Consider the following 70,496-nt stretch of genomic DNA (forward strand, 5'->3'; position numbering starts at 1 on the left):
AAGCAGAAAGTTAGCGGCCATCCAGGTCTTTATGTCTTTAAGACTGTCACGGCTGGCGGAGGGAGCCGTGTGGTGTGGAGGAAAAGGAGGACCCAAGATGCAGCAAACTGATGACAGAGTGATGTTTATTTACCAGGTGGTGGTGGTGGCAAAAACAGGCAACTCAGCATGAACAATTACAAACGGAAACCTAAACTGGGAGAAACTAAAAAGCAAACCTGAGACCATACAAAAGGGGTGCGGGGCAGAGAGACGCATAGACAGGACACCATGTAACGCAGATGAATGCAGAGATACACGGAGGAACGCAGACGAACCGGCAACAGGCAGGAAAACACACGGGGCTTAAATACACACACCAGTAATCAGGGGATGAGAGACAAGAGGGCAACACAGCTGGGAGGAATCTGGGCTGACGGGACAGGGGAAACGTAAACTGATCACACTCACATACGACACGGACCTTCACAATAAAACAGGAAACTCAGACACATGGAACCAGACAAGACATTGAACTAAACAGACAGATTCACAAACAGATGGGGTGACACCATAGACAGACAGATACAGACGCAGACTCAGAGGCAGACCGAATATAACACAGAACCTAAACAATCATCATCTAGAAAATGATAACAAACTAAAAGCGCTGGGTCACCGACCCAGGACCATGACAAAGACATTCCTGCAGTTTAACTAATTGGTGTGTGTTATCTGGCTTCATGGACAGATAGAGCTGGGTGTCATCTGCATAGCAGTGAAAATGTATGCTATGTCTTCTAATGATACTGCCTAAGGGAAGCATGTATAATGTAAACAGAATTGGTCCTAGCACTGAACCCTGTGGAACTCCATAATTAACCACAGTGTGTGAAGAGGACTCTCCATTTACATGATCAAATTGGAGTCTATTAGATAGATATGATACAAACCACTGCAGCGCAGTACCTGTAATACCTACAGCATGTTCTAATCGCTCTAATAGGATATTATGGTCGACAGTATCGAATGCTGCACTAAGGTCTAGCAGGACAAGCACAGAGATGAGTCCACTGTCAGAGGCCATAAGAAGATCATTTGTAACCTTCACTAAAGCTGTTTCTGTGCTGTGATGAGCTCTGAAACCTGACTGAAACTCTTCAAATAAACCATTCCTCTGCAGATGATCTGTTAGCTGTTTGACAACTACTCTTTCAAGGATTTTTAATATGAAAGGAAGGTTGGAGATTGGCCTATAATTAGCTAAGACTGCTGGGTCTAGAGATGGCTTTTTGAGTAAAGGTTTAACTACAGCTAGCTTGAAGGCCTGTGGTACATAGCCGATCATTAGAGATAGGTTGATCATATTTAAGATCGAAGAATTAATTAATGGCAGGACTTCTTTGAGCAGTTTTGTAGGAATGGGGTCTAAAAGACACGTTGATGGTTTAATTATTGAAGTTATTGAAGTTATTGACACAAGACAGACGCCAATTATCAGCGCCCGAGAAGACATCGTGAAAGCTTCCTGTACGGGATCAGAACGATGCCACCTTGAAATGAAACCAAAAAAAATATTGAAACCGAAAAAAAATATTGTAACTGAAATAAATGTACTGAAAAGTCTGGTACTGAAACTGAAAAAAAAAATGATAGTGAAAAACAATTAATTGAAACTGTAATTTTTGTGTTTTCGCTTACAATTTTTTTTTTCGGTTTCAATCCAGTTTTTTTTCTCGGTTTCATCCATTTTTCGGTTTCACTCTGCTGGCACTGTTTTAGCATCCGGGGGCGCGCTGGGGGGCGGGGGGACGGGGATTCCAACCTAAATGTATTTGCATATATTATAATGCTGACCAATGACTGGAGAAAACACGGACGAAGAGGCTGCGGTCACGGACAAACTTGCATGTGTCTGTTTGGGAATGGCAGATGCTGAGAGGTCCAGCGTTTACATTACCGACTATTTCAAAGTGACAGCCTGAGGTGTTCTTCAGTAAATTGGACTATCGGACAGGAGGACCTGAGGCCCCACCGCATTATTTTTGGTAAGTTAAATGTGTTTGTAAGCGAATCTGTAATTTAGGTCCTTAACTAGCTACCTAGCTAGCTAAGATGAGCATTCGGCTGTAGGTAGGGTTGCCAACTCCCTGAAAAATAAATAAGGGACACCTCGTGGCCAGGGCCGGGCGACCCAGTTGTCTTCACCCTTCCCAGTGTGGTGAATTTTCTAGCTCTTTTTTTGTGTGTGAAATTATTTTTTTAACCATTTGACTTGAAGTTGATTTAAGTAGATGCATATTCAATTCTTTGTGATATGAACACATGTGAAACAAATGATCATTTAGCCATTTATTTTTAGCTCAAAATGACAACATTAACACAATAAAACAGGCCTCTTTCTTAAACAGAAGCTTGTCATGCTTAACTTTTGAGAATATAAGTAAATCTTTCTTTAAAAGAACTCTGTCCTGCTTAACTTAAAATAAAAGAAAACAATAGAAAGAAAAATATTCTTGTAACAGTGCACATTTAGTGCATTTAGTACAATTGGCTTCAGTTGAGGTATTATTTCAGCTTTTCTAATGCTAATCAGCTGCTCCTGTTTGAAAACCCGCTTGTTCCCATGATTACGCATCATTACTCATCTATGTATTACTTTTATGTATTAGTCATCTATTTGTTGTAATCATCTATCCTTACAGTTGTTTATTACACAAAATAAATTATATTATCACACTTCTGGCCACATAGCGCTGATAATCACTGCACATGCCCATATTAACTTTTTCCAGCCAGGTGTTTTCCTTTTCCCATTCTTCCCTTTCTCTGAGGGGAACAAACATTGCTGCTCTAATGCTGGGCTTACACTGTGCGGTTTTAGGCCCATTTTGAGCCGATTTTTGAGTGATCGGACCGATTTTGGCCTTCATCGTGCGTCGTGTAGTATACGTGGGGTAACGAGAAGTGATTAACACCTCACGACCAGCTCCCGATCATCAATCGCTCGTGAGGGCGTCACCACAGGCACTCACACTGCTCACGCGCAAACACGTAAACGTCGGTGAAAAAGACGGAGCAGCACGGCAGTGCTGCGTGTGATCTGGACACAAGCGATGGAGGCACAACTTGTAGAACTTTGGAAAGCTCATCCGAGCCTTTTCCATGTGGCATCACAAAATTATCACGACCACAACAACCGTGAAAATAGTTGGATCTACACTGCTGCTCAATCACAGCTGCCTGATCAATGTTTTTCATTAGCAATTTAGCAAAGTTGATGGTGGTGGTTTGCGTGTCTGTGTGAGTGAAAGACAGAGAGAGCGAGCGACAGATTTTCTGTTATAACCTTCATTTTATGGAGGCACAGTGTGAGCACTCAGGTCGCATCGGGCCGTATAGTGTGAGACCTGCATCGTGACCTACCAACTTCTAACCCCTGCGAGTCAATCGTGCAGTTTGAGCAGGAGCTGAATAACGCGACTGAAAAAATCGCACAGTGTCTGCCCAGCTTTAGGTGTACTGTCATCCGAGACTTGCACCGCAGTGTCGGCGTTTGTTCCCCTGTTGGCCATGCTTGTTGTTGTGGTCATCTGTTGTCTTCCGGTATTTTCTCCGCAAGCGACCTTTCCTCGACCAATGAGATGAGCGGTAATCTGAATTGTTATACTCGAATTGTCATAAGTGTGCTGTCAGCTCATTGGTCACAAAGCAGGAGAAGGGCTGGGAATTATGTTTTCAAACAAAGTGTTAATTCCATTAAAAGTTATAGACTACTTTTGATTCTCACTGTATTACGGGACAAAGTGCGTCCCTTATTAGCTCAATACGGGACGTGTACTTTTGTTTCGAAATACGGGACGATTCCGTATTTTAAGGGACGGTTGGCAACCCTAGCTGTAGGGGAAACTTCTTTTGTAAAGTTCGTTTAGCTAACCCGTGCAGGTGAATGAATTTACCCTGACTAAAGAAATCAAGAGAGACGCACCGGGCTGCTCAGTGACTAACCACGGTTACTGTACTTTTATTATGAGTATTATACTGTAAGAGCAACAGGCTGGACTCTGCTTCTGCTCCTGTTCAGAGCTGATTATTAAATATGTGCAAACAGCAGCGTGTTTTCTCTCGCTTTCCACATGTGGAAGGACATTAACACCGACTTTTAAAACGCAAAAGTAGTATGCTATGCATGATTGGAATACATTTTAAGTAATTTGATTTATTTATGGGGTTTTTATTAGATTTTATAACACCTGATGTCCTCGTGGACAAAAATGTACAAAGTGTTGCAAAGGGCCATATTTTCACACCATACTGCTTTCAGATATCTTGGATCTTGGATCACTGATGTGTGGGGTCAAGCAATGGTCATAACAACAACAACAAGCAGCACAATGAGGAAACAGGCGCTCTACATTCAATTCAATTTTATTTATACAGCACCAAATCACTACAACAGTCGCATCAAGGTGCTTTATATTGTAAGGTAGACCCTACAATAATACACAAAGTATGCTCACAAGCCTCCATTGCACTGGAGGCTTGTGAGATCATTTTTTTACAATGTTGTGGAAAGGAATGACCAGTAGAACAATGCATATATTGTCATTTAGTATAATGAGGAGGAAGAATCAATGTTCAGGAAGAACATATTACCAGTATTTAGATCACATCCTACTCTTTCTCTAAAAAAGCACATCACCCACCCGCAGAAGTGGAAGAAGACTATAAAGTGAAGGAAAGTGATGAAGAATCTGAACTATGTTCAAGTAGGTTCTCAGGCATCCAGGACGTGGTAGTCTAAGGAGCTTGGAAAGAAAGTGACTGTATGTACCGGCTCACTCCTGGTGGCCGATTGGCGGGGCCTGGCGCCTGTGGCCCGGCTGGGCCCCTTCCGGGGGGTGGGGTGCCCTCAGGCCTCTGGGCCTGAAGCTCGGTCCTCTCTGGCACAGCTGGCTACCAGCAGAGCCCGCGGGCACGCCACTGCAACCCCCTCTGGCCTCTGCTCTGTAGCTGCTGGGTGACCTCTCGTTACTCAGCTCTTCCCAGGAGGGTGGCACGGTTCCCCTCCTTTTGGTGGTCCTCCTCGGATCCTCGTACTCTGGGGCCTCTGGATATCTGGGGCCTGGATCTCCTCCATACCTGCTTCATGCCCTGGGGGACAGGGCTATGGCTCCCCACACTCCCTAGCAGATCGTTACATGGAGAAACCTTTGGTATACAAGCATGCTGATCCACACAGGTGTGCACACAGGTGTACACACAGGTGTTCACAGACGTGGACTACACCTTTCTTGGCTGCTGCCTCAAAGCACATTGTGCGCTGTCTATCTTGCGTGCTGCACAATATCGTTTAATATCTACTAGCTAGTTTATTGTGATGGTGCTGTTTTTTATTATGTTGCTCTTCTTTTGTTTGCTTTCTCTTCTGTTTTTTTTTTATCCATCCAGGTGATCCAGGTGTTTTGTTTGTTTTTCTTTCTTTCTTCCCCCCTTTCTCACCGTCTCTTCTCCCCTCTGTTTTTCTTTCTCTCCCTCTTTCTTTCATTCTTTCTCCCTGTCCTATCCCCCAGTCATGTCTGTCCCGTTTGTAGCAACCGAAAATAAAATAAATACATAATTATAATAAAGGTCAATCAAATGGACCAATATGGCAAGGCCATGATGATCCACTTGGTAAAACAAATCCACTTGGCATCTTTCTTGGCCTTAAGACAACAATTCTGATGGCTAAAGATCCAAATGGGACATAAAAAAAAAGTGACTTGGCTTTTTGAAGTTTCTTGAATTTTCAAAATGTGAAACTGAAATAGAAGATGTGTGAGAGAAGATGCATGACTCTCTCGTGCGTCACAGAGAAAGACGAACTACCACGGTCCAAGCACATATGCCAGGTCCCATACTCCTTCAGTTGCTTTTCTACTTGAGCACTGAATGCATTATACACAGTGTATTCTGCTTGTATTATGCTTTTTAACTTTCAACTTTCATGCCAATGGATGCATCAGAGACCAAGTTGGGGTTCAGTAACTTGCCCAAGGACACTTTGGTAAGAACTCCAGACTACAGCACACAGAGATTGAACCAACAACCATCCAATTAGTAGATGACCTGCTCTACAGCCAACTCAATGACAAAAAAGGAGGGACAACGAGAGAGGAAAAAAAATGGATCGAATGCAGCTGTAGGCATATGTAGGTATGTGGTTCTTACTGCCGTGCATCCAGTAAAGTCGCTATGGCCAGTTTATGACATCCTAAGTCTGTTAGGGAAGTTTTCATGGTACCGTGATTGACATAATCATAGAATAGCAAAAAGGACATAATTTCATGATAAAGACACAATACATGATCGTCGTTCATGACACAATTATTGATGTGTATGGAACAAGTGAGTGTTTCTCCTGCTGTTGATGTACAATCCAGGTACTGATGTGACTGTGTATGAGCGCCTAGTCCCCTTCAGAGGACTGTGTCCATTCCAACAGAACATCCCAAGTAAACCAGGTAACTATGAGATAAAAACATGGGCAGTATGTGATGCCAGGTCCATCTGTACATGGAACATGCTAGTGTACGATGGCAAACTGTCTGGCCTGCAGTCAGGGCACGCAAGTTGTCCCTAACATTAAAGAAGGTTTCCAAAAGAAAACAATTACGTGTAACAACTTGTTTACTTTATATGCCCTTGGCCTGCAACTGCAGAAAAGAAAGCTGTCCATGATGGGACCAGTACAGAAGAATAAACCTGAGCTTCCTCCTGCACGTGTGTCAAATATGGACACGCCTTTGTTCTCATGAAAGTTTGCTTTCACTAAGACCCATGCCCTGGTGTCCTACCATGCCAAAACATAGAAAAATGTCAGGTAATAAGTTGGAATAAAGTTGAATAAAACCTTGAAACACAGAGATGGATGATCTTTTATACTTATTGCTTTATAAATAGTCATTTTTGAGCCCAAAGGACAACAGATGTGATTATTTGCTGCCAGTAAAAAACTAGAAGTAATTAAAAACAGCTTCCTAAATTAACTTTGAAATTTACCCGTCTGTGATAATCTGTTAAAATAACCAACTCTGGTTGTGAAAGGATAATCACAATATATGATGATTTTATTGATTTTATTTACCCCAAAATAAAGAAACATTTCATTTAAATTAGATTTTATCAGACATAAATTTGAAATTGAATAAAGAAATAGTGTTGAAATGTTTGAGTTAAGTTTTAATTAAAAGTGGGGGAAAAATCCAGTTCATATTAATTATGTATCAATCAAACCAGATGGGGACATTTTTGTCCCCTGAGGACCACAGGTGTGATTATGTGCTGCCATTTAAAAATGTTGAATGCTTCAAAAAAAAAATCATTCCCACTAAAGTTCAACATACAACACTCTGTGGTTAGTCAAATACTCAAAATAATCTGAACATTTAGGCCGTCACAGAGCAGCTGTATTTGTACTAGAGATGGCACGATACCACTTTTTTATGTCCGATACCGATATCATAAATTTGGATATCGGCCGATACCGATATGACTCCGATATAGTGTGTTTTAATCAATAAAACTGTTTTTTTAATATCTTGCTGCATTTTGTATAAGTTCATACTCAACAACACTAAAGCTATTCTGTTATACCTGTATGTAAAAAATACACTGCACCCAAAATATTTTATAGTTCAGCAAAACTGAACTACAAACTGAACTCCTTTTTGAACTGGTTTCCTCTTTCTGGTGCAAAGTGGGCCAAAAACAAACAAGAGAGACGGACTCGCGACAGAAAAACCCATCAGCTGATCATTAAGCCGTTTTATCACTGAAGTAGCAGCAGGACAGGGAGGGAGAGAGAAGAACCAGTTTACATGCAGCTTATCTCAGAACTGTCGGTGAAAATTATTCTTGGAGCTAGGTTTAATTGAACTGCATTTTAAAGAGGTGCAATTTCACAATTTGTGTATATTTTCTAAGTTCACTATTTTGTCATGTGTTGAGAAAAACACAGATTTAAAAATTACATGGTCTAATATTTACATTTAGCATATAACTGCAACATGCTTTTTTCGTTTTTTTTTTTAAAGACTCGAAAGGACTTGAAATTCAAAATTTCAGACTTGTGACTTTACTTGGACTTTTGCACCAGTGACTTGAGACTCGACTCTGACTTGCCTGACATTACTTGAGACTTGACTTGAGACTTGAGGATAAAGACTTGAGACTTACTTGAGACTTGCAAAACAATGACTTGGTCCCACCTCTGCAATCTAATGTATGCTTTTTTAAATTGTATTTTGTAAGGAGAGGCTTTCAGTCGTGCAGGAACAACTAAGGAAGCTTCAACTCAAACTACTACAGGAGGTGGAAACCCGCTGGAACAGCACTTACAATATGCTGCAAAGACTTTTCGAGCAAAGGGAGCCAGTGGGTGCTGCTTTGGCAAGTCTCACAACAGACATCCCACCTATGTCATCTGAGGAATTTGGTATAATTTCAGAGTGTCTGGTTGTCCTATCACCATTTAACGATGCAACCACTGAGCTCTCTCAGGAAAAAAGGGTGTCTGGGTCAAAGGTCATACCTTTGCTCACTATGCTGGATCATTGCCTCAATAAACAAATGGAAAAACCACCATCCATTGGATCTTCTCTGGCTCAGAAGCTGAGGATGCTATTGAGAGAGAAGCTAGATAAAATACAGACCATGAGCATTATGTTTCTTGCGACACTGCTGGACCCAAGGTTCAGAAAACTCGGGTTTCTCAGCCCTGCAAGAGCTAGCGAAGCAGAAAAAAGACTGAAAGCAGAATGTGCTTCCGTAATGAGGGCCTCCACCACCTCTTCCTCCGCACCACCACCACAGCCATCAACGTCACAATCTGTTAAGGCTGTTTCCCACGGTACCATTGTTATTGCATTTTAGTTGCATTTATATAAACTGAATGTTGGGTTTTCCACTGTATCTATTATTGTATGATCTACTGTACAATATAAAGCGCCTTGAGGCAACTGTTGTTGTTATTTGGCACTATAGAAATAACATTGAATTGAAAATTGAATTGGTAGTATCTCATAAGACTCTCCTTTTTGTTTAGGTAACAAACTGTGGCGTCGCCTGGATGAGAGTGTCAGGCAGACACAGACACAAAATGTGACAGCAGACGCAAATATTGAGGTCCAACGGTACACGATGGAGCCAAATATTGGAAGGCTGGAGGACCCCCTTAAATACTGGGAGAGACAGCAATATGTCTACCCTCACTTATATAAGTTAGCATTGACATACCTGTGTACCCCTGCCTCATCTGTGCCCTGTGAGCGAGTGTTTTCAAAGGCAATTTCAATTGTTTTCAATTGGACTGGATTATGTTGTATAATGATAATTTGATTTATAAATAAACAAGTTAAACAAGTATATGCTTATTCTATAAACTACACTGCTGTTATATTCTGGCTACATACTGCAAATAGTAAACACTGACATATGAAATAAATGTCTTTTTTCATATAAATTAAAAACACAAAGTTGAAAAGTTGTATATGCTGTCATTTATTCCTGAATCAAGTAAGTCAAATGTCACATGGTTAGTTTTTTTTTGAAGAAACCAAAGGGTTTTTAGCTACAGTATATTCATGCATTTTACAGTACACATGGCATGAAATTTCTTTTTACATGCAATGAATTTTAAACAATCACTGTACAATGTTTGCAAAATGTTTATCTCAAAAAGATTCATTGTAGAGCAAAAAAGTAAAGTCACTTTGAAAACACAAAACTTCCATAATACTTCAGAGTACTTCAGAGTAAGTGAGGGATGGAGTGATTTCAGACATAGCTGTTTGTGTTTAGCGAATCAAACGTGGTAGCACTGACATTTATATGCACAATATTCATTCCTAAAAATATCAGGAGGGTATATTCACAGATATTCATCCTATTAATTTAGTTCACACCTACAACTAAAAAATGTGATCTTTGTTATTCTGCTGTTGCATCAGTCCCTGGACCTGGAACGTCTGCTGGATTTTCATTTATCATCTGTTTGTATTTGCTCTTGAAAAATCCAGCCTAGGAATGCAAGGGAAAAAAATCAAGCAATCATTAATTTCAGTGGCAGTAAAAATTTAAATAAATAACCAAGCTACATAAATGAATATTGTAACCTCTAAATTATTTTTTAACTGGAAATCTTCACTAAAATGTTTTAAACCTTTGTAATTATTGAAAAAGTGTAAGAAGTGTCTTTCACCTTGTACAGGCCAGCAGTGAGTAAAGCCAGAAAAGCCAACCCTCCCAGACATCCTCCAATAATTTCTTTGGTGAAATTTGGCTCAGGATACACTTCTACCACAACTTCAATCTGAGAGAAAACAGGATGTCGATGCCAAAGAAGCTCTTAATAACTCAAACAATAGACAAGAATGTGTACTCACCTTACGAACAGGAGGGTTGTCAGAACCTGTTGAAAAGTAGATGTACTGGTTTTTGTCGTACTCGAGACTGACTGTGCTGGTTAAGAGGAATTTGGCAGATTGAAGTCCAATCTAAGAAAAAAAAAATAGAATGAGCTGGCCATAAATTAGATTATTTCACTTACCAAGTTACTCATACATATACAGGAACAATGTGTGTTCACCTCTCGCCTCTGTGGACAGTCTTTATCCTTCAAGCTCGGGTCTGCTACCAGAGACATGGGAGCTTGAGGGTCCTGCTGGTCCCTTTGCTGTTCCGAGAACTGCATTCTTCTGCACAGATATTTCCTGGGATCGGCTGGAGCCATTCACCTAGCTTGGGGGTCACTGTAACGAGTGCTCCAATTACCACTGGGACCACTGTTACCTTCACCCTCCACATCTTCTCAAGCTCTTCTCTGAGTCCTTGGTACTTCTCCAGGTTCTCAAGTTCCTTCTTCCTAATGTTGCTGTCATTTGGTATCACTACGTCTATCACTACAGCCGTCTTCCTCTGCTTGTCCAGAGGAAGACGGCTGTCTTGTTGGTTAGCCATCACCATTTTGTCTGTCTGTATGTGGAAGTCCCACAGGATCTTCGCTCGGTCATTCTTGACCACCCTAGGGGGTGTCTCCTATTTTGACCTCATGATATCCAGCCCATACTTGACACAGATGTTTCTGTATACCAGTTTTTCCCAAACTTCTTTTGCTAGGCACGCCAAGTCCAGCCTCAGGATGCTGGACTTGGGCTGAAACCCTTCATGCATGGTCAGGCGCTTTCTCGTCTTGATATCAGTGGCTTCTCCTCCTTTGGCAAGATTATTACCCCAGTAGGGTAGCCAGTGTTGGGGAGTAACAGAATAGATGTACCGGCGTTAAGAATTTAAAATACAAAATATGAGTAACTGTATTCTGTTACAGTTACCGTTTAGATGGGTGAAAATTAGAATGCCATTTTTACCATCGGACTACATCACTCAAATCTGAATGAGCTTCGAATTAGGGATGAGTTTAAAAAATAGATTTCCAGATTCAAATCAGTCTTGGTTTTAATAAGCCAATATCGATTCATTAAATCCTAAATTGATATTTTAATATAAATGTATTTTGCCAGAAACATCAGAATCTCAGGTTAAAGCTCACGAAACTATTTCAACAACAGCCAAACAGCGAAAAAAGCAAATGAGAGAAATAAATGGTAAAATGGTAAATGGCCTGTATTTATATAGCGCTTTTACTAGTCCCTAAGGACCCGAAAGCACTTTACATATCCAGTCATCCACCCATTCACACACACATTCACACACTGGTGATGGCAAGCTACATTGTAGCCACAGCCACCCTGGGGCGCACTGACAGAGGCGAGGCTGCCGGACACTGGCGCCACCGGGCCCTCTGACCACCACCAGTAGGCAATGGGTGAAGTGTCTTGCCCAAGGACACAACGACCGAGACTGTCCAAGTCGGGGCTCGAACCGGCAACCTTCCGATTACAAGGCGAACACCCAACTCTTGAGCCACGATCGCCCAGAAGGTAAACAGATTCCGCAAAAAGATATAAACACAAAGAGCGGATCGTTAACCCGACAGCACATACATGTACATGCTGCGGGAGCTGAAAGCCGACACCTCACAAATTCTGAAGCTGCAGGTTTCGTCACTCTGTGCCCAACAGTGCATATCCTTGGTAGATCTCCCACTTGATGGTGACTTGTGCGATGGGGTTGAAGTTAGCTTCTAGTGTTGTATGCCACTTTCCCATTCAGTTCATGATGAAGGCTCCTAGAGTCCTGTTGATCTTTCAGGGCTCTAGAGTGCGACCAATTTGGTTGCAAATGCGACCAAATTTTTCAGTGGTGCGACTAAAAAAATATATTTGGTTGCACCTGTACGACCAACTGTTCCGGTAGCAAAAAAAAATAAAAAATCTGCAACCTTCGCTGTGGTCAACAACAGACACACATTATACCCCTATCGTGGACTAAACCAATCAGAGATAGTCAGGGGCGGGACCTCTCTGATTGGCCGTGGTCCAGTAGAAAGTGCAGGTGGAAGAGGGAGGTGAGTAGCTTGAATAAAGCGATATCAATTCATTAAATTCTGAATCAACTTTTAAATATAACTGTTTTGCCAGAAACGCCAGATTCTCAGATTAAAGCTCACAAAACCATTTCAACAACAACCAAACAGCAAATGAGAGCAGGTACACGGATTCCACACAAAGACGTAAACACTGAACGGACCCGACGCATCAGAATCAACTTTGTCTTTCTCGGCTTTCTCACCCGACGGCCCGTAGACGGACACGCTGTCGGAGCTTAGCGGTTCTGATGTGTCCGGTCCGCGCTGTGATTACGTCTTTTTGCGCTGATTCTGAGCTGCAGGTTTTGTCTCTCTCCATCCAAAAAGCCAGCAGCAAAAGAAGCAGCAAACTGCGCTTCACATTTGATCAATGTCGTCATGAATTTTGCTGTTTTGCTTCCACGACTATTAAAATCACACTTCATGCACAGCTAGCTCTCTCTCTATCTCTCTCTGTACTTCAAGAACAGTTTCCCGTCTCCAATCTCTGTTTTCTGTATTATTCGTTCGCTTATTACCCACCAGTCTACCGCTGTTTACAACGCTGTGGCTGCTGTCTTTTTCTTTTTTCACTTAAATGACCTCGGACAAGAAAGCCTATTTTTTCTGTTGTTCAATACTGAAGAAATTTAAACTTTATATGCAGAACATTGTAGAATATTTTTAAGGTTATCTGCTATAAAAAGCCAGACCAGGAAAATCTCCTTCATGTTTTTCTGTGTTTTATTCTCAGTTACTTTCACACAAAGGCATCTGCTGTGATGTTCACAATTCTGATGAAGTCAGTACTGATAAATGATCAGAATTATAATATTTCTGACTGTCTGAGGCTAAGTTGAATCGAATCAGGACTTTGAAAACCGGAATCGAATGGATTATAGAAATCAGTGATGATACCCAGCCCTAGTGAGCAGCCTAGGCACGACAGAAGTGTATGTAGCTGTAATAGGAAAAGAACTATTGCTAACTTTTCTGTTAACCTTCCTGCCTTCTTGGGACCTTTTTGTGCCACTGCTATGTGTTAAATGGCTGCCATTTCCACTGTGTTCAGTGGAATATAACCAAACTTGCCACAGGATAGTTTTTACCTGTCAATGTTAATATTCCAGTGTGAATTCCTTAAATCAGCCTAAAATGGCTGAGCAGCAGAAATCCCCACACCCATCACCCTGGGGACCATTTTCTGCCCATTGACTTCCATTATAAACGCTATTTTTCATCCCCAAATTATCATTATATGATTTTATTTTTTCTTCTTTTCTTGGATGTCAATGAAGACTCAGGGCCTTGAAGTTTTAATTTTTAAATTGCAAAAAAAATGCAAAAAAATAATGGCAGGTCAAAATGTATGTTGGTGCCAATCTTTGGTCCATCTAAAGGCCTACTTATAATGACAATTACATATTACTTCAACTGGTTTTTTGTGGAAATATTTAGTTTCATTTTTTGGGGCTTATAACACAGGGCGCTCATGTAATAACACTGGGATTTGAAGGGTTAAAACGACGACAATATAATTAAAACTTTACATGAATATTTCAGGGAGAAGTAGTTTTACAAGGTTGGCTAATTTAAAGTGGAATAAAATATGGATATATGGTCTTTTTATGGCGTTTTTGGGCGTGGCTGAGAATGGTCCCTAGGGTAATGGGTGTGAGTTTTTTAAAGGATGGCAGGAGGGTTAAGTTAAGGCCTGATCCTTCTGAAATTCATAGCCAGTGCTCTGACACGGTGTCATCAATCTTTGAATGCTGAAAAAGCACAGTGTATCCAGAAAAACACATTATATTATATAAATTATTATAAAATTTGTGTGCGCCTAACTTTTGTGCCGGTACACCTAACTTTTTAAAGTTAGGCGTACTGGTACGCCCATGGCAAAAAGTTAGTCTAGAGCCCTGTCTTTTACAGTTGTAGACATTCCAGGATCCAGGTGTGGGGCATCGAGTCATAGGCCTTCTTGTAGTCAATCCAGGCAGCACACAGGTTGGTCACCCTAGTGTTGCAGTCTTGGCTGACTGCTCTGCCTACCAGTAGCTAGTGTTTTGCGCCTCTGGTATTCTTGCCAATTCCCTTCTGTGCCCTGCTCATGTATTGAGCAATGTGCTTGTTCATTTTAGCCAGACAGTAGCTTCCATGTGGTACTGAGGGTGGTTATTGGCTGGTAGTTGGATGTGACTGGAATCTCTGGGAACTCTTTCAATACTGTTGGAAAACCATTTCAGGTGACTACATCACAAAGCTCATCGAGAGAATGTCAAGAGTATGCAAAGCAGTAATCAAAGCAAAGGGTGGCTGTTTTAAAGAATCTAAAATATATGTTTTGAGTTATTTCAAACATTTTTTTCTACATAATTCCATATGTGTTCATTCATAGTTTTGAAGTGTGTCCAAACATAATGCTAGGAAAGTACCTGCAGCGGGTCAGGGAAGTCCAGAGGGGTGAGCTGAACGGTAAGAACAACAGTAAGCTATCAACACCTACATCCTGCCCATGATCAGGTACCCTGCTGGAATAATAAGCTTGCCAAAGGAGGAGATAGAAGTCATTTAGATCAAGATGAGGAAGTTCCTGACCTTGCATGCATCCTGCGGCTGTATGTTAAGTGCAAGAAAGGAGGCCGGGGACTGGTGAGTGTCAGAACCACATTCCAGGATGAGACAAAGAACATCCATGAATGCATAATGAAAGTGGCCCCAACCAACCACTTGCTCAGTGAATACCCCAGGCAGCAGAAACCCAAGAATGAGGAGCAAGAGGAGGAACCATCATGGAAGGACAGGCCCCTGCACGGTATGTACCACCAGAGGAAGTGGCTGACATCCAGAAAGATCCTGTGGGACTTTCACATACAGATGGACAAAATGGTGATGCCTAACCAACCTGACACAGTAGTGGTAGAAAAGCAGAAGAAGATGGCTGTAGTGATAGATGTAGCAATCCTGAATGACAGCAACATCAGAAAGAAGGAACATGAGAAGCTGGAGAAGTACCAAGGGCTCAGAGAAGAGCTTGAGAAGATGCGGAGGGTGAAGGTAACAGTGGTAATCAGAGCACTAGATGCAGTGACTCCCAAGCTAGGCAAGAGGCTCCAGCAGATTCCAGGAACAACATCTGAGATCTCTGTCCAGAAGAGCGCAGTCCTATGAACAGCAAGGATACTGCACAGGACCCTCAAGCTCCCAGGCCTATGGTAGAGGACAGTCGCTTGAAGGATAGACCGCCCGCAGGGGCGAGAGGGGAATTTTTTTTATATACAGTATATATACATATATATATATTAATGAAACATGTAACACAAATTTCGCTTCAACTACCTGCTCTATCCATCCTGAACTGAGGTTGGCAGATATTTCATATGTCCTCTTCATCCGTCTTTCTAGGAATGTGTTGCACTTGAACACTCTGCACCTGGCTACAGAGCAGTCCTGTTGGTGATTTAAAGAAGACTGAACGGAACACTTGTCTTGACCCAGTGCAATTTGAATTTTAAAATCTACTGTGAATTTACATTTCAGTAGCTAATGTGCAGAGGTGTACTTACAACTACTTTATTTGTCAGTATTTGAGGAACAAGATTTTTGAAAGGTGGTTCTTCATCATTTCCTCTCTGACAGTCTGTGATCTGGAATACATTTAAGTGCCAGTGTGATTGGTCCTCACATACATCTGTCCCACAGCTAAGCTTGAGCCATTTTGGGGTCAGCAGCTAAATCTTCTGGAATATAAATTACCTGTAGATTGCTCAAATCCACCCAAATGTCTTTTTCACCAAGCTTCACTGGAACCCTGATCACCACAGTGAAATTAAGCGCTCTGATATCATTTGTAATCTAAACAAGAAAAGAAAAGAATTACAAGCTTTATAGCTAGGTTTATATAACACAATACATTTAAAAAAAAATAAAAATCTATGGAGAAGGTATATTTCACCGTGACTGACTGTTGAACTGGTTTCTGCGAACTATTCATCCCAAATGTGAAATTGTTGTAACTGAGGGAGCTAAACAGATATATTTTTAAGGTTAAATACAAAGAAAAACAATTAGATAGATAGATTGATTTAAATAGAACAGCACATACTTTTCAAATGTCATGAAAATGCTGTATTTCACATCAATCCATTTCTTTTTGTAAAGTTCACTTGTAGTGGCATGCTCCTGATTTCCACTGAAAGAGAGAATTGAAAATATTTGTATTGTGTCTGGGATATTGCTTTAATGAGTACATGTACCAAAATGAACAGTACCTGCTGGCATTCACAGTGACAAAGATCTTCTTCTCAAGTAGACTGTTGTTGTCAATTCCATAGGAAACAATGAAGAAAACCTTAATTGAATGAGAGAGATAAGACTGAGTAATAATTTTTGCTAAATTATGCAGAACTTAGAATATACTTTATGTATAAAGAAAACAAACAAACCTTAGTTTTGCTCTTGAAAATTGGCTTGTCAATAGTGCAGTCTGTCCTTCCCCGGGATAAACCATCTTCACTGTCCAAGGGGCTGCACTCAATTCTTCCCTTTATTATAAAATAAAATGACTGCTAGATGGATTGGAAGAGCAGCAGATCAGTGATGAATTGATACAGACTTGATCCTGATACCTTACCTGCTGACTCGTGAACTTCCTGTAGGAGAGTCCAGCTGGGTACGTGAGAATAACACGACTGTTGTAGGAGTTTTCTCCTCTGTTCTCCACTGTGACTGTGACATTCAAAAGCTCATCAATGCCCACTTTAACCTCTGAGGATCTGGCAGAGTATAAAGGAGGATGAGAACAAAGGAAAGGGAAAGCAGCCAAGCAAAGTCTTGTAATTCTGCCACACCTGGTGAAGTTGAAATCCACTTTCAGGTTATCAACACACTTGTTGTCATTGCCACAGTTGATGTCAAACCCTAACTGTGGAAGAGAGCATGATGGAAAAAAGTATTTACATGACGTTTTATTTACGGATTGCAATTTGAACATTGTATAGCCAAATCCAATGACCAATTTTTGTGTGCTGCCATTTAGTGGAGGCTTTGTGTTGTTGTTACAGGAAACAAAACAATTTTTGTTAATATTCTTGTTCCATTTATGGAAGACATCTTGGTCCTCTGGACGCTCAGGGAAACAATTTAAAGTGTATAATCTAAGACACAAACTATAATTTTAAGGTAAAGAACTATGTAGAGTAGGACTCATTTTTCCAAAAACTGATGCCTATGCGTGTAGACAAAAGAATTAGAATTCAGGGTGTGGAGCAAGTTGTTTTGTTAATAGACTTACAGGATGAATGGTTGTTGTTTTAGCCTGTGGGGACAGACTTGGTTTGGGATCTGTGTTGGAAGATAAACCATCAAATGTGAATTTGAGCTCATTGGAGAGCACATTGAGAGAGTCTTCAGGACAGGCCTGCAAGAAGAGGGATGAATGGTTTAGATTCAGTGTTAAAGGACTCTTTGCATTGAAATCGATTGATTGTATTGTATTGTTTATATTTTGTTTTGTTTTTTTCCAGATATTGTTAGATTTTACCTCAATATAGAATTTTACAGTTGAACACTGTCTGTTTCTTATGTCTATAGTAAATGATCCAGACTGCTCTTGTTGTTTCCCACTGATGTATGCTCGGTTGTTTGGAGGTTTCCGAGTGGCATCCACTGTTAAAGTATAATGAATCCTTGCTTGAGCTGGAATAAATCACAAATGGATTTCAATGCTATGAATTTATATAAATAAAAAACATTAAGCTGATGGGCAGTGACTTTGTAGTTTAGAAAAGGAGAGGAGAATGATGGACCTGTGTTGACTGTAGACACTCTGCTCATGGTAAAGCAGAGTTCAGCTGTGTTCTCGAGTGGTTTTGAGCAGTCTACATTCGTAGTAAGGATTTGCTTTGGGCTGAATGAAACATCAGTTTTCACGATTACTATGGGCCTTGATCTGGAAAGTAGTAATATACATGTGAACTACTTTTACCTTCATAATTAATAACATACTAACATATGGTATCATTAGTGGTGTTCTCACCAGAATTAGTAACACGATTTCACAAAAGTAAGCACAACACATTTTATAAACCACTACTGCTTAAAGGTTTTTGGTCACTTAATAATATTTTTAAGATGGCAGAAACATTGCCAACAATAACACATGATTGGACTGTCTTGGACTTACCTCAATAAAACAACTTTGCCCTTTGAACCCACCGCTAAGTCAGGCAGTCCATCACCACTCTGGTCAAAAGATGACTGACTGATTGACACGCCAAAGAACTTCAGTCCTGACTCGACCTCAGAGCCAGTAATTCTCTGTGTACATGGAAATATTTTATCTAATCAAGTTGCAGATTTTGTCAATATTGAGATTACATGATAGATGAGTTTAGACATCATTGTGAGCTCTCTGATGCTGTGCACCTGTGAGTAAGTAGGACTGATTCGTCCTCCTTCACTGTGGAATATGTAGATGCTGCCTTCACCATTATTCTCCAAAGGTGCTCCAACTGCCAAATCCCTGAATCCATCTGAGTTTAGATCAGGCAGCACAGCAAGAGAAGAGCCGAACCTTCCTTTGACAGCTGCATGTCCTCTTAGTACTAACGGATCATCAAAATTACACTCCACAAACTAAAAGGAAGAGAGTTAATATTTTATGATCATTAAGAAAGTTGGCAAATAAACTGATTAATTTAACTGTAGTACATAAAATATTATAAATATTCTAAATATATTTACCGAACCAGTTAATCTGCAAACATAAACTCTTCCCTCTCTATCAGGCTCCGTGTACATTGGGGCTGATATAAAGATTAGATCAGTGATGTCATCATTATTTATGTCCATGGCACACACCTCTGCCCCGAAATATTCACCAGTCTGATACTGTGTAAGGAACAAATTATTAAAGAAAAAACATCAGATACATAAAAATGATACAGGTTTTGATTATAGTTTATTTTTCATGTCCGCCTTATACTGTAAAGCTGTACCTGCCACGGAAACGGCTCAATCGTTTGTTTCATAAAGCTTTGTCTGTTAGCTGTTGAGAACTGTAAACTCCATGTCACAGCAAGCACTGTTCCTCTGTGTTTGAACCTTGGAGCACCAATAACTGTCAGTGAGCCACGCTGGGTTTTAGCAATTGCCATGGAGTAACCTAGAATTTAACAGTCAAGCAGTCAAAGTCATTAGTTAAAAAAATCAAATGTGGCTAACATAGACAAATTGTATAGATTTTTCTAAAGTACCTCTGCAGGGAGCAAAGTTTGAAATTACATATTTCAACAACTGTCTAACATACCAGATTAAAACAAACAAAAAAACTTACTTGTATCCTATAATTCAGCCATCATTTGCAGTAAGAAGCCTTCTATTTCAACATACCCTTTTCTTGCCTTAAGCCTACTGCATGTTACAGATGTCTGCAGACCAAAAGAAGTCTTCACCTAATTTTATTCTGAATCTATTTGATATTTAAAGTGATTACAATTTCTATACTCTGAATCACAAAGGAACCCCCAACATACTTACTAGTGAGCATATCCATCCAACCATACATTCATCCATTTGTCTATCATCTTACTATTGAGGGCAGTTTTTGGTCATTTAATAAACCTAAATTTATTTGTTATTGTTGTCTTTTCATATTCCAGTCTTCTGGGTTTTCCAGGTTTTTTTATTTATTGTTTTTATTATTTTAATTGTAGCCATTTGTTTCATATTTTATGTTAAGTAACAGACAATCAAAACAATGTGACTGATATTAAAATGTTTTTAGCATATACACCTTCAGCATTTTGAATATTTTTTTCAGTTTTTATATTTCATCCAATAATAATAATTACAGCATAGCTATGTTTACACTTAGTTTGTTGTCAGTGTAATATTCTCACCAAGATAACTGTCAGGCTCCAATGGCATCTCGTATGTTTTCACCCTGTCATACCCAGTTGTAAATTGAGTATAGCCTCCCGTCCACTGGTTGGCACCAACAATAGACATTTGAATTCCCTGCAGTGTAGATAGATATATATTGAATTCATAGAAATTAATTTAAAATCTGAAGTTTGTTTGGCTGCCCTTTTTTGTATATCACTTGACTGTCTGGTTAGTTTAAAGTGGTTTTAATTACCTCAGGCACATAAGCTACATTGAATCCCTCTTGAGCCATTTCCATTCTCAGTGACTCCCCACTGGTCTGAGATCCTGAAACACAAAAATAAACACAAATTTAAAAGACTGTAATAAATTCCGATTTGCTCATTCATGCTATTATTATGACTTAATGGTATAATTCTAAATAATGACTTGCTGTTTATTGAAAGCATGTCAGAGTGTATTTTGGTCATTTTACAAATGGACAAAGATAAAATTATCAACTTCAGATGGAAGAATTGCTATAAATTTTAAATACAGTTAGGACCACGAGTTTCTGGACAATGACTCAAGCTGTGCACATTTTCAGCTTTGATTCAAGTTGTTTGAAATAAAGACAATAACCATATTCATAAAAGTAAATAACAACTGAAACAGCAAAAAAAGCACAGACATGCGTAACAGACATGTCTGTAGACATGTAATAGAGGGGGGAAGACACAGCACCGAAACACTGATGAGAATACTACAGAGAGTATTAAAATTTAATCAGAACTGGAGATCTCAAGTACTAGGGATATCTGAGAAGCCAAAAACAAACAATGGAATAATGAAAACACAGGATTCCTAATATTATAAATTAATTTATTAATCAGAAACTTCCAAAAATAAAGTAATTTAGAAACAAATCCCACCAGTCACCAAATTCCTTTTTCTCCATTGTAATGCTCTACCAGGCCTTTACTCCAGAAAATGTCAACAAAGCAAGTTTATGTTTGTACCTTCGATAGAGATTTTTTTCTCTAAGTTCTGTCTTATTATTTCAAGTGCGTTGAAGTCTCTAACTTGAAACACGTGTTTGTCTGAGGGAAAAGATGCAATGGTGTCCAGTTCTTGTTTTGCCTCAGGTTTATTAAACGCATCCCCCACCTAGAGGGGAAATACATACACACACACACATTGAAGTTATTATATTGTGTGGATTTGTTTCCCTATTAAACCAAAGGGATCCAAGTATATTTGCATTTGCAATGAGTACTGAGTTTGTATACTGTACTCTCATAATTTCCCCAAAATAACAAAATGCTCTTATAGATGCTAACATCTAAATACATTATAATAGCCGTTTTTACATATCTATCACCCATAGCAATCAGTTTCCTATCAATGTTTGTACTTTTTAAATTGCATAAGAAAATTAGTAAGTAAGTAAGTAAAATTTTATTTATATAGCACCTTTCAAGATAAAAGTGCTTCACAGAAGCTAAAACCTAAAAATAAAAGTCAACCAAAAGCAAGTTTTAAAAGATGAGTTTTTAGCTGTCTTTTAAAAGCGACCACGGAGTCCACAGATCTCAGGCTCAAAGGGAGAGAGTTCCACAATCTGGGGGCCACAGTTACAAAAGCTCTGTCGCCTTTTGTTTTCAGCCTCGCATGTTGGACGACCAGCCCTGGTCACGTGACCTCAGGAACTGCTGGGAATGTATAAATTAGGTTAACTTTACAGGCTCAATGAACAGGTACTTACCCCAATAGCAAATCGAACTATTTTTTTACTCTCAGCTAGCTGTGCTGCATATGGTAAGCGATTTGAGTCTTGAGATTCTCCATCAGTTATAACTATCAGCACCTTCTTTGCATTTGATCTGGATCCCCTTTGTGGTGTAAAAACATTTTGGCTGTTGAATGAAGAAAATAGAGTTTCAGTTCATCTTTCATCTTGTTGTCTTAGAGGTTAAGTAAAATAACCTCTTAAATAACAATCATACCCTGCTTTCTAACAGTATTTTCTTCTAACATAACAGGGAATTTAGATTTCAGTTAAATATAGCTCTACAAGTACAGTTTTTATATCTAATATCTGACTTGCTCCATTAACTGTATAGACATCCACAAACACTAGACTCTTTTGAAAAAGGTTACATCAGTGTTTTGGATAAAAAGATCACACAATAAACATGCAAAATCTTGGCAGCACTTACACAGCATGTTCGATGGCCTTAGCTGTGTAAGTTCCTCCATGTAGTTGTGTAATTCTATCAATGTTAGATTTCCATGATCCAGATGAGAAAAAATTATTAAAGTAGTAATGGACCTTTGGTGAATGAGAGAACTGGGAAACAGAAAACTGAAGAAAAAACATGCACAGAGAAATAAGTGGAAAGTGGAAATAAGTGGAAAACATAAGAAAAAAAAACATATTTTTATGGAAATTTAAAAAAGCTACATGTACTTGTAATGTCTATGTCTAACTGAGAATAGCAGTGCAGTTCCTCACCTTTGTATCACTTGAGAGAAATGACCCAACGAGGTTTTTCACAAAGGTCTTCATTTTTTGAAAATCTTGACTTTTTACACTCCCTGAACCATCCAACAGAAAGGCGATGTCTGTTCCAATCAGGCATTCTGTCAAACAGATGGGCAAGGAATGCTCTTTTAGTGTTTCTGAACTGCTCTCTGTGCCCTTTTTGTGGAAAAGACTGAATTTCTTGGTATTCTGGAAGAATAATATTAACATCATTGTTTTCCCTTTAAATCTCCTTTTCACTTCTTTTTTGGGCCCTATTTAACTTGAAATTGAGTCCTGTGTTTGAATGTTTAACACCACTTAAGACTTAGCACAACTCGCATAACAAAATAAAACAACTTTCTTTGTGGTCTGCAGTGAATTTAAAACAAAAATTTTCACTTCTTAATTTCAAATTTTATTTGTTAAAAAATTACTTTTTTATTAGTTACACTAGTTTTTGAAGTTATTTGTATTTCTTTCTAGAAGCTATAAGAAATCACAAACAAAGAAAAGGAAACATGTCACTCTTAGACTGTCACGGCTGAGCAGCCGGTGCGTTTCAGATGTGAACCCAAATGCAGACACAGGAGAACAGAACCTGAATTCAAACAGAAAGCGAGCCTTTATTTGGTTGATGGAAGGAGGAAACATGAAAACTAAGGAAACGATGAACAAACTGCAAAACTATGAGCAAACTATGACAGACTATGAGAAACGATGACTCAAAATAACAGACTATGATAAATTAGACAAGACACAAACGCAGAAACCAAGGAGACAATCATAAATAATGGCTGACTTTAACCTCAACTGAAAGCTAAATAGGAATAACACATGATCATGATATAATCACAAATCTAACATGAGATGAATAAAAAAATATACTCAGACCGCTGGTTCAGAGACCCAGCCTGTGACACCAGACCATGGTTGTTTAAGTTGACTAAAACTAAACAAAGAAAAATTAAAAAAACAAAAAACTCTTTTTTTAATTAACCCAATCAAATTCAAACTAGTAACATGTAGTTACAATTAATAAAAAAAACTAAAATGTACAAATTTTGTCCTATTTGCCAACTCAATCAGTCTGCTGAATACAAGCACTGTTTCTCTTCTTAAGGGGCGTGGGGGTTCAAATGTACATGTATGGTTTGCAGTTCTTGATGAAGAGACACTGTAATTCTATTATATGTGGCACATGCAATGACAATAAGTATTATACTCTGTTTTATGTTGTCTCAACTAAACTCCTCTTTGTATCAATCAAAGCTTACATTGCAAAAAAAAAAAGAAAGTGATTAGATTTTGTTCATTCTGTGACCCCCACAGCCCATGTTGTATGTGTGGGCATGCATGAAACATAAGTATATTTTCAAATAATATAAGTATGCTAATTACCGTCAATGGAAGAAGGGATTGGAGGTCCAAATATATTGTACTGGTCTATCTGAAAACACACACCATTGTACATAGTGTAGCTTTTGCAGTCCTTTGGAATAGTTGGACCACATGCCTGAAAAGAAAGAAAAGGTCAAATTCTGATTAGAGTTAACTGATTATTTTCCTGTGCCAGTGTATTTGCAGTTCACCAACTCACCACAGTGTTTTGGGTTCCAGGATCACTTTTCATTGTCAAACCAAGAGACATGTTGATTGCAAAATCTGGCTCTGGATTGGAAGCATTCATTAGATGTTAAAACACTCATAAAATACATTTTGTGATCACTATAAAAAAAAAGTTGAATATGATTTAATGAATACTTGAAAAATGCTGTCAGAGTTTCAGGACATTCTGTTGAGACATTAAGAAACTACCTACCTTGAAATTGTATATTTTGGCAGTTTTCTCCAGAGGTGGTACACCTATATATTTTCCCTTTTCTGTTTTGTGAATACTGTTCTAGTGGGGCACTGATGAGCAAGCTAACGAGAGAAAACCAAACATAAGATACAAGTTTGGTGGATGAGGTGAAGTGAAAAAGCTCCCATTGTTTTAATATGGATTACATGATTCAATATTTCTTTGACAAAAAAGCAAAAGTATTACTCTGATTGTCTTTGAACCACCTGGTAGCCAAAACCAGCAGCAGAGCTCCTCAGGGTCTTCCAAGCCGCAGGATCGATATTGAAACAAAGCGCTGCATTTAAGACTGAGAATTAAAGAAGAAAGAAAAACATTATTGAAGCTGATTATGGAATAATAATGTGATTTTATCAGCACTATCTATAATCACTTATAGAAACAGTATACAGTCTGTGTTAGTTTCATTGTATTTCTTGAATGCAGCCACAATGTTTCTTTTATGACCACTAGAGAGCACCAAAGTCCAACATTTTAAAGCTCTGAATTTTGTTACTCAGAACAGTTATTCAGTTAAAAAACATTTTTAATATTTTAATTTGGAATCAGTTTTGTGTCTTTGATTGTTGTATTTTAATCGATCAGTCCAAGAGTAAGTGCTGAAACATAAACTTTAAAGAAAAGATATTGTAGTACTTTTTAAAGCTCCAGATATTTATCAGGTATACCACAGTATCAAAACATATCATTACTATACTGTATAATTTGCTTATTTATAGTATTGAAAAAAATGCAGCTAAATAGACAATCACACCTGTGTGCACATACATCCTGCTCTCCTGAACTATGTCAGATTCATCAAGTTATGACAAAAACACACACACACACACTTACAAACAAAAACGCACACAACATAAGGCCTTGGGATTAGTGTTGGCCTGACAAAGACTTTAATCCTGCCCACTGGACACCTTGAAAAAGAGGGCATACATTTTAGACTTTTAACTGTATATATCTATTTTATAAGAGTTAAAGATTTTCCTACAGATAAACACACACACACACACAACCTGCAAATCAGCAAGACCTATTTAGAGACAGGAGTCAAAAAGTTCAAAGCAGTTGGAAGGACCAGTCTCCACAGGGCTTTTGCTTAGACCCAGACTCATGTCAATATTATCCCAGAGTCCACACCAGAGTCACACACCACTCAACAGCTCGCAATTTCCAAATCCTGTGCACATGGACAGACTGGTGAACATAACTTAACATAACTAACATAACATAACTTTACAACAAATCCAAACAATAACCAAAGTAGGAGTAGCACTTCACTAGCTGCTTTCAAGGCACCAAGCCATCAAAAGCTGATGCACTGCTGCATCCTTTCAAAGCTGCCCAAACAAACTCATCAGAGCGAGTGTGTGATTGCCACCAGGTATGTGACCCTGAAGGAACATAGGCCAACACACACACACACACACACACACACACACACACTTACAAACAAAAACACACACACATAAGTCAGAAAATGTCTGAGATAAGTAAGGTTTGTATAGCATTTCTATAAATCCCAAAAATAAATTGAAATCAGAAAACTGTGATTACTAACTTTGATATTCAAAAAATACAGAGAGGCAAATTTTTTCTCAGATGAAAACCATAAAATTACAATCTAATTTTACATTGCAAATTGAATGTCCTGTAGAGGGCTTCCCCCTGAAATGACCGGCCTTATTTTTGCCTTCATTTTTTGGGCATTAGCTTTACACAGCTGTCTGAAATAACCAGTATATCATATAGTGCTTGTTCTCCATAATGTACATGTATTTGAAAAATATACCTCATCATTATTACATGCACTCATTTTTTTTTCTTGTCACCATGACTCAGCCATATTAATATGATCATTATTGTTTCAACAATAGTTAAAAACTATCAATCCGCTTAGAATTTGTTTGATTTTTCATGTTATTTACATTTCTGCTCAATTGTTATACAGACATGAATAAACATGATATTAAACATGTCAGAATAAACTGGACAGATACATATGATGTGACATTAATGTAAAAAGCCTCAGGTTTGGTTTAGCCCCATACAGGGCTAAACCAAACCTAACAGTACATAACAGTCAGATATGTATGTATAACGATTGCATGGACTTATTACAGTTTTTGAACCTGTTTTAGTTTTATGATTGAAAAACACAGTTTTCATCAAAATGCCAGTCATAATTTTACTGTTTGCTGACCTTCATAATTAGAAAATAATAGATAAAATCACAACACACAAACTTGTTTTACCTGACAGGAATAGTGTAGCACTAGATATCCAGTCCATTGTGTGAGATGTTACATCTGCTGATAGTGTCAGAGAAGAGTTGAAACCAGAAATACAAAAATGATACAGTGCTTCCTCAAAGATAAGACAGTTATTTAAAGGAATTATTATGTAGGAGGAGTTACATCATTATTTTATGACACTTTAGACTGTGGTGGTATTGCTTAAGTCTTATCCAGTGATTCAAGCACTTGATTTTTATAACAACTGAAACGTTTATTAGTTTCTAGGCAACAAAATCAACTCATGTAAATAATAATTAAAGGTTTTATTTGGCTATTTATTATTCTAACTTCAGTTTTTGTTGCCAATAGATTGGTACAGCATCTGGAGTGGTGTGGAGACTGTACTAGTCTGTCATGGTAAACAGAGAGCATGAAAGGAAAGCTCTCGATTTATTGATCTGTGTTTCTAAGATCATCTATGAGCAAATCAATTATTAGTGACTGAAAGATTGTGTTTATGGATGTATACAATGGAAATTCACTTCCTCTGAGATATGGTTGAGGAGATCAGTCATTTGGGAAAGCTGTTGCATCTTCACATCAAAATGGGTGTGAGCAGTGATGAGGGGTCATGGGTGCAAATATACCTCTACTTTAGACAACGCCCTTTCAGTTCCAGTGTGTTGACTAAACATTCATGGATTACCACTAATGCTTCACAGCACGTCACTGTGACTCAATACGGACTCAAGTCATGCAGTGTAAAAACAACAAAATTATTCAAGGTGAAGAAATGTAATATTCTTCAATGGCCAAAAATATGTTAATGTACAAAAACGAACTATTTTTTATAACTAGAACATTTACAGGAATTTGTTTTTAATCTTGAATGGATTAAATGTTATCCTGAAAAGAGTGCTTTATTATTTCAAGTATGTTGAGTGTCCTGACTTGGAACACATTTGTCAGAAGAAGATGTCATGGTGTCCATTTCCTGTTTTGAGCATATTTCAGCTGCCGTAGGGCGAGAGGTGGGGTACACATCACCAGTCTGTCATAGGACTAACACAGAGAGACAGACAACCATTTGTACTCACAAGTAACAGTAGTAGTAGTAATATAACAAAAATATAGCTAGATGACATGGTCTCATTCAAAACAATAATCTGTTGAACACAATTTAATCATGGGAAAATTTTCCAGGTAATTAAATCAAGTTAACATAGGTTTTGTTAATTCACAGAAAATGTTCACTTTTTGTTCTTACTTTTTTCTCTAGACCCCTTGTATTTGATTACTGTTATTTAGTATGAATAGTTTTTGAATCGTATTAACTCATTGCTGTTTTAATACTGAAAAGTGGGCTTGTTTCTATTCTATTAGTTTTTTTGATTTCCCCGTGTGTGAGTTTTTCTGTTTTCTCTAATATCTTCTTCAGTATATCATATCATGTTTATATTATGTTATGTTGTTTGATGTTTTCTTCTTGTGTCCTTGTCTCTCTGTTTTTGGTTTCAAGTCTGTGCCTCCATTCTCCATTTTCCCTATGTGTGTGTGTGTGTGTGTGTGTGTGTGTGTGTGTGTGTGTGTGTGTGTGCGCGCGTTGGCCTATGTTCCTTCAGGATCACATACCTGGTGGCAATCACACACTCGCTCTGATGAGATCGTTTGGGCAGCTTTGAAAGGATGCAGCAGTGCATCAGCTTATGATGGCTTGGTGCCTTGAAAGCAGCTAGTGAAGTGCTACTCCTACTTTGGTTATTGTTTGGATTTGTTGTAAAGTTATGTTCATCAGTCTGTCCATGTGCACAGGATTTGGAAATTGCGAGCTGTTGAGTGGTGTGTGACTCTGGTGTGGACTCTGGGATAATATTGACATGAGTCTGGGTCTAAGCAAAAGCCCTGTGGAGACTGGTCCTTCCAACTGCTTTGAACTTTTTGAGTCCTGTCTCTAAATAGGTCTTGCTGATATTTGCAGGTTGTGTGTGTGTTTATCTGTAGGAAAATCTTTAACACTTATAAAATAGATATATACAGTTAAAAGTCTAAAATTTATGCCCTCTTTTTCAAGGTGTCCAGTGGGCAGGATTAAAGTCTTTGTCAGGCCAACACTAGTCCCAAGGCCTTATGTTTGACACCCCTAATTTATAAGGTTGTTGAAATCTGCAGACAGCTGAGACTGAAAAACTCACTTAGATGAGTTTATGAATGTTTCTTCCACTAAAAACACTGCAAACAGATGAACAGAATCAACTTTTTAGGATGTTGTTACAAGAATGATTGTGCATGCATCACACTAAACAGTCCATTGTGTTACATCCATGAAAGTAGTTTGAGAAATGAGTGACGTATTGATTCTGCTGACAAAGTCAGAGTTGAAAACCAAAATGCAGAAGTTACAGGGTGACTGTTCAGAGTTACGTCAGTGATGTAGAGGAAGCCCTGTGTACACCGAGCTACAATACTGACAGCACTATGTTTTAAACAGTACATGACACTGTATTGGGATTTTTTTTTGTCTTTGATCATATAAACAATATACATACAGATGATGCCAGAAAGGTCTAAGGATTAATGGCTGATGCATGTGGATTGGTTGCAGTCATGTGTAGCTTCCTTAAAAATTCCTACTTCTTTCCACTTCCTGCAGTGTCACTATGTGTCAAAACTATTCACAAAATCACCTATTGGTGGTGCTAAAGAGACAGTTGCGCCAAAACTATCAGCACAAAACTACAAAAACTAACAAGAATTTGCATGTATCGCACTGCACTAAGCACAAAAATTCTAATTCACTGTACAATGTTTGCAATTCAAACTCAGAAATATTCATTGTATAGTAAAGTGTAAAGTGTTGAATGAGTGGGTGAAAGAATGATGTCAGATATAGCAAGCTGTTTTTGGTTTAATTAATCCAATGTGGTAGCATTGACATTTTTACACAAAATGTTGACTTCTAAAATTATAAGGAGGATCTATAGCTTTCATATAGTTTAAACATGCAACTACAAATGTGATCTTTATTTTTCTGCCGGGGATGGACTTCCATCAGTCCCTGGATCTGGACCGTCCTCTGCATTGTCATTTATCATCTGCTTGTACTTACTCTCAAAAAATCCAGCCTAGAATTGCAAGGAAAAACATAAAAATGCACCAGTCATCCATTAAAAAGATTAGTGAAAAAAACAAAGCTATATGAGTGAATATACTAACCTTTAAACTATTTTTAACTGAACATGTTATCTAAAAACTTTAAAGCTGTGCAAGTAATTGAAAAAAAGTCTAAAAAGTGTATTTTACCTTATACAGACCAGCAGTGAGTAAAGCCAGAAAAGCCAACCCTCCCAGACATCCTCCAATGATCTCTTTGGTGAAATTTGCCTCAGAATATACTTCAACCACTGCTTCAAGCTGAGAGATAATAGAATATGGATTATATTCAAGATCTTTTACAACTCAGACAAGAGAAAAAAAATATGTAATCACCTTGTGAACAGGAGGATTGTTGTTAGACACTGTTGAAAAGTAGATGTATTGGCTTTGGTCATACTCCACAGTGGCTGTACTGGTCAAGAGGAATTTGGTAGATTGCAGTCCAATCTAAGAAAAATGGAACACAATGAGCCAAAATTGGGTGTTTTTTGATTTAATAGGAAACATACTTATCTTTAAAAAAGTTATTAGTACATACTCAGGAACAAATCTTAATGAGACAACACAAACTTCCCTTCAACTACCTGCTCTATCCATTGTGAACTAATGTTGGCAGAGATTTCGTATGTCCTACTCTGCAGTCTTTTCAAGAATGAGTTGCACTTGAACACTCTGCACCTGGCTACAGAACAGTCCTGAGGGTGAGAAAATGCAACATAAGCTGTGATACCGTGTAATGTGATTTCTTTTTAAATCTACAATTAGGGTAAATATGAACAGTTAAGTACCAAGGCATACTTACCACCACTTTATTCTTTTGTATTTTTGGAACAAAATCTCTGACACTTGGTTCTTCATCATTTCCTCTCTGACAATCTGAAATCTGTGTTTGATTTATCAAATAAAAAACAGTTTGATAGTTTTATTAGTTCTAATTTCACCACATCCATCCATCCATATCAAAATTTAAGCCATTTGTGGAGTCAAAAACTAAGACTTCTGACAAATGTAATACCTGTAGACTGCTCAAATCCACCCAAATGTCTTTTTCACCAAGTTTCACTGGAACTTTGATCACCACAATGAAATTAAGCGCTCTGATATAGTTTGAAACCTAAACAAGTAAAGAAAAGGACAATCAACCATTAAATTTAGGTCTAAATGATACAATGGACTCATACAATGGAAAAATATAGATACAGTGTTGGGAAAAAGTGAATTCCTATTTTTTTTTTTTTTGTATGTTTGTCACACCTAAATGTTTTAGACCATCAAACAATGTTAAATATTAGACAAAAATAACAAGTAAATACAAAAGGCAGTTTCTAAATGAAGGTGTTTATGTTTGAGAGGAAAAAATATCCAAACCTACATGGGCCCATTCATTGTTGCAGAATTGTTGTAATTCAGACACAATGGAGGGTTTTTGAGAATTAAAACCACCTTTGTAATGTCATATCACAGCATCTCTTTGGGATTCAGGTCAGGACTTGGACTAGGTGTGCTTGCTGGTGTGTTTTGCACCCTTGTCCTGCTCCAGAACCCAAATGTGCTTCAGCTTCAGGTCATAAACAGATGGCCCAACATTCTCCTTCATGATGTTTTGGTATGTTTGTCTCATCAGTCCACAGAGTATATTCCCCAAAGTCTTGGGGATCGGTAAGATGTTTTCTAGTAAAACTGAAACGATCCTTTATTGTTCCTTTTGCTCAGCAGTTGTTTTAATCTTGGAGCTCTGTCATGCAGGCCATTTTTGCCCAGACTCTTTCTTATGTTGGAGTCATGAACTCTGACCCTAACTGAGGTAAGTGGTGGGAGATCTCAATTGCTTTGTTTCTTGTTGGTTCTGGATTTTCCTTGAAACGCAGCATGATGTCTGACTGTTGAGGATCTTTTAGTTTACTTAATTTGTCAGGCAGGTCCCATTTAAGTGAATTAAGAAACGATATTGCAGTAATCAGGCCTGGGTGTGGCTAGAGGAATTGTACAACTTTCCAAAAATGTGATACACCACAGTTAACTTGTGTTATAAAATTAACATAAATGTTTTTTTCTATTATCTTGGTCTAATAACAACATTTTTTTGGATTATCTGATAAACATTTAAGTGTGACAGACATATACAAAAAAAAAAAACAGTAACTCTGGAAAGAGGCAAAAACTTTTTCACACCACTGTAGAAGTTTAAATGTACCTTAACTGATTGTTGGACTGGTTTCTTCAAATCATTCTTCCCAAATGTGAAATTGTTGTAGCTTAGTGAGCTAAACAGATAATGTATATTTAATGTTTAAAATATATATAATACTTGTTATTACATACTTATTTGTTACTTACTACATGTAATTCTTTCTTTAGTTACAAACAAAACAACACATACCTCGCAAATGTCATAAAAATGCTGTATTTTACATTAATTGATTTCCTTTTGTAAAGTTCACTTGTAGGGGCATGCTCCTGATTTCCACTGAAAGAGAGAAGTGAACATATTTGTAATGTATACATGGGGCTGTTACTTAAATGAGGAAGGAACATTACCTGGTGGCATTTGCAGTGATAAAGATCTCCTTCTCAAATTGACTGTTGGTGTCAATCCCATAGGAGACAATGAAGGAAGCCTTAATTGAATGAGAAAGATGAGTGACTTCTCTTTGCCTTTAAATTGTGCAAAATTCAGAAAAAAAAATTGATAAAAAAAATGTTATTTACAAAAAAACACCTTAGTTTTGCTCTTGAAAATTGGCTTGTCAATAGTGCAGTGTGTCCATCCCCGGGATAAATCATCTTCACTGTCCAAGGAGTTGCACTCAATTCTTCCCTTTATTAAAAAAACAAAATGATTCCTGGATGCATTTGAACAACAACAGATCAGTGATGAACCGATACAGACGTGATCCTGGTGCCTTACCTGCTGACTCGTGAACTTCCTGTAGGACAGTCCAGCTGGGTACGTGAGAATAACACGACTGTTGTAGGAGTTTTCTCCTCTGTTCTCCACTGTGACTGTGACATGCAGAAATTCATCAATGCCCACTTTAACCACTGAGGATCTGGTAGCACATGGAGAAAGTTGAGAAAAAGAGAGAGGAAACAAGGCTACAGTCATACTAATGCCACAGTGCATCAAATATAATGTACTTTGAGCTCTGATAAACCATGTTATTTTTCAGTTCAAACAATATGGCAACAATAACTGTGCTCACACAAGCAAGCCTCACCTGGTGAAGCCGAAATCCACTTTAAGGTCATCAACACATCTGTTGTCAGTACCACAGTTGATCTCAAACCCTAACTGTGAAAGAGAGAAATATGGAAACGTAAATAAAGTATATATTATTTGCTTTATGAACTAGTAGATTTTAAACTGAACTGGGAGCCAATTAAGTGACTTCAGTACCAGGTTAATATGTTCAAATTTACATGTACATGTAAGGTCTGTGGCTGATATATTCCGAAAAAGTTGACGTAATAATACGGATTATCTGGAAAATCCTGTAAATAAAATATCATCCCTAGTCTTACCTGCTTAAGCAGAGACTAATTTCTCTGAGTCAGTTTTAGCTGAGAATTATTTAATTTTTGATAAATATCTTTAAGTGATTAAAAAAAGAACTATATGTGTGTCACGGTCCCCGTGCCTCACCGGCTGATTCCGTGTTAGGCAACATGTGTTCTTGTGCTCTCTCTCTCTCTCTCTCTCTCTCTCTTTCCCCGGTGCTCACTGTGGGCTCCACCCCTGGCCCACACACCTGTGCTCATCATCACACCTGGCGCTGGTTACCACAATCAGAAGGGCTTTTTAAGATGGCAGACCTACACTACTCGTCGCTGGAACATTGAGTCACCTGCGTTAGTGCTTCAGCAATCTGCCTAAGTCTGTGAGTTTCCTTGTGATCTAGTGCTAATTGGATTTTCTGTTTGTGTGCGTAGATTCCCCCCGGACCCGTCCCTGTACCCCCGAGTGAGCGAGAAGAGTGACTGGAGTGGGAAAAGAGTGGGATTGTTGGATGAAAGAGCAGAGTGTGGTTTTGGACCCTTCCCCCCTGGAGCCCCGGACCCCTTCCCCGAGCACCTTGTATATATATAATCACCCGGTGACACCACTGTAAATAAACGCACTATCAGTTTCTGCAAAGGTCTCCTGGTCTGCGCCTGAGTCCGTTTACAAAACCGTGTCACTGTGGCCTTATTAATATTCTTATCAAAACTGAGAACACAAAAATTATGCCCAGATTCCAGATGTGTTTCCAAAAAATAGTATTGATATGAACAGAATTTTTTTTCTGACCTTTTGGACCAAAAACAAAATATTTCTGCCATAGTTTCATATTTAGACAAATTTGATCTTTTCTAAAGAGATCTGTTATTTTATGGAAGGTAATAAAATTGTTCACTTAGTGGGTGTCTCTTGAACAACAGTAGCTCTTCAACTAGATAGAGCTAGAGTGAACCAGAGTTTGGATGACTGGGTGGGTGGCATGCAGACCACCCTAACACTGGGAAGAGCATCACTAGGGCAGGGGGTGAATTGAATGCTACTTGGCCACAGTGATGAGGTTGGTCCCAGAAAAGTTGGTCAAGAAGGGAGATGGACACCTGCCAGATGGAGGCAACTACAGAAGGCCACTTACTGTCTTGCACCAACTGTGACCACATCATTTTTTAGTCTGTTTATTAAAGGATTCTGATTCGGCACCCCACAGATGGAGTATGATTGTAGTTATCACCAGCAGCGTGGAAATCATCCTTATTCAGGATAGAGAATTAGGCTCAGATTTTCTGGCAAGACATGGAGCTAGCCTAGGCATTTGGCTTAGTTCCCAGCTTGTTCAAAAGGTGAAATGCCAGGTGGCAGCTACATCCAGGCATGGGAAGGCTGAAGTTAGTTTCTCATCTGCAACGGTGACTATGGAGCCAAGGAGCCGCTCAACACATCTGATCTGGTACCAAGTAGATATTCTTCCTTCCAACTAGGCAATTTTTGTAAGTCAAACGGAGACAGTTGCCACATCCATTAGGAAGAAATGCTGAGATCTTTAACATGACCAATAAGTGGAAGAGCCCCGTCACCTTTCAACTGAAGAAAAAAAAAAAAGGTCTGGAGGACATAATGCAACCACAAAGAGAGTGAAGCACATGCAAGCAAGTGTCCAAGACATACTTTTAACTCCTTATGCAGACTCCAAAAACAGTATCAGACGTTTTGGCAGTTTGCAAGTCAGTATACCACTTTGCTGGTTTTCAACCACTGCAAATGTGCTCCTGTGCAGCCCTCCACAATCCCAACTGCATATCGCTAGACAAAATCACCTATAGGGCTGCTCGATTATGGCAAAAATGATAATCACGATTATTTTCACTGAAATTGAGATCTCGATTATTTGACGATATTTATTTAACAATAACAATGTATTGAATAATGACTTTAAAGATTGTCATAAAATAGTGTGAAAAAAACTGATAACAGTGCAAATGTTTGCAATATAAAAAGTAAATGAAAAATGTAAACATCTATGTTTAGTGAACTTTGCAGTGTTGCTCTGTGGTGCAGCTACAACACCGTAGCAAAGTTTACACACTATGTCTACTTGATCCACGTCTGACTCCGCGAACCAATAATGCTTCCACACCACTGAAGTTTTTTTTTACCTCTCTTTTCAACCAACGGCAGTCACTCTCCTCTCCAAATAACTTCTGCTTAGCTTTCCGAGCTTCCCTTGGGTCCTCTTAATCAGCAGTTCCCAACCCCCGGGCCTCGGACCAGTACCGGTGTGTGAGTCGTTTGGTACCGGGCCGCGAGAGTTGAAGCTCAGGTGTGAAATGTATAGTTTTCAGGGTTTTTATCGGTTTTCAGTGTTATTTTGTTATCGTTTTTATCGTTTACTCGGTTTTCCTGTGTCTTTTCACGTGTGTTATGAATAAATTTTCTTTTTTTCGGTACCGGTACTAGTTTTATTTTGTTGTATTTATCCGCGACACCTTAAAGGCCGGTCCGTGAAAATATTGTCGGGCACAAACCGGTCCGTGGCGCAAAAATGGTTAGGGACCTCTGCTCTTAATTGTTGTGACACGTGTTCGAAATGCAGAGAGGTGCGCTCGCTTTGCCACACGGAGCAGCGCGAGAGTAAGGCACGAGGGAGGGGCTAATAAACGGCTCAGTCATTTTTAATGATCGTTGAAAGCCCAGATCGTAATCGTGATTAAAATTCGATTAATTGAGCAGCCCTAATCACCTATGCATCAGTCGAATGCTGATTTGTTGACAAGTGGTCCAGAATAGGGAAAGGGGAAACAGTAGAGTTCACCAGGAATAGATCAAATATGCAAAAAAAGAGAAAAAAAAGTCATAAAAGGTCAAAAATAGATTGTGCAAAGTACACACAGTGGCTGCCATGGACACTTGACTTTGTTTTTAACACTTGGTTTCACTTCAGCTCTTTGGATGTCATAACTTCGCTTTTCTCAGTAGTTGACTGATGGACTATCAACAGCACGCAAGATTAGCCTAAAGACTGGATGTATCATGTGTTTCTGACGCTGTCCTCATCTGACAACAAACAATGGCTGCAGGCAGACGGGTAGTCTGTGACATTTTTTATTTTTAAACTTGAAATTTGTCACTACTGTGGAAGCAGCTGAGAACTATATAGGTTCTCTTCTGTGTTAAAAACGTGTTTTAAAAGACTAAAAGAAATTGCACACAGAAAGCTGTTCTTTGCACAACTTGCATGTATTGTAGGGGTACACCACTGGGGTAAATATAACCCATTTACTTCCATTACTTCAGTAGAAGTGTCTCCAATAGGTATAAGTCAATTGCATGCCAATAATACAAGGCATTTGAAAATGAAAGTGCAAAACTAAAACTGTTTCTTAACTTTGACTAGGCTCAGTTATCCAGTCAAATATTCTTTGGGTTTGTTTTTTAGTTGGTTGGTATTTTTTTTCTTGGGTTACTTACAGGAAAAATAGTTGCTGTTTGACTCTGTGGGGCAAGACTTGGCCTGAGGTTTGTGTTTAATGGCAACCCATCAAATATGAATTTGAGCTCATTGGAAAGTACATTAAGAGCATCCTCTGGACAGGCCTGCAAGAAGAGAACAACGTTAAGTTTGTTGACTTGAATCTCTCTTGGTTTTAGTACTTTTTCAGATGTTTTATTTTTTACCTCGATAATGAATTTTACAGTTGAACATTGTCGGTTTCGTAAGTCAAGAGTAACAGATCCAGACTGCTCTTGTTGTTTCCCACTGACGTAAGCCCGGTTGGTTGGAGATTTGCGAGAAGCATCCAGTGTTAAAGTGTAATCAATCCTTGCTTGAGCTGGAACAAATACATTTCCATGTTACGAATGTTTAGACATTAACATTAAAATAATGGACACTGGCTTTTTTGTTTTACAAAAAGTGAGGTGAATGATGAACCTGTGTTGACTGTAGACACTCTGCTCATGGTAAAACAGATTGCAGCTGTGTTCTCCAATGGTTTTGAGCAGTCTACATTCTGAGTAGGAATTTGGTTTGGGCTGAATAACACCTCAGCTTTTACCATTACTATAGGTCTTGATCTGGAAAGTAGGGGGGAAACATGTAAATTACATTTGGGGTTTTAACTTAAAGCTACAGAATTTTGAGTCACCCAAAAATGTCCTTTTTCAAGCTGAAATTATTTATACAACAAATCTTAAATGAACATTTAAGGAAATGCTTTTTGATTGAATTTTCATAACTCTAGAACAATAGTGTTTCAGTTAAGTAACTTTATCATACCAATTGGCTTACTAAATGATAATTATTTCATATTGTTAACATGACTTTACTACACACTATTTTATTAAATCCTCTGTTTTGGGGTAATGCATGCATTTCAATTTCTGAATGGAAATCATTTGTTACAACAAGACTGAACACAGACTATAATTCTAGATGCTTAAGCAACCACATTTATTGCTTCTTTAACCAGTAGAGCATTTTCAATCAAGTGTTAAGATAACTAGAAAAAGGAAATCCATTCATTAGTTACGTTTTGAAAATTATAAACTTTCATTAATATAATTTGACCTTTGAAAAATAAATATGCTTTACCCTGTTCTATATTTCAAACTGATGTAAACTTTTATACATTAGTGAATTCATTAAGGTTCACCATCAACAAAAATGATAGAATTATCATAAACGACAGTAATGTATGATTACACTATCTTTGACTTACCTCAGTAAGACAACTCTACCCTTTGAACCCACCGCTAAGTCAGGCAGTCTATCACCACTATGATCAAAAGATGACTGACTGATTGTGAGGCCAAAGAACTTCAGTCCTGACTGGACCTCAGAGCCAGTTATTCTCTGTGTACATATATATACATAATATTTTAATCAGATTATATATTCCAACTGTAGATTGTATAGATATTGGAATTACGTGGTAGATGATTTTAGTCATCATTGTGAGTTCTTTGATGTTGTGTACCTGTGAGTAAGTAGGACTGATTCTTCCTCCTCCTTCGCCATTAAATATGTAGATGCTGCCTTCACCATTATTCTCCAAAGGTGCTCCAACTGCCAAATCCCTGAATCCATCTGAGTTTAGATCAGGCAGCACAGCAAGAGAAGAGCCGAACCTTCCTTTGACAGCTGCACGTCCTCTTAGTACTAATGGATCATCAAAATTACACTCCACAAACTAAAAGGAAGAGAGTGAATATTTTATGAACATTAAGAAAGTTGGCAAATAAACTGATTAATTTAACTGTAGGATATAAAATATTATAAATATTCTAAATATATTTACCGGACCAGTTAATCTGCAAACATAAACTCTTCCCTCTCTATCAGGCTCCATGTACATTGGGGCAGATATGAAGATTAGATCAGTGATGTCATCATTATTTATGTCCATGGTACACACCTCTGCCCCGAAATATGCACCAGTCTGATAATGTTAAAGCAATAAAATTATTAATTAGAAAAACTGTGTAACTGAAACAGCTTTTATTTTCGAGAAAATAATTTTACAATATGATTCAGGTTTGTCTTCCTGCAAAAACATACCTGTGTCGAAAAGGACTCAATCTTTTGGTTTTTCAAGTTTTCTCTGTTAACAGCAAACACAGCTCCTCTGTGTTTATATCTTGGAGCACCAACAACTGTCAGAGAGCCACGTTGGGTTTTAGCAACTGCCATAGAGTAACCTAGAATTTAGGTATTCAAAGGGGGAAGAAAGATTAAGATGCCTCCATTTAAATTTGTCATGGTCCTGGGTCAGTGACCCAGTGTTTTGCATTATTATTGAACTTTGATTCTGTCAGTATTTATCATTTCTAGTCTTTTGGTTTCGGTGTTAGCGCTCTTAGTATTCTGGTTTTTGTCTCTGTGTTCCATGGTTGCTTTGTCTCCCCTGTCAGCTCTATCCCTTTGTTAAGCCTGCGTTTATGTGTTATGTTTCCTGCTTTACTTTGTAAATCTGTGTCTCATGGTAGTGTGTCTAGTTTGGCTTCCCCTTGTCTTGTTGTGTTTGATTACTCCCAGGTGTGTGTCCTCCTGTGTCCTATTCCCTTGTTATCCCTCCATGTATTGTAGCCCTGTGTTTCTCTCAGTCAGCGTTGCATCGTCCCCTCATGCTTGTGGGTTTCTCCTGTTGTGCTCCCAGAGATTGCAATCCTGAGTTTCCCAGTGTTTTGTTTTTAGTTGCCAGTTTCTGGGTTTTGGTTTGGTTTTATAAGTGTTTTTTGTATAAGTTTTGCCACTGCAATAAAGCAGCCTCCTTCAGTTCATCCCTGTGTTTTGAGTTCTGCATTTGGGTCCTTTCTCCTGCCTGACACAGCAGTTTCATGACAAAATTGTGTCCGTTTTGCAAACTCATTAGTGTTTCTGGGTGAAAGAACTGGAGCAGAGCTGTGTATATACATGATCACATGTGTATGAGTTAGATTGTTAAAGCTGTAATATTCTTACCAAGATAACTGTCAGGCTCCAAAGACACATCTTCATATGTTTTCACCTTCTGGCCTCCTGTTGTGTATTGCACGTAGCCTCCCTTCCACTGGTTTGCACCAACAATAGACATCTGAATTCCCTACAGTGCAGACAGGAAATACATTTTATAACCAATTTATTTTACCTTTAAAATCTGGAATGTGTTTAACCTGTATTTGCCATTAGAACTTAAAAACTCCCACAAGGCACATGTGAATCTTTCTTTCTATGACTCGGCTGTCTGGTGAGTTTCAGGTAGTTTTAATTACCTCAGGCACAATAACTGCACTGAATCCCTCTTGAGACATTTCCATTTCCAGTGACTCTCCACTGCTTTGAGATCCTGTGTCAGAAAAATAAATGAGAAGGTAAAAGAGAGACAAAATACAACATATACATTCATACAGGTTCATTCTCTCACTATGCTTCATTATGCTAAGTACAATTTTCAAATAATTTATTTATTATAAAAGTATCTGAAAATGGATTCTTCCTTTCAAAACGTTATAGTAATAGCATGCTTAGCATCAAATTTAGCATTATTATTACATTCATTAATATAACAAATAATTTCAAATGATTTTTACTGTTTATTATAACCGCATTTGTTGTTCATTTCTCTAATGTAAAGTTACAGGATGTTCAATTTAAAATGTGACTCTAATGAATACAATATAATAAAGTTGATACAATGTGGTGATTTTAGTTGCTTCATAGTGTAGCAGTTTACACAACAAATGAAAGTTCACTGCTTCAATTCCAGTAAAACACACAGATTATCATCATGTTAGGAATGACATCTGATGTGAAAAAACTCTTATGAATAGGTAGGCAGTAAAATAATATTTAACATAATGTAATTATTTGAATTTTTGAAACATTTACAGGAATTTTAAGTTGAAACAATAAATTCATGTTCATACCTTCGATGGAGAAAATTTTGTCCTGCAGATTCTGTCTTATTACTTCAAGTGCGTCGAAGTTCTCCACTTCAAACACATATGAGGGAGTGGATGCAATGGTGCGCAGTTCTTTTCTTGCATCAGGGAGCCTAAAAGCGCTGCCCACCTATGATTTTACAGATATGTTTGAGTCCTCATATTAAGCAAGATTATTTGCTCACTTTAGTAAAATACAGTCCTTATACTTCACCTGATTTACAGTAAAATTTACACACATCACTAAGCCATTACTTAGCCTTAACAAATATTTGAGAAAGAATTTGTCATTTTAAAGACCTTAGCTAATATGAGTGTGATACTGTAATATGATCTCACTGCTGCAACAAGTCAGTTTGTGAAATTTAATCCCTCCTGTATATTCCACGATTGACTATAAATGGTATTATTTCAAAGTGGAAGCCTTTAGAGCAGGGGTCCCCAATCCCAGTCCACGAGGGCCGGTGTCCCTGCAGGTTTTAGATGTGTCCTTGATCCATCACAGCTGATTTAAATGGATAAATTACCTTCTCAACATGTCTTCAGTTCTCCAGAGGCCTAGTAATGAACTAATCATGTGATTCAGGTGTGTTGACCCAGGGTGAGCTCTAAAACCTGCAGGGACACCGGCCCTCGTGGACTGGGATTGGGGACCCCTGCTTTAGAGCCATGCCAACTCAGTGTAAAAGTTGAAAACACTTTTAACCTCCTGTGGCATTAATGCAGCACAAAGATTGTGAGCTTCATAGACTGGGTCTCTATGGCCAAGCAGCTTCTGAAGGTGTAGTGAATGAGTTGCTCAGGACCTGTCTCCCTATAGTGCATTATAATGGGAGTGTAGTGTGACAAGTGAACAAAACCAAGTACTAGTATAAAATGCAACATTCTGCAAGTTTAGTAATGAAAGTACTTACCCCAATAGCAAATCGAACAATGTTTTTACTCTCTGCTCGCTTTGTTGCATCTCGTAGATCATACCGGTCAGTAGATTGTCCATCAGTAATTACTATCAAGACCTTCTTCCCATTTGGTCTGGAACCACTTTGTGGTGTGAAAACGTTGTTCCTGTCAAATAAAAAAAAAAATCGAATTTCTAAAGATTGTTTTGTTTTACAGTTGATCTTGTAAATGATATACTATCAGGTAAATTGCATGGTTGTTATTTAAGCATACATCATTCTGTTTTGCTTTTTTTTTTTTTTTTTACTTTTGTACAAATCAATGTAATACAAGTTTGTTTGTTTGTTTGTTTGTTTTTTTCAAATTTAAATCTGCAAACATTTGAATTTAGCCTTTTTGGGTGCCATGACTCTGGTGAAGATGCTTTAAAACCCAAGTCTGAGTACAGTGTCCCATTTAAAAGGCTTCCTGCAGTCACAGTCAAATTAGTGTGGTCAGATTCAAAGAAAAAAAGTCATCTGGACAGGAAGTCCAAACAATGAGGTAACTGCAGTGCTTCAGTAATATCATTGTATTACTTACACAACATGTGTGATGGCCTTAGCTGTGTAAGTAGATCCCCCCTGCTGTCTGATTCCATTGATGTCAGTCTCCACTGATCCAGATGAGGAAAATTTCTTAAAGTTAAAGTGAACCTCTGGATAAGTGGAGAACTGGGAAACAGAAAACTGAAAAGGCAGAAATTAAAACATGTAAAACATTATTTTTATGGGACTTAATAGAAATAACAATGGAACTATTTTATATATGTGCCATGATTTTACTGACAGAGTGACAACAGCTGCTTACCTGTGTTTCACTTGAGAGAAATGATTGAATTATCTCTTTCACAAATCTCTTCATTGTTTGAAAATCAGGCTGAGACACGCTGCCTGAACCATCCAACAGAAAGGCAATGTCTGTTTGCAGTGGGCACCCTATCAAAGAGATTAATTTCAGAATGAAATACATTTTAAAGGGTTAATTTTAACATTTTCCTCACACTCATATTATATAAACAATAGAATCGAATAGAAAAGAATAACCCTTTGTTGCATATTGTACATGTACAATGAAACTATGGCTGCTCACACCAACTGTGCAGGACATATAAATACTAAGACAACAAAAATAAATAACAAAGAAGAGGAAGGCACACATTAAAAGGAGAAGTTGCTTGAAGTGGTTGAATGCAGTACAAGACTTGGGACTTTGTGGGTGGGGGTTACCATAAATACCTCATTTAGACAAGCTTCTCTTTAATGTAAATTCTTAATAAAGTTGATGTAAAAGATTCAACTTTAACTCTAAATAGACTCTCTAAAGTATGCATTCAAAAAGGAAAATAATTACAGACCTAATTTGTGATGTTTCTAGTGAACGGATACTAAAAGAATTTAGATGGTGTGCATACGATACAGATTTTAAACCAAATGAAAGTGATAAAAGATTTCAGTCTTGGATAGAGAGTGGGCTAACAACATTTCTCCACACATAAAGGGACACTACAGAGTTTTCAGTCTTTACAAATAAGAAATGTCCTAAGACAAGTAGATTTCTTCAGGTTTCTTCAAATGCGGGATTATTTTAACCAATATTGCAATATCCCAAACCCAAACTCGGTTGAGTCAGGAATTTTTAAGATAGTTAAATTAACATATGTTGTTTCTCTGAGAAAGGCAATCTCCAAACTATATAATGTGCTTCTTCGGGCAAGGAAGGATACTACTCAAAACATTAAGACCAAATGGGAATTGGAATCAGGGATGGGTATAACAAACAAGAACTGGGAGAGGATTTGTAATTTTCATTGGTACTCAACAAGTTCACTATCTTGGAGAGACCAACGAAAATGAAAGCAAGAAGCTGGAGAAGATATGGATCAGAAAAGGCACATCAAGGCAATCCATTAAACTCTGTGCGAGGTCTTTAAGATAAAACTTGTAATTTGTAAATTTGTACATGGGTCTGGGGATGGGACACAAAGCTCTTACAAGCACTATGAGTGGCCAGCAAAAAATCAGTAACGAAAAATTGGCTAAATCCAACTCCTCCAACACTTGAGGATTGGTTTAATGTGGTTTTTGAAATATTTAACATGGAAAAATTGACATTCTCCTTAAAAATTCAAAAAGATAAATTCTACAAAATATGGAATAAATGGATTAGCTTTGTGTCCCCCATCCGCCCTGAATTTAGGTAACATCAACCCTGAATTGGTGTATCTCCCATGTATTGTATAATGCCAGGTCAACCCTCTACTTCATAATATGTATTAAATGTACTTTAAGTAAATAAGTTAAATATGTTGCATTATGTATACACTGTCAAGCCACCGAGTTCACTTTTTGTTATGTGAATGTAAAACAAAAGGACTAAGAAAAAGTCTTTTTTTTTCCTTTTGACTAAATAATATTAATTCACTTTACTGTAACAATCCCTTTTCAAAAAAAATAATTTTAAAAAAAGAGAAGGAAATGATTTCTAAGCAATATCTAAACTTGATATGGGTTTTTCTCTTGCAAATTTTTTAGGGGTGTGGCTTCATATTTGGCCTTGACTGTCATCTCTTTTTTTTTTTACACCAAATCATACAAGTCATACATGTAGCCTGGTGTCACTTCTACCTTTGCAGCAATCTCATCTTCCAAAAAAATTTTTTTTTATTTGCTCCACTGCTTTTTCTGATCAGCCTTAATTTATGCTGACATGTATAAGAGAGTATGTGTTAAAGAGTGTCTCTTTGCCAAACTCCTTTTACTGTTACCTTGAATAGAAGAAGGTACGGGTGGTCCAAGCCTATTGTAACGGTCCAACTGAAAGCACACCCCGTTGTACATGGTGATGCTTTTGCAGTCCTTTGCAATGGTTGGACCACACACCTGAGAGGAGACAAAGCCAAGATGTGATTAAACAATGGTTTATTGTTTGAGATCAATCAATTTGACAAAAAACAAATTCTTATATGGCTGCTCAGAAATGGTGATTTAAAAAAAACAAAAAAAACCAACTTTAGTCTTTTAAAGAAGTCGTGCAATTTTTTTACCTTGATATGATTAATAATTTCTATGTTAAGGGACAAATTTGAGCATTTTAAAACATGATTTTAATTTTTTCATTTTTACAGCACTTTAGAGCCTTCACAACTTATTAAGTACATTATAACTTGACCTTCATGCATTTTGAGATTATAACAAAACATCTGACACACAGAGGACAGAAGATTTTGATCCTTAGAGAATTTAACAAAGCACTGGCAATGTCTGCAGTTCAGTAACTCACCACAGTGTTTTGTGCTCTTTGATCGCTTTTCATTGTCAAACCAAGCGACATGTTGACTGCGAAACCTGGTGCTGTAGTGAAAACATTACATTTTTTATTGTTTTTTTTTAAACAAAACATAAAATACACTGTAAAAGTAAGAGCACAAGGGTGAAGGTAACAAATTGAAAGAAAAACAGAATAAAATTTCACTATTATGTAATTTTAAAATGTTGAAAACAATAGAAAAGAAAAACCTTAATGATTTTTTTTCTTTGCTTATTTAATTTTATTAACTGGTAAATCAATATTGTTTTTGAAGAGTGAAAGGTACCTACTAAGATACCTGGATATATGTACTCTATGAACCGGTTTAACGAGTTCCTGTGCCTGGATTTGTGCAAAATTTCTTTGACAGCAAAATATTTACTGTTACCAGTTACCTACCTTCAAATTGGATATCTTGGCAGGTTTGGGAAGATGTGGTGCACCTATATATTCTCCCTCTTTCATTTTGTGAATACTGTTCAAGTGGAGCACTGACCAGCAGACTGAGGAAATAAATTCAGTCAATGATGTAAGTTAAACTACAAAACTACAAGTGTTTTATATATTTATTTTTTGCTCTGGTGCATAACAGAGATGGTAGTTCAAAATCAATACATAAATAGCAATAATCTTAAACACACAGATGGAAACCAATGTTCACTTACTCTGATTGTCTTTGAACCACCTGGTAACCAAAACCAGCAGCAGAGCTCCTCAGGGCTCTCCAAGCCACGGGCTCAATATTGAAACAAAGTGTGGCACTAAACACTGAAAATTTAAGAAGAAAGAAGAATATCAGAAGTTTTATTTAAAGCCTTCATAAGAATGAAAATGTGGTTATAGCGCCTCTAATTACAAATCACATTAAGAAAAGTAGGCTGTGGTTTTTTTTTTTAACCTTTCATTAGCACTAGCGACTAAAAAGCTCAGAATATTGTGCTCAAAGCAGTTACTTGCTTGGAAGTTATTAGATTTCATTGTGAAAGTTTAAACGTTTTTTGATTTGATTACCATACAGTGAAAATTTCATACCACAACATCCATACGTAACAAAGTCAAAGGGCTATGCTGTAGTCATGCAAGACCCAACAAGAATCTCAGCAGCACTGAGCGTGTGCAGCTGAGCTAAATTGCTAATTGCAAACGTTCCACTAATTTTCTCTGCCAGTTTACACCTAGAAAGCTTTAAAAGTCATAAAAAATGAGAATTATAACTATATTTTAATCAACTTCAGCACTCTGGAAGACTGCAAATTACATCTGGACAGTTCAGACTTATATTTATGAGCGTTTCAGCGCATTGTTATCAGGAACCCAAACGCACTGACTTGCTCAAGCAGCAAACCAGCACCATCCATGAAGATTCCCTGTAGCCGGTCTCTCCACAGACCGGTGACATGGTGGGCATTTTGAAGTCAATAAGCACAAAACTCTGCAGCTGTGATTCACGGCTAGCCCTTTTGGTAATCCTTCAAAAAGACTTTCAAGTGCTGAATGAGTCAGTGGAATTCAGACAGCAGCTGCTGGCTGCAAACACTTGCTGCTGTAAACACCATCCTCAGAGAGTTGGTGAAATCCATCGAGAAGGAATGACCCGAGAAAACTGAAAGATCAAAGACACTATTATTGAGCTGCAGGCTCACAGCATGATGGATAGCTTGGTGTTTTCAGGAATACCAGAGATGGCAGAAGAGGATCCAGAAACAACAGTGAGTCATGATATCCAGACTTATCTGAAACTCTGGGTGGATGTAGTTAAAAACATCAGCATACACCGTGCTCATTGTTTTGAAGGTAAATGAGCAGATGGATGCAGATCCCGATCTTTTGTGGACAAATTCAAACACTGGTAAAAAGCCGCAGCCAGGAGCTGAGAGGAACAGACTTGAATGTTTGCAGTTTCCAAAGGAAATGCTGGAGTGATGCAAGTTCCTGTTCTCTGTCTAAAAAAGGCTCATTCAAGGAGGCTCCCAGGCTGTCATCGTGGTCAATAAGCTGTATGTCAAAGGGCAGCTTTATCATGACTAAAACACCACACAATGGCTGTACTGATCCTAGTTAGTACTAGGATAGGTTATACATGACCACACTGAGATTTGTCGCATGGCATCTATGGGAAGTTGGTTTGAAGTAAAAGAGGCTTAAGCTTTCTAACCCGTTAAATGGCAAACATTGTCTTTCTACATTGTGGACTCATTGGTCCGAAACATCTGTGCACACACTTATCCACATTTTCCTCACACATTTTCATTTTGTTACAACTCAAAAACCAGAGGTGTAGCCATACTAATAAGCAGAAGAATAAACTTACTGTTAGCAACTGTTATTACAGATCCAGAAGGTAGATTTGTAAAACTTAGATCCACTTAGATCCAGGCTCAGTATTTATGTATTGCCAGTATCTAGGAATCAAATGTTTCTAGTAATTAAAGGCTCAGTACAGCAGTGAGTCAAAGGAATGAGCAGTCCACAGACATTCTTAAACAATAGATGAGTGATTTTGGTCTTTGCAATGCTTGGCATTAACATTACCCCACTCTCAGGGATTACACCTTCTTATAACCAGTACTCCAGTACTCACACTCTTGCTTGGACTAGTTTTTAGTTAGCAGCTTCATTATATCACTATCAGAGATTATGCACCAGTGCCAGTCTCTCTGGCACAGCCACAGATCCAGATGGGTTTCCAGCTGAGGGTTACAAAGAACTTTGGCCTATGATAGCACCTACTTTTTTTTTTGGTATATGGTAACTCAGATTCAGAGTAATCTCCAAACATACCGCCCAATTACAGTCATAAATGTTAACCTTAAAATACTCTGCAAAGTCCTTGTCAGAAGATTAGAATAAAATCACTTGATCCATAATACATCCTGATCAAACAGGGTAAACACTCCAACACTAAAAAAAACACACAGACTAATAAATATAATATAAATATAATAGATTATTGCTCCATCAATAAATTAGAAACCGCAGTTGTCTTTTTAGCTACAGAGAAAGTCTTTGACCGGGTAAACTCTAAAATTTTTTTAGCCGCTCTATACAAATTTAGATTTTTGGCACATTCTTCATAGATTGGATCTATACAGCTCTCCGAATGCATGTGTTAGGACTAAGTCCTTCCCAAAACAGATCACGAGCTCGCATCTGGTTCACTGCTTGTGTTGTTAATGGGTGGATATGTGTGAGCAAGTAAGTGAATGGCTTGGGTGTGTGTGCAAGTGTGTGTGTGTGGGTGTGTGCCTACACGGCTGGATCTGTATCTGGGGCTCGCTGAGCTTTGCCACTGAGGGACATGGTCATGGAAAATGGATATATACACAAGAAGTAATAAGTATATTGGATTTTATGTCCAGTTCTACAGTTGGTTTTGGGTTGTAAGTAAGAACTTACTTTTGTTTTGTTTGACTATTCAGGAAATAAACTCATAAACATTTTAGTAATTAAACTATTGATGCAGTCAGAAGTTAACTGAGTTGATTGCAGAGATAAAGGAGAAAAATGCAAATAAGGAAATTGCCATTACAAAGGTATTTATAAATGATTTGCTTTCCCTTGCTAATCTGTAGTGTCTACTTGTTTTTAATTCCACAAGAAATATATTTTTTAAAGACACTTTGTCACTGTGCTGTGTGTATTTAGTAGAAAAACGTACTTACATATTTTTACTGTTTTCAGACATTTATTATTAATGAATAAAAAACAAACACAAAATGCGCAAGCTTGTCTTACCTGACAAGAATAGCGTAGCACTAACTATCCAGTCCATTCTGTCACTCACATGGAAAATGTAAACAACACAGGAGTTCAATGTTACTTCTCTTGAAAGTTTCAGAGGAGGAGATGAAATCAAAATGCAGAAATCATAAGAGAGTTCCTCAAGGGTAAGAGTTTTATTTAGAGGAACGGTTGGTTATGTGGGAGGAGCTACAATAGTGACAGCACTGTCTGTTTGATGCCAAACTACACTGTGATGTTGTTGTTTAATGTGAATCAAACACTTATTTTTTAAGTAAACAATACTGACACTTACAGTAAACACATTGGATAGTTTATTAGTTTCTGAGCCACAAGATAAAATCCCTGTGATTATGAATATGAAGATAAGAAATAGCAAAACAAAAACCCTCAATCTAAGGTTCTATCAGTTTGTTATTTGCTGGTGTGAAAATATTTTTTTTGGTAAAAAGTTGGTCTTAATCAAATTTAAAAGCAATTTTTTAATTGTAATTAAGAAAAAGAAATCTAAAAATAAAAATTCAGTTTCTGCTTTTCATGCGACTTCCTCTAAACATCTATGAGTGAGAAAATTTGGTATCGTGGCAGTTTTGCAAGCGACATAGAGGCCTGGATTTATTATGTTCCTACTTCATGTGTGTGGTTGACTCTTCATACCCTAATAATCCTAATCTTGAACAGTGTGGATCTTTTGTGAGCACATTATCCTGATATGCACATAAAGTGAATACATTTTCAGTACTTAGCATCACTTTGAACATCTAAAAATAGTTCATTTTAGAGCCTCGCCTCACTGGTAGATGACTAACCAGCTGATTCTTGCTGTATGAGGAAGTCTACAAGAAGTCACTCTCCCCTAATGCGAACTCCCCACCAGTGTTAAAGTATATTTTTGACACCACAAACTTACACGTGATGCTCTGAGCATATCCAAGGTGCAACATTTCACATGTTTTTAAATGTGTGTTTTGTTTCATAAGCTATTTGAATGAGAGAAACTGAAAGCGATGTAATGTGTAGTAAAACCTGACGATACGAATGTGTAACCTGATAAACACAGACTGATTAAACTAGCACTGCCAGGCTTCTACCTTTCAACCTTTAAAAGCCGGAGAGCAGCCAAATGGCTGGTAGGCTTTTAGCTAAGCTTTAGCTTCAGCCAAGTGGAAGCTAAATTGGCTAGTCATTCATATGTATATTAGGTTGTTACCTGGGAATTCTGGAGGGAGGGGAGTGGGGGTGTGTGATTGAGGGGGTGGGGGAGCTGCTAAAAGCTGTGAACTTACTTCCTTTTGTGTTTCATCTTGAAGCATTCTCAATCATCCAGGGAAATAAATCTCCAAAAGTCACCAACTTGGAGTGTTTCAGTTTGCCATCTTAGGGAGAAATCAACACACATGGGTGTATGTCCTTTGTTGCTGAGATTTATTGATGAAAACAGTACAAAAAACCAACCATTTGCACACATATTTACAAATAATAATAAAAAGTGAGTGAATACATTTCAACATTTTCAGCAATCACTCACAATCCTGGCACTGCCAAGGGAACACATTCCAACGTCATAAACATGACCAATATTCTTGAAAAGACTTTGTTAAAAATGAATTCCAACAAGACAAATCTATAAATCTCAAATAGTTTGAAAGAATGGCATAATCAGCACCATCTTGACATGTGCACTGAATTCACGGAAACACTTTATGGCAGAAAACAAGAGACTAAAACAATACACAATAACGGTGGAGCCGATCACTAACATCACAGAGCATAGGAGGTGTGTGACCCAAACTAACATGCTAACCGTAGCATGCTGCTAAAGCTGGAAACAAATACTTACAAAAGTCTAATTTATTGTACTACACAACGTTGTGCGCTTTCAGTTTCCAACCATCATGGTTAATCTATGCTATATAATGGATGTAATTGCTGTTATATTCTATTTCGGGCATGATACGAACCTGTAAACAGGAAAGAAATGATCAGACAAGGAGACGTGGCTTTACGTCGGTCCATTTAAACCTGCCTCGAAACTTGAAAATTCATAACTCTTTACATGTCTCTCATTTGAAACCTTTTATTTTTGAAGTCCTGGGTTTGGATTCTGCTTTTATGACAGACCTGACACATGTCCTAAATGCAAACAAAACTAGCACCATGATCATAGCTCTTCCTGATTTATAGTCTAAAATTTGGCTCTTAAATGGTTCAAATGCTAACCTCTTATACTCATGTAGCATCTACTTTTCGTTCCTGTTTTTTAATTTAAGGGACATTTCTAAATTGCGACATATTGTCTCTTTAGGAGAAATGGAGAAAATTATTCATGCCTTTTTGTCATTATTAGATTAATCTAATACCTTATTTAATGGCTCAGATTATTAAACAAAAAAAATCTAGATTATCATACAAAATGCTACGGCAAGAATATTAACAGGATCCAGGAAGCGAGCTCACAATGGTCTCATTCTATATTCTTTACCTTGGTTTCCAGTAATGTGCGGATCGATCCTGAAATATCGATTCCTCCGATACCAGTCATTTATATTCTAGAAACGATTCTCACATTAAAATATTGATATTTTAGTAATTTAGGGTAAATTTGTAGTTTATCATTAACAGGAACACAGTGGAAAGAAACTATAACATTCGGATTGTCTACATTCAAAGGAACTACTTCCTCTTCCGCATTTCATAGTCATGTTCGAAATACGGCTGTATAAATGTCTTGCAGCCCCTTGGCGTGCGCACTCACGACAATGGCTGAGCGTAATTGTGCGGACGTATTTTACCTCCACAAACAGCTGAGACGTGGTTTGCGATACATGTGGCAAAAAAATGAGGTGTTGTGGCCATACTTGCCAACCTTGAGACCTCAGAATTAGGGAGACATTCAAAAGGGCTGTTTTGGGGTGATAAATACATTTTACAGTGTTTCTTTATCAGATAAAATACGTTAAATGTCACCGTTATTATTGGCCGGCCCGGAAACAGCGGGGGTGTCCAAATTCAGAGGCTGCTTCCACCTGAGGACCCGGCCATCGCGGCTTAAAGAAAGCTGGGCAGTACGTCACAGGCTCCCTCGGTGGAGTGAAACTGCCGTCTGCTCCTTGCTATCTAAAATATAACAGGGCGCTGGCGTAAACTCTCGACCGTCTCACACATTGTTTAATTAGTTTTCTGTTTAATGTTTATTCAGCTGTGTGAAAACCCCGGAGAAACCCTCCCGAGGGATTAATAAAGTTTAATTTAATTTAATCTAATCTAATAACTTTAATCTCAGCCAAACCGATTTAGCGGAGACCAGGGATAGTTGTAACGTGGGTCAGTTGTAACACTTCCAATTTCTCCAATCAGGGCTAAGTTTCAAATGATGTGACTCATCCTGTGCATGCCCAATTCAGTTCTGCTATCACATGTGAAAAATCAGCACATTTTGTCAAACACAGACAATTTAACACGAAAAAAAGTAATTTGTATGCCAAAAAGTAAGTTTTTCTACTTTATTTCAATTTCTAATAGCATTATCTGCTTTGCAGTTAAACTCATCAAACTTAAATTGTGTTATTTGTATGTCTATGGGGATATATTCTGTGTAAGTCTTTACTGCTTATGTTTTAGCCGTTGGCTGTAATGTTAGCTAGTTCATGTCTATAGGAGTCTGGGTCAGTTGTAACAGCAACAGTCTGGGTTAGTTGTAACAATAATGCAGATGTTACAACTTACCACACTATTACTTTAACTTATATTAAACAAGTTGGGGCAACGACATCAGCAGAGAGAGGTTCACTGGTCACTTTTGTATATGTGGTTAATGCCATTGGCAACACAATTCCTCCACTGTTTGTGTTCCCACACATACATTATGCAGACCACTGTGTCAGAGATGGACCAGTAGGAAGTACTGGTAGTGGAAATAAATCAGGATGGGTGCAAGAAACAGATTTCCTCATCTTTCTGAAGCACTCTGCAAACCACACCAAGGTATGATAAAAAGTAATGGAATTGCGATGCTGGTGAACAACTACATTTTTTCAGCTTCATTGTTATGTTCAAAATTGGTGCAAGAGTTTTATGATCTTCTTATGGCCTCTGACAGTGGACTCATCTCTGTGCTTGTCCTGCTAGACCTTAGTGCAGCATTCGATACTGTTGACCATAATATCCTATTAGAGCGATTAGAACATGCTGTAGGTATTACAGGTACTGCACTGCAGTGGTTTGTATCATATCTATCTAATAGACTCCAATTTGTGCATGTAAATGGAGAGTCCTCTTCACACACTGAGGTTAATTATGGAGTTCCACAGGGTTCAGTGCTAGGACCAATTCTCTTTACATTATACATGCTTCCCTTAGGCAGCATCATTAGAAGACATAGCATACATTTTCACTGCTATGCCGATGACACCCAGCTCTATCTGTCCATGAAGCCAGATAACACACACCAATTAGTTAAACTGCAGGAATGTCTTAAAGACATAAAGACCTGGATGGCCGCTAACTTTCTGCTTCTTAATTCAGATAAAACTGAGGTTATTGTACTCGGCCCTGAAAATCTTAGAAATATGGTATCTAACCAGATTCTTACTCTGGATGGCATTACCTTGGCCTCCAGTAACACTGTGAGGAACCTTGGAGTCATTTTTGACCAGGACATGTCCTTCAAAGCACATATTAAACAAATATGTAAGACTGCTTTCTTCCATTTGCGCAACATCTCTAAAATTAGAAATATCCTGTCTCAGAATGACGCTGAAAAACTAGTTCATGCATTTATTACTTCCAGGCTGGACTACTGTAATTCAATATTATCAGGATGTCCAAAAAACTCACTGAAAAGCCTTCAGCTAATCCAAAATGCTGCAGCAAGAGTACTGACAGGGACTAGAAAGAGAGAGCATATTTCTCCTGTTTTGGCTTCCCTTCATTGGCTTCCTGTTAAATCCAGAATTGAATTCAAAATCCTGCTCCTCACATACAAGGTCTTAAATAATCAGGCCCCATCTTATCTTAATGACCTTGTAGTACCATATCACCGTATTAGAGCACTTCGCTCTCGCTCTGCAGGCCTACTTGTTGTTCCTAGAGTATTTAAAAGTAGAATGGGAGGCAGAGCCTTCAGTTTTCAGGCCCCTCTTCTGTGGAACCAGCTTCCAGTTTGGATTCGGGAGACAGACACTATCTCTACTTTCAAGATTAGGCTTAAAACTTTCCTTTTTGCTAAAGCATATAGTTAGGGCTGGACCAGGTGATCCTGAATCCTCCCTTAGTTATGCTGCAATAGACGTAGGCTGCCGGGGGATTCCCATGATGCATTGAGTTTTTCCTTTCCAGTCACCTTTCTCACTCACTATGTATTAATAGACCTCTCTGCATTGAATCATATCTGTTATTAACCTCTGTCTCTCTTCCACAGCATGTCTTTTATCCTGTCTTCCTTCTCTCACCCCAACCGGTCGCAGCAGATGGCCGCCCCTCCCTGAGCCTGGTTCTGCCGGAGGTTTCTTCCTGTTAAAAGGGAGTTTTTCCTTCCCACTGTCGCCAAAGTGCTTGCTCATAGGGGGTCATATGATTGTTGGGTTTTTCTCTGTATCTATGAAGCGCCTTGAGGCGACTTTTGTTGTGATTTGGTGCTATATAAATAAAATTGAATTGAATTGAATTGAATTTTAGGTTATAATGCCCACTGAGCCAATGAGGCCAAACTCAAGGAAGACCAACCAAAATGAAATATTCAGTTGCAGAAAATTCCATAATTTGTCTTTTTTGGGGGGGTTGGAATATGTTCAAAAGCTAGATGTCTGCATTCTGTCACACACACACATAGCTACATAAATGGATGTAAGTGCATTCATGTATTGAATAAACAAAGATTACATGTTAATATTTTGTTAGTACCCTTATTTCATTGTGTTACATTTTACCCCAGGATATGTTACAACTAACCCAGACTATGGGGTTAATTGTAACATTTCACTCTTTGTGTTTAAGACTATACCATGCAATGGGTAATTGTGCTGCAGAGAAAATAGCTGCACTATTTAATAGCAGAGACATGTAAATACAGTGGGGCAAAAAAGTATTTAGTCAGCCACCGATTGTGCAAGTTCCCCCACCTAAAATGATGACAGAGGTCAGTAATTTGCACCAGAGGTACACTTCAACTGTGAGAGACAGAATGTGAAAAAAAAATCCATGAATCCACATGGTAGGATTTGTAAAGAATTTATTCGTAAATCAGGGTGGAAAATAAGTATTTGGTCAATAACAAAAATACAACTCAATACTTTGTAACATAACCTTTGTTGGCAATAACAGAGGTCAAACGTTTACTATAGGTCTTTACCAGGTTTGCACACACATTAGCTGGTATTTTGGCCCATTCCTCCATGCAGATCTTCTCGAGAGCAGTGATGTTTTGGGGCTGTCGCCGAGCAACACGGACTTTCAACTCCCACCACAGATTTTCTATGGGGTTGAGGTCTGGAGACTGGCTAGGCCACTCCAGGACTTTCAAATGCTTCTTACGGAGCCACTCCTTTGTTGCCCGGGCGGTGTGTTTTGGATCATTGTCATGTTGGAAGACCCAGCCTCGTTTCATCTTCAAAGTTCTCACTGATGGAAGGAGGTTTTGGCTCAAAATCTCACGATACATGGCCCCATTCATTCTGTCCTTAACACGGATCAGTCGTCCTGTCCCCTTGGCAGAAAAACAGCCCCATAGCATGATGTTTCCACCCCCATGCTTCACAGTAGGTATGGCGTTCTTGGGATGCAACTCAGTATTCTTCTTCCTCCAAACACGACGAGTTGAGTTTATACCAAAAAGTTCTACTTTGGTTTCATCTGACCACATGACATTCTCCCAATCCTCTGCTGTATCATCCATGTGCTCTCTGGCAAACTTCAGACGGGCCTGGACATGCACTGGCTTCAGCAGCGGAACACGTCTGGCACTGCGGGATTTGATTCCCTGCCGTTGTAATGTGTTACTGATGGTGACCTTTGTTACTTTGGTCCCAGCTCTCTGCAGGTCATTCACCAGGTCCCCCCGTGTGGTTCTGGGATCTTTGCTCACCATTCTCATGATCATTTTGACCCCACGGGATGAGATCTTGCGTGGAGCCCCAGATCGAGGGAGATTATCAGTGGTCTTGTATGTCTTCCATTTTCTGATGATTGCTCCCACAGTTGATTTTTTCACACCAAGCTGCTTGCCTATTGTAGATTCACTCTTCCCAGTCTGGTGCAGGTCTACAATACTTTTCCTGGTGTCCTTCAAAAGCTCTTTGGTCTTGGCCATGGGGGAGTTTGGAGTCTGACTGTTTGAGGCTGTGGACAGGTGTCTTTTATACAGATGATGAGTTCAAACAGGTGCCATTCATACAGGTAACGAGTGGGGGACAGAAAAGCTTCTTACAGAAGACGTTACAGGTCTGTGAGAGCCAGAGATTTTCCATGTTTGAGGTGACCAAATACTTATTTTCCACCCTAATTTACGAATAAATTCTTTACAAATCCTACCATGTGAATTCATGGATTTTTTTTCACATTCTGTCTCTCACAGTTGAAGTGTACCTCTGGTGCAAATTACTGACCTCTGTCATCATTTTAAGTGGGGGAACTTGCACAATCGGTGGCTGACTAAATACTTTTTTGCCCCACTGAATGTGTAAAAAGGAAAATGTATGAGCTGTGAAAACTGTTTCTGATATAATGAAGACTAGACTGATATATTAAATATTCCTTTATTGGGTGAAAAAATCAGATAATGTCATAACTGCTTTGAGTCATACAGAATAGATATCTGAGCCTTAAACAGGCTGGCTTCTGCTAAATGGGTCAAACTGGGCAGAAAGTATACAAACACATAACATCCTTATAAAATATGATGTAACACTATAGATCAACTTACCTCAGAATATATAAAGCATATTGTTACGTTCTGTGAGGCTGTGGGAGTGTGTGGGTGGGGTGTTTGCCCACTCTCCCCGCCTCCTCCTCTCTTGCCACTCCTACCCCCTCTGTCTCTCTCACTCTCCTCTCTCCCCAGGACACAGCTGCTTCTGATTAGCCTCGTTTGCCACCTGACTCCAGTCAGCAATCACCTCTGAGGCTATTTAAACTGGGGATGAGCTGTGAGCAGGGTGGTTTTTCCCTCTGCGGCGCTACACGGTTTTGTGCTAGGTTTTGGACAGACAGACAGCCTCTTTCCGACTAGTGAGTAGATGGGCTTGTGGGCCCTCAGAGTGTCGCCCCGTGGTGAGGAGTAGGGTAGGAAGTGTGGGAAGTGCCTCCCTTTTCTTTTGTTTAGTAGTCTTCTTGCCTTTTGTTGCTGCGAGTGTTTCCTTTGTTTCTTTGGCATTGTTGGTAAAACAGCGTTGCCGGCTCTTTAAGTTAATGTCGTTTGTAATACACCTGTACCATTCGTAATAAAGCTATATTAATACAGAACAACTCTGTCTGTTTTCCTTTTCATTCTGATTCCGGACTCATTTGTTACTGGTCCCCTCACCCACATGCCTAGACCCCTTCGGGGGGAACGTAACACATATAAACAATTACAGCAATATGATGCAACAAATACAGCAGTGCTACTAATACAAAATACTCAAAGCTTCATAGAACTGAAACAAACATTTATTTTTAGGTCCATTCTGCTGCTGATACATACTTTAGGTTTATTAATATTAAAACTTTCATACTGTGTAACTTGAAGGCCCTGAGTACTTTTCACCCACACTGACAAATGATAAAATTATTTGAACATTACCTAATAAGACTGATTCAGGACAGACAATTAGTTATTTTAAACTTTTCTAGCAGTCCTTCACAAACAGGGAACAGTCTGTCTATTCTCTCCATCTGTCAGCTGCTGCTGGCTCTTCCTCCTCCTCTTCCTCACACACTGCTGAGTTTGCCCTGGTGGATCATCAGGGGTGCAAAGCCTCACAGATGATGTGCAGCAGAGGTGGAGCCAGACATTTGAAACACCCGGGGCTTAGCCCAAAGGTAGTATGCATGTGGGATTTTTTTTTTTTTTTTTGGGGGGGGGGGCGGTAGAAATGACTGAAAGATTAATAGGCTCTGTTTTGAGTTTTGTTCAAAAAAGAATGACTTCATATAGGGAAAAATATATATCACATATGCAGGACACCTTAAGCTAGTTTTTTAATTAAGCAGCAAGGCAGAACAAAATCAGGGCTGTATCAAGACACGAGGACTAAACCCCAATTCAACCAGACCCAGAACTGATCCGGAATTAAAACAGGACTCCAACAGTTCAAAATCAGGACTACTTGGGACTTAACCAAGACAGAACCAGAATCAGAACTAGATGATAGTAGCACTAAAAATCATCATAGACCTGCACTACACTTATTTTTTAATTCTACCAAAGTACACTATTTAGATTGAAAAAAGTTTATATAATTATTTAGCCTTGTTGTGCAAACAAGCCTGCAGAACTTAATAAATATAGAATTTGAAAAATAGCAAACCTAAAAAGAAACACTAGGTACGAGATACATGAGAACCTATGATACGGTGATACTTTTGGCAAACGACGATTTGACTAACATGTGTGTCTCACCTGCTCTTGTTCCATCTCTGTTCTGTCCTCATTCTCCATCTCCCTCTCTGTTCCTCTCTCTCCCTCTTTGTCATGACAATCATCAAATATACAGTTGAAACCAGATATTTACAAACTCTTCAGATAAAAACACTTTTTTAATTGTAACATCAAATCAGACTAAATGTTTATTTTTTTAGATTGATAAAGTTTACAAATATCTTTTTATATTTAAGAGTAAAGAGATAAACTGTCTGTATTTCTTAATTGCAATTGGCACCAAATTGTATTCAAAATTGAGCCACACTTTTGGAGCTCCACAATTCTTTTCCTGGTGTTTTGGTTGACATCTCTTGATTTTCCCATGTCACAGAAACAGGCTCTGTGTTTTGCCTTATATGCATCCGCAGGTGTGCCACCAATTTACTCACATGGACTCTACTAACCTATCAGAAGCTTCTTCAGCTCAGAATGGAATCGTCTGGAGTTTCTTATTAATTAACAATAAACTTAGTGTACATGTACTCCTACATTTGATGAAAGTGATAAAAAAAAACAGAAAGCGCTGTCTCTCTTTATTCTAACTAATTCTAACTATATTTCAATATTTATCTAAAACAAAAGTTTACGCTAAATTGATGTTGTACAGTAAAAATGTTTTATGTTTTCTCCCTAAAGTGTAAATATCTGGTTACAAATGTGAATATCCTGCTCTGTACTGAAACCCCTCTTGTTTTGCATAGAAATATACTGAACAACATACAAAGCATAATATATAAAATAACATTTACCTGAGTTTTTTCTTTGAAAGAACCCTCTAATGTCCATTCTTATATTTCAGTACATAACTGAAACCGATTTAGTCGGGGAGGGTAAGAACTGAAAATATGAAATAAACACACGTAAGCTAAGACTCTCTAAAAAAAATAGCATGTGTTCGGCTTTTCATTTCGCCACTTGTTGATTCACTTGAACAGCAAGTAACGTAATATTGGTCAAGTGATCAGTTTGATATCAATCTTTCGTGATGCACCATCATATTTACATTATTTGTACAGTACGAATGATTTGCTTTGGTACCTGGTAGAGCAGGGCGATATGGCCAAAAATATTTATCACGATATATATTTGAAAATTTGCGATAACGATATAACTGACGATATAATTGATGCAAGACGAAATACAACTCCACAACATTACTAGCGCAAAAAGACAACCTTCCATTTATTTTCACTTAAACAAGAAGCTGGTTTTTATGTACATTAAAGCTTTATAAAAATGTAACAGTGCAAATGCAAATTCCTTGCTGAAAGTTTAACCAAAAGGCATTTCCAGTAGAAATGGGCTGACATATCCTGAGCATAACCATGTATAATATCCACTGAAATTAAAAAGAGGTGCTTTGCAACATTAAACTGCAGTGTGCAGTACGTATTTTTCGGCCCATAAGGTGCACGGGATTATAAGGCACATTAAGCGAAACAAAGCAGTCAGATAAATCAAACTTTATTAAACTCATTCTTCTTGCTTTCTCCACTTCTGTACCATTGATTCATTAATGTTGAATTCTCTGGCAGCTGCTCTATTCCCATGTTGTTGCAGTATTTTAATGACTAACCTTGTATTGTGAATGGATTATCTCAGTTGTTCTACTGACTGCAGTTTGGTCCGTTTACAGCATCCTGCCATGCGATTGCATTTGTCTCTAACTATCAGGAACGTTAACTTTTATAAGTGGAAAAGTGTTAGTGTTCGTCCTCCAGCTTCACTGTTTATGTTATGCTAACATAGCTGTGTCGCTAGCGATCACGTAGCACATCATTATATACCAGCTAGCCCAACTTCAGTAACCCTACAAACATCACTGCTGTTTAGTTTCCTGTCTTCATTTATGTTGGAAGTGATAGCAGAGCTGTACGTTTGAATTTTTTCAGAAATCTCTCAGTCAGAACATGCAATATCATGCTTGGGTAACTAGCGAAACTAGCGAGCTAACTTCTGCTAGCTTCCTGCTAACTTCTAACTCCGTTAAATGTAATAAATTTTGTTTTCATGGATGCCTGGAAGTTAAACTTCATAGTTACACCTGGTAAAGCAGCAATGCTGATCGTTTTATTAAAGTACCTGGTCAAACTTAAGCTCTCCTTAGTATGGCTGGCTCCTTTCTCCAACAGTGCACTCACAGGCAGCAGCTGCCCCGCCCCCTCGCTCAGTCGCTTAGTGCCTGAGCTCGGATCATACCAATATCAGGGGGGATTCACGCACAGTCGTAAATTCCCACAGTGTGCACTATGTGCTTCGAATATTGTGTGTACTTTTTGTTTTATACAGTTGTCAGCAAGGCATCTAACTATGAAAAAATTACACTCCAAAAGACCCCGGGCTTCTGACAAAACAACCCGGGCTTAAGCCCAGTAAGCCACCCCCACGCTCCGCCCCTGATGTGCAGCAGTGGCTCCCTCAGTCTGTCCTCACTCTGGACACTTGCAGTTGTCACACATGGAAATCAAATGTGTGATAAGCTGCAGGATTCAAACACAAGTGTAACTTATAAATACACGTTCATACTTTTATTCCACTATCAGAGAGAAAGAAACAGAGCGAGTGCAGGACAGACAGACATGTGATAGTCTCAGGTGTATACACTGCTACAAAACAGCACAAGAGATGGAGGATTTAGTGTTTGTGTTATTACGAGTGCTAAACAAGAAGAGTTCCCAGATGGTACAGTGGACACATGTGTGACTCCTGTGATTAAAGCATCTTTCTTTCAGCTTAACGAGTGAACCGTCAGCTCGTTCAAACACACGTTAAAGTCCGTTTGGCTCGACACCACCGAACAGAGGCAGCAATATAACATACAGTAGCTAACATTAACAGTGCAGTGAATCCTGCTTGTGCCGTGATATTCAGGACTGCAAACCGAGCAGCATCACTGACTTTCAGCTTGTTGTGTTTGTGGATATGACTGACTTTAATTATCCATAAAATCATCACATTCTCTGTAAGATTAAGGTCAACTAATAATATATATATATATATATATATATATATATATATATTGATATTGAAGTAGAGGCTTTAGAACCAAGTTAATGCTGAAAGTACAAACATCACTAATGTCACATAACTTTGCCGACATGTGGTCAACAGTAATTTTTTAATGTTCTTCGTTATTAAACATTCACACATAAATAAGAGACATCATATTCAGTACTTATTTTTGACAGTTCACTCTTCGGCCACTCCCTTTTGCAGCAAAATTATCCACACCCACCGCCGCGCTATGAATTGTTGGATATATGGGACCACGAAGCGTGCACCGGACCACGCTTGATATTTGGGGAAATCGACGACGCATTTGGAGTATGCATTTGAAGTACACTTCGAATTGGGACAGCCGTCGTCGCGTGGTGGTGACGTAATCGCACTTAAAATGCATACTTCTAGCGTGCAGACCCTGAATTGGGACACAGCCTACGAATCAAAACAAATACACTGTGTTGGAACGACGATTACAAGATGCTTAAAAGCAAACACCAAAAGAGAATGGACTGTATTGAGACCGATTGCGTTCAGGGGCGAAGCGGCGGTACTTGCAGAAAAAAGTGTGCATTGGAAATGTGGACCCGTATGATATACGGCCGTGGAGTAGAAACCCTGAAGACCTACCGCTATTGACATAGCCTGACATATTTTCGTACCTTGTCTGTGGAGTCAGCACATACAAGTCGTCATTCAAACAAAGGTAAGTCAGCTCGAGTACTGCGTGTGAAATGCATTTGATTTCCCTGAAAACATTCACATTAGTGCAGCATAAATTCATTCATGAGGGGGATATTACAGCGAGAACATGTGGAGGCTGTTAGGTGGATAACATAGTGAGTTCAGTGCATTGATGTGACATTGTCCTGAAGGATTTAGTTATTATGGTTAAAGAAATTGCAATGATTTTGTCACGGCTCGGGGCAGCAGCCGTGTGAAGAGTGGAAGGAGGACTCAAATGCAGTACTTACTCAGACGTGAGGGTGATTTATTAACGATACCAAACATAAAGTGGAGATGGCAAAACAGAACTAAGGATGAACTAAACTGGGAGAAACTACACCAAGGAGTAGCAAACCTGACATGAAGGGAGAACAGCAGGGAGAGCACGCAGAGGATTTCACAGAGTATGAACAGAGACGACGCGACGAGGAACAGAGGCAAACACACACTATAAGTACACAGAGAGACACTGGGAAGCCACACACAGGTGGGAGACACAGCTGGACCTGATTAACCTGACGAGACAGGGGAACACTAACACCAGGGACCAATAGAGGGAGCACAACCCCAGAACCCAGTATCTAAAATCCCAAAACACAAACCATCCCAAAACAGCCCACGAATAATAATGAAAATAATAACAATAAAAAACACAAACACAAAATCACTGAATCATGGACGCAGGACCATGACAGATTTATTCATATTTATTATAAATAATCCAAATTATACATCTTGCTTTCATATTTGTATCTTGTGTCACTAAAAATACATTTTATTTTAGTTTTATACATTGATTAATGACCTGCAGAATCTCCTTATCATATTAAGTGATTCATAATTGTCACTTTATGCTTTCTCCATCTCTAAAGTGATGACATCCTTGCATTACATACTTTAGGTTCATTTTCTGCAGGCAGGTTTCTGACAGAGAACAGGCAGATTTAGAATATAACATGCAGCGTTCTATAGATGGACACATAAAGAAATGAAAAATTACATGTATGTGCTAACTTTCTAGACACTTTGTTACATTTATGATAAAGTAGATTAAACACATTTACGTCGGCCTTGGCTCATAGTTCTTGTCTTTAAATTAACTTTGTGTGTGTTTCAGGTCCTGCACTCTCAAAGACTGAATGAACCAGCATTGCAGCCATGAGTCATTGTGAGCATCACAATGAAAGTTGAAGCCGCACACTGCACCTGTAAGGCCGGAGTCGTCACTGCTCTTCTGTTTAATGTAGAAGCAACAGTGTTGATCGTGGCACAAGGACTGTTACAGATGAACCTGTATACTGGGTTTTGCTGGGTAATGTAACCAAGATACAGTCAGTGGTTGGCTATAAGATAGACTTCTCCTCTTCAGCTGCCCAAAAAAAGGCTCTTGATCAAAACATAAACAGACCATCCGTATTGAAAGGTAAAAGGAGCCATCCTCAAAACAGAAAAATCCCACCTGCTACTGTGGAGGAGTTGTCACTGCTATAATGCCATAATGTTTTATCTAGGGGTCTAGATTTATGCCTGTAGTGCACTGCCGTGTAAATAATTTGCATTTACTGAATATATACTGACTGAGTCCCACTGTTCAAAAGTTGAATAAAGAAACAAACTAATTTTTGCCTTTTTTTTTATTATTATTTTTTTTTTATTAAAACCACTTTATAGAACATCACATCCGTTACAGTGTCATGTCATTTATAGTTTACAAATGACAAAATGTTTACATAAAATCATGACAGTGTTTACATGATATCACCCACTACTAACATTATTTACTGTATCTTTTGAAAAAAAAATTACCGCTATTTATACAGCACAAGACTTAAGAATATTAAACAGGAGCAGGTTTCATTTTTCCCTGGTTTTATTATCACACTGTTCACCAAACGGCAGCAAACCTTCACCATCTTATCCAGAAGGGTCACCTCTTCACCCTCACATGGAAGAAGTAATCTGATTGGCATGGTGGCATGTTTGAAGCAGGTCCCTTGTGTAGCGCTGGAACCCAGTCATGATGTTTCATCCATTTCATAGGCTGGTTTGCTGCAATAATGCCAAATAATTAGCAATTCTATAAATAGAAGGTAGTTCTGCAAAATCACTCAGTAGGATGTTTGTTCTAATTTGGTATGACCTCAGAGCGCATTGAAAATTAAACTAATAGGCTATAAAGAGTGATATGAACATATTTAGAACTTACCAGAATGAAAATGTCTGGAGCACCAACAGATATTTGGAGATGGAAGAGAACTGGATATCAGCTCGTCTCACAGCTGCTATCCAGGCTAGACGCCTTCGTTTGGTAACATCGATACACGAGCTGCCTCATGTTGCTTCCAGGTTGTGAAAGAATGAAAAGACAAACCCTTTTCAAGCTTATTCTCTTGCCGGTCGTGCGATCGAACATTGCAGCCGACCACACAGCAAGAACGAACCATGGCTTTCGTGTGTGCCTTCGCTCCTTTTTCGCTTGCGCTTTGTTTAGACCCCCAAAATGGCGGATCGGGCCAAAATCCTTTCCACGCCCACCCCGTGACATCATGCTCCAAAGCCCTATAGCGCTTTTTGAGACCCTCGAAGCGCTTTACAATTCCACTTTATAATTCCGCCAGAGGGGACGCCAGAGGGAGTGTTCGCCCAGGGCGCCAAACAGGCTAGGACCGCCACTGGTCAGTAGTTATGGGTTATGTGGGAGTGGGATGCAATAATGTTTGATAGGTGTTAGTTACAATAGCTCAATGTTTCCATCATGTCCTACCCATGTTTCTCATTTACGACACCACAGGATCTAGCGTATACAGTGGCTTGCAAAAGTATTCAGGCCCCTTGAACTTTCTCACATTACAGCCACAAACATGAATCAGTTTTATTGGAATTCCACTAGGCCGTCCACCTAAACTCACAGGCCGAACAAGGAGAGCGCTGATCAGAAATGCAGCCAAGAGGCCCATGGTGACTCTGGACGAGCTACAGACATCTACAGCTCAGGTGGGGGAAACTGTCCATAGGACGACTATTAGTCGTGCACTGCACAAAGTTGGCCTTTATGGAAGAGTGGCAAGAAGAAAGCCATTGTTAACAGAAAACCAAAAGAAGTCCCATTTGCAGTTTGCCACAAGCCATGTGGGGGACACAGCAAATATGTGGAGGAAGGTGCTCTGGTCAGATGAGACCAAAATGGAACTTTTTGGCCAAAATGCAAAACGCTATGTGTGGCGGAAAACTAACACTGCTCATCACATCAGAACCCCGGGTTAAGCCCTCCAGGGATAATGTCCCTAGGGATTCTCCAGACGCCCTAAGCCCGTCCCAACCTCCACAAAAAAAACATGTGGACTGTATTCGTTTCTGTAGTGACATCATCCAATTTGCCCAACAAGCACACTAAAGGGGAGGTTGGAATTTTACATTTCAGACACTTTGATAAGTCTTCACATATATTATAGCTTTCTTGTTATATGTAAAATTGTATTTATTTAAATTTTTACTTTTTAATTATTTTACTTGCATTTTTTAAATCACTTTTATATTTAAATATATTTAAATGTTCATTTGCTATTTATCTAGGGAGTGAAGAGTAACGCAATTTCTATTCTCCGTATGTCCTGTACATGTGGAAGAATCGACAAATAAAGTTGACTTTGACTTTTGACTTTGACTTTGATATCCCGCGCCAAAACTTCTGCACTGGTGGACAGAACCAAAGAGCGTGGATATAATTGTCTGGTGTATTGCCTTGACAGTGTGAGCAGTTGTCGGAAGATGTAAAGCCCATCTGGAACATCCGGTGACCTGTATAGTGCACTCTATGTAGTATTTTGTATTGTATTAATTGCAGACTGGGATTTCTAATCAATTTAAAGCTTTTTAAGCAAATCTGAGACCAGAAGTTTTGGTCTAAGCTGACTGATAAATCTGCTTCCCACTTTGCAATAGGAAGGGATATTGATTCATCTGTTTTAGAAAGTGTTCTGTATATTTTAGACAATAATTTGGGGGATTTAAGAGTAAGAAAACGTACCGCACTTGGTGGTGTTTGTAATTCAACTTGACTGAGGTTAAATTTCTTTTTTACTATGGATTTAATTTGTTGATATTCTAAAAATATTTTCTTGTTGATTTCATATTGTATAACTAATCTGTCAAATGGAATAAAGTCTGTTCCTTCTAATATATGTTCTAAGTATTTAATTCCTTTACAGCTCCAATCTGGAAAATTAATCATATTATTGTTTTGTAATATGTCAGGGTTATTCCAGAAAGGTGTACGTTTGCATGGGATTAATGAAGACTCCGTCAATTTTAGAAACTCCCACCATGCTGTCAGAGAAGAGCTGATGCTGACGCTTTTGAAGCATTCATGTCGTTGGATGTTTGAGCTGATAAATGGTAGGTCTGAAATCTCTAGATTATTGCAAAGTGCTTGTTCTACATCTAACCAAGGTTCGTCTAAGAGGGTATGTTTTCGCCATCCTGAGATAAACTGAAGCCTGTTGGCTAAGAAGTAGTGCTGAAAGTTAGGTAGTTCTAATCCTCCTTTATCCTTGGTCTTTTGTAGTGTTTTTAAGCTTATACGTGGTGGTTTATCTTTCCAAAGGAATTTGGACATATATGAATCTAGAGATCTGAACCAATCTTGTGGCGGTTTAGTTGGGATCATTGAGAATAAATAGTTTATTTTTGGCAAGACCATCATTTTTATAACAGCAACCCTTCCCATGAGTGATATGGGTAAAGATTTCCATCTAGCCAGATCGCCTTCTACTTTCTTTAAAAGTGGGATATGGTTTAATTTAGTTAGATCTGCAAGCTTGGGAAAAATATTAATACGTAAATATTTTATATTTACTGATTGCAGGGGTGTAGAAGAAGAATTATAGAAGGAGCAATTAATTGGAAGGACTGTAGATTTTGACCATTTAAATTAAGTAATCTGTTAGTCTTGCAAAAGAGTTCATCAATTCAATCACCCCAGAGATATTGGTTTGTGAGTTTTGGAGAAAAAGTAGCATATCATTCGCATAAAAGCTGATTTTATGTTCCACGTTCTTGCATTTTATGCCCTTAATTACTGAATTCTGTCTAATTGCTGCTGCTAGTGGTTCAATAAAAATTGCAAACAGTGAAGGGGGAAGTGGGCATCCCTGCCTGGTGCCCCTCAAGAGACAGAAGCTGGAGGATGTCTGGTCATTTGTTCTAACACAAGCTGTTGGGGAATTATATAATATTTTTAACCAGTTAATGAAAGAGGGTCCAAAACCAAATTTGTGTAAAGTTGCAAATAGAAATTTCCAGTTAACTCTGTCAAATGCTTTTTCTGCATCTAAAGAAAATATTGTAGTTTCGATGTTTTTACTGTATGTTATTTTTCCCCTCACACTCTCAGCACTAGCTCTCCCCAGGGCTGTGTACTAAGCCCACTACTCTACTCCCTCTACACATATGACTGCAGTCCCGCTCACCCAGAGAACAGCATTGTCAAATTTGCTGATGACACAACAGTGATGGGGCTGATCACAGGAGGAAATGAGGTGGCTTACAGAGATGAGGTCCTGAGACTAGGAGAATGGTGTGCATCAAACAACCTGGCACTTAACATCACCAAGACCAAAGAACTCATCCTGGACTTCAGGAACAGAACTGCCCCTGCCCCCACTGCACATCAACGGAGAATGTGTAGAGCAAGTGGAGTCCTTCAAATTCCTTGGCGTCCACACTGCAGACCTCTCCTGGGCAGCTAACACCACGGCCCTAGTCAAGAAAGCCCAGAAGCGGCTACACTTCCTAAGGGTGCTCAGGAAAGTGCAACTAAACTGCTGCTGGTGACCTTCTACAGATCCACCACTGAGAGCCTGTTGACCTATGCAATGACAGTGTGGCACGCCAGGGACAGGAAGAGACTGCAGAGGGTGGTAAACGCAGCACAAAAACTCATCGACTGCCCCCTGCCCCCCCTGTCTGCCGTCTACAACTCCCGTTGTCTTAGTAGGGCCAGAAACATACCCACCCCGGTTACCATCTTTTCAACCTAATGCCCTCTGGCAGGCACTATAGATCCATAAGGGCCAGAACAAACAGACTCCAGGATAACTTCTTCCCCAAAGCCATCATACTTGCACAAAAGTAATCTGCACTGAAATATCAATTCTCTGCCTTTCTGTCTCTGTGTCAGCACTGTACTGTGTATTTACATTTATATTTATAGTAAGTGTATAGTTAAATTATTGTATAGTTTTTACAATGTGATTTAAGCATGTGTGCACTTTTATAGAGCTGCTTCCAATTTCGTTATAGCATGTATAATGACAATAAAGGCTTTCAATTCAATTAATGTATGTATATATGATACAATGTATAAATCATGGCAATCCTCCTATATTACTCTACTTTGTGCCGGAGGACCAGATTCTAGGGGTAGACCCTATTTTAATGCTGCATGTTTTAGGGTTTCAAACCCACAGAGATGCAGTGTTGAGAGAAAATGCATCTCAACTGTTGTATGTTGTCTATTGTAGGGTCTACTTTTCAATATAAAGCTCCCTGAGGTGACTGTGTTGTGATTAAGGGCTGTATAAATAAAACTGAACTGAATCAATATTCCTGACACTAAGGGTTTTCACTTAAACAGCAGTTGTCCTTCTCTCCTGGATCACCTGGAGCTTTCTTTAGGTGCTTTCCCAGCTTTGACAAATGTCCAGCTGGGATAACTACATTTACTCAGGGCCTTCTTGATATGATGTTCTTCTGCTTCACTGGCCGCTGTGTCTGTAGGCATCTGTGTTCGCTCTGTGTTGTTGCATCCTAATGACACCCAGTTTGTGCTCCAGTGGATGATGAGAGTCAAGTCAAGTCAAGGCTCGACTGGGACAAAAAATCGGGGGCGGGTGCATCCGGCCTCCTCGGCTGTAATTGGTCCAGCCCAGAGTCGATCATGACCAATTGGCCAATCCAACACCTTTCATTATATATACTCTAAAAAAAAAAAAAATCCATCGGCCCATAAAAACAAAAAATTGCCAGCGGCCCACTGGGCAAATGCCCGGTATGCCCGATGGCCAGTCCAGCTATGCTGACAGTTCCAAGAGCAAACACACTTGGTCGGTGCTGAGAGTGGTCCTGCTGCTGAAGCTGGGTTCATCCTGTAATCTCTTACGAGCTTCCTCCAACGCATCATAACAGACCATGGTTTTGTCTGCCTCCATAACGACATCTATAACCTTCTCAACAAAATCCAAGATGTTTTGGATGTTGCGTTCAGAGCTGCCAACCAACGAATTGAGGATGGAAGCCAGAAATTTTGAGATGTTATAGGTGACTGAGTTAATCATACAGACAATTGGTCTTAAAGGTGCACCCTGTTTATGCATCTTTGGTTAACCATACAGACTTGGTGTAGCTTCCCCTGGGTATAGGCTGTGGGATGAGGTCCAGTGAGCAGCACTGCATTGTTCAGACAATCTATCACCCTCTTCCTGTAACCACTTCCTAGGTCTTGTTTTAGGGGTTCAACAAAATTTTCTTATAATATTCTTCCAGGTTTAGCAAAACCATGCACCTTGTCTGCCGGAAGGATGATAATATTATTGTCATTACTAAGTGATGTGAGTGCCTTCCTCTCTTGCTGATGTTGGATGCTGGGGGCTTTGCATTGCTGAGACAGGCCGAAACTTCCGTCCACAGTTGCTCTGCTTCCACGTCTGCAATATTGTTGTTTCAGCTTGCTGTTTCTGTGTATCAGGGGCTGGGTCTGCGACACAGTAGTTTGAGTTCATTTTTGATTTCTTGTATCATATTGAAAATATGTTAAGTCTTGTGTTGATATTATCAGTTAGGATTTAGCTGAGTGCCCCCTTGTGTGTCCCCTTGTGTGAGTCTGTTCTTGTCCTCTGTGTCAGTATGACTTGTATTTCTTGTCTGTGTGTTTAATGTTATTAAGCCTGTGTTGTCATGTCTACGTCTCTCCATGTTTCCTGTAAGTATTTCCTTACCTGGATGACATTATAAGACAAGATGACATTATGTTGTATAATAATGAATTTTTTTAAAATAAACTTATGATACGAGTATATGTTTACTTTAAACTGCTGTTATCTTTCTAATCCGGTTGTTCAGTGATGACGCG

General features: G+C 38.7%; 3 protein-coding genes across 4 annotated transcripts; 1 reads left to right on the forward strand and 2 right to left on the reverse strand.

Annotated features, from left to right (window-relative positions):
- The first annotated feature begins 5,974 nt into the window (after nucleotides 1–5,974).
- LOC146568403 (E3 SUMO-protein ligase ZBED1-like) lies at nucleotides 5,975–9,784 on the forward strand. The gene is made up of 4 exons (XM_085283505.1): nucleotides 5,975–6,028; nucleotides 8,275–8,872; nucleotides 9,068–9,155; nucleotides 9,766–9,784. The coding sequence occupies exons 1-4, from the start codon at nucleotides 5,975–5,977 to the stop codon at nucleotides 9,782–9,784; spliced, it is 759 nt and encodes a 252-aa protein (XP_085139631.1).
- On the reverse strand, nucleotides 9,503–27,062 carry LOC146568404 (integrin alpha-M-like). 2 transcript variants are annotated; one of them, XM_085284440.1, is made up of 30 exons: nucleotides 26,991–27,062; nucleotides 24,928–25,030; nucleotides 24,700–24,803; nucleotides 24,478–24,548; nucleotides 24,279–24,393; nucleotides 22,869–22,996; nucleotides 22,573–22,718; nucleotides 22,119–22,269; nucleotides 21,373–21,520; nucleotides 20,628–20,701; nucleotides 20,389–20,506; nucleotides 19,486–19,652; nucleotides 19,232–19,378; nucleotides 18,914–19,123; nucleotides 18,672–18,805; nucleotides 18,295–18,437; nucleotides 18,030–18,184; nucleotides 17,781–17,906; nucleotides 17,338–17,411; nucleotides 17,121–17,262; nucleotides 16,933–17,031; nucleotides 16,759–16,838; nucleotides 16,593–16,679; nucleotides 16,443–16,512; nucleotides 16,244–16,342; nucleotides 16,054–16,134; nucleotides 15,827–15,937; nucleotides 10,407–10,517; nucleotides 10,223–10,333; nucleotides 9,503–10,041 (listed from the first exon to the last, which is right to left on the reverse strand). In XM_085284440.1, the coding sequence occupies exons 1-30, from the start codon at nucleotides 27,025–27,027 to the stop codon at nucleotides 9,952–9,954; spliced, it is 3,432 nt and encodes a 1,143-aa protein (XP_085140566.1). In that variant the 5' UTR covers nucleotides 27,028–27,062; the 3' UTR covers nucleotides 9,503–9,951. The 2 variants fall into 2 exon arrangements, with proteins under 2 accessions (XP_085140566.1, XP_085140567.1); XM_085284441.1 differs by having other exon boundaries at nucleotides 24,948–25,030; nucleotides 26,991–27,009.
- A 2,111-nt stretch (nucleotides 27,063–29,173) lies between these two features.
- On the reverse strand, nucleotides 29,174–49,132 carry LOC146568405 (integrin alpha-M-like). The gene is made up of 30 exons (XM_085284442.1): nucleotides 49,021–49,132; nucleotides 45,951–46,053; nucleotides 45,685–45,788; nucleotides 45,259–45,329; nucleotides 44,744–44,858; nucleotides 42,787–42,914; nucleotides 42,520–42,665; nucleotides 41,952–42,102; nucleotides 41,023–41,167; nucleotides 40,369–40,442; nucleotides 40,079–40,199; nucleotides 39,176–39,315; nucleotides 38,916–39,056; nucleotides 38,595–38,807; nucleotides 38,337–38,470; nucleotides 37,550–37,692; nucleotides 37,294–37,448; nucleotides 37,087–37,212; nucleotides 33,344–33,417; nucleotides 33,034–33,175; nucleotides 32,845–32,943; nucleotides 32,664–32,743; nucleotides 32,506–32,592; nucleotides 32,320–32,389; nucleotides 31,141–31,239; nucleotides 30,928–31,008; nucleotides 30,710–30,820; nucleotides 30,459–30,572; nucleotides 30,273–30,383; nucleotides 29,174–30,094 (listed from the first exon to the last, which is right to left on the reverse strand). The coding sequence occupies exons 1-30, from the start codon at nucleotides 49,055–49,057 to the stop codon at nucleotides 29,993–29,995; spliced, it is 3,417 nt and encodes a 1,138-aa protein (XP_085140568.1). The 5' UTR covers nucleotides 49,058–49,132; the 3' UTR covers nucleotides 29,174–29,992.
- Between the last annotated feature and the right edge of the window lie 21,364 nt (nucleotides 49,133–70,496).

This window comes from Mchenga conophoros, linkage group LG8, assembly GCF_057382185.1.
Source record: "Mchenga conophoros isolate Kocher_MC1m ecotype Shallow Benthic linkage group LG8, M_conophoros_male_GT1.1, whole genome shotgun sequence".
NCBI classification, from domain to species: Eukaryota; Metazoa; Chordata; class Actinopteri; order Cichliformes; family Cichlidae; genus Mchenga; species Mchenga conophoros.

What these genes read in the sequence shown, in the direction of transcription:
- LOC146568403 (XM_085283505.1), top strand. Translation starts at nt 5,975, where the DNA reads ATGGATGCATCAGAGACCAAGTTGGGGTTCAGTAACTTGCCCAAGGAC. An exon ending in ACTTGCCCAAGGACACTTTG is followed by an intron (nt 6,029 to 8,274) that starts GTAAGAACTCCA and finishes GTATTTTGTAAG; the next exon opens with GAGAGGCTTTCAGTCGTGCA. An exon ending in TGTTAAGGCTGTTTCCCACG is followed by an intron (nt 8,873 to 9,067) that starts GTACCATTGTTA and finishes CTTTTTGTTTAG; the next exon opens with GTAACAAACTGTGGCGTCGC.
- LOC146568404 (XM_085284440.1), bottom strand. Translation starts at nt 27,027, where the DNA reads ATGGACTGGATATCTAGTGCTACACTATTCCTGTCAG. An exon ending in AAGGCCATCGAACATGCTGT is followed by an intron (nt 22,270 to 22,572) that starts GTAAGTGCTGCC and finishes TTCATTCAACAG; the next exon opens with CCAAAATGTTTTTACACCAC. An exon ending in CTGTAAAATTCTATATTGAG is followed by an intron (nt 17,907 to 18,029) that starts GTAAAATCTAAC and finishes CTCTTCTTGCAG; the next exon opens with GCCTGTCCTGAAGACTCTCT.
- LOC146568405 (XM_085284442.1), bottom strand. Translation starts at nt 49,057, where the DNA reads ATGGACTGGATAGTTAGTGCTACGCTATTCTTGTCAG. An exon ending in TTGTTCGATTTGCTATTGGG is followed by an intron (nt 41,168 to 41,951) that starts GTAAGTACTTTC and finishes GTAAAATCATAG; the next exon opens with GTGGGCAGCGCTTTTAGGCT. An exon ending in ATCACTGCAAATGCCACCAG is followed by an intron (nt 32,593 to 32,663) that starts GTAATGTTCCTT and finishes TCTCTCTTTCAG; the next exon opens with TGGAAATCAGGAGCATGCCC.